Genomic DNA, 72,089 nt, shown 5'->3' with positions numbered 1-72,089 from the left:
AAAGTGTGCCTATCTCTACATTGAAAATCCTCAGTTGCCCAAAATACTCCTTTCAAGTACTAACTCAGATCTCACAGAGAAACAATGTGCTACATGCTGCAGCTTCTAGTCCCGATGGTTTCCTTTTAGAAATACATGTGTTTCTTCAATTCACATGAAGGTGTGTATTGGGAACCAAGTGAGCCAACCCAACCTTGGAAAACGTAAGGTGCAGGAAGTATTCCCTTGCAAAACCTATTCAATTCGAAGTTGGAAACAATATGGGGGATGCTCCTTCTTCCACAGAGATGTTTTCTTTGAGAGACACACGTGTTTCTTCAAGTTAGCTGGACAGGCCTATTTGCTTACTGACTGTAACATATAAGATTTCTTTGGAGAGATACATGTGTTTCTTCAATGCAGCTGAAAAATGCCAATGTGGAAATAAGGGAGCCTCTCTCCACCATGAAGCACCCTGTTGCAGGAAGTATTCCATTTACAAACAAACTCAATCTCCCAGGGACACAATGTGCTATTACTCATGCTTCCAGCAGAGATGGTTTTTTTTGGAGAAATATATGTGTTTCTTCAAATCTGCTGAACAGGCCTATTAGGAACAAAGAGAGCCTATGTCTACATCGAAAAAGCTAAATTGCCTGAAGTACTCCTTTCAAATATTAACTCAGCTGTCACAGGGAAACAATTAGCTACACGGTGCAGCTTTTAACATAGATGGTTTCCTTTTAGAGGTACGTGTGTTTCTTCAACTCACCTGCCTGTGTCTATCTGGCAAAAAGTGAGCCTATCCCAACCTTGAAAACCCTAAGCTGTAGGAAGTATTCCTATGCAAAACCTTCTCAATTCTTACTGGGATACAATGTGGTGGATTCTCCCGCTTCTCACACAGATGTTTTCTGTCAAAAGACACATGTGTTTCTTCAAATTAGCTGGAGAGGCCTATTTGGAACAGACAACCCTTTGTTCCCCTTGCAAATTCTGAATGGTGGGAAGAAATTCTTTTAAAATACTCATTTTTAACAGGGAAGCAATGTGCTAGATGTTGAAGATTGTAACATAGATAGTTTTCTTTGCAGAGACACTGATGTTTTTACAACTTAGCTCATAGGCCTACGTGGAAGATAGAGAGCCTATCTCCCTTTGAAAAACGTAAGTTGCCCAAAGTATTCCTTTTAAAATGAAACTCAATTCTCTGAGGGAAAGAATGTGCTATATGCTCCTGATTCTGACTCAAGTGGTTTCTTTTGAGACACATGAGTTCCTTTAACTCTGCTGCAAGGGCCTATTTGGAACAAACAGCCTATCTCCACCTTGAATTTCAAAGGTGCAGGAAGTACTGCTTTCAAAAACTTACTGGTTTTTTCACGGGTAAACAATGAAGTACATGGCAAAGTTTGTAATCTAGTTGGTTTTCTTTTAGTGCTCCATGTGTTTCTTGAACTCATCTGAATAGGGCCATTTGGAACAAAGAGAGCCTACGTTCACTTTGAAAAATGTAATTTATAGGAAGTACTCCTATCAATAATTAACTCTCTTCTCAGAGGTATACTAGGTCCTAGATTCTATAGCTTGTATCACAGATAGTTTACTGTCAAGAGATAAATGTGTTTCTTCAACTTGCCTGAATAGGCCTATTTCAAAAAAAAGAGCTGATTTTCCCTTTGAAAAACGTAAGTCACAGGAAGTATTCCTTCAAAAACCAGCTCAATTCTTGCAGTGAAACAAGCTCCTAGTTGGTGCAGTTTTGAACATAGATGGTTTTCTTTGGACAGATACATGTCTTTGTTCACCTCAGCTGAATAGACCTATTTGTTACAAAGAGAGCCTCTCTCCACCTTGAAAAACCTAAGTTGCCAAAGTGTTCATTTTCTATGTACTGAATACTCAGAGGGAAACAATGTGCTACATGTTGCAGCTTCTAGCATTGATGGTTTTCTGGAGATATAAATCTGTTTCTTCACATCAGCTGAATGGTCTTATTTGAAAAAAGGTAAACTTATCTCAACCTTGAAATATACGTTGCAGGAAAGTAGAACGTTCAGAAACATACTCCACTGTCACAGGGAAATAATGTGCTAGAAGCTCCTGCTTCTGCTACACATGATTTCCTTTCTAGAGATACATGTGTTTCTTCCAATTAGCTGAAAAGACCTAATTGAAAAAAGCGAGATTTCTCCACCTTCAAAATTCTCATTGGCAGAAAGTATTTCTTAGGAAAATTAACTACTCTCCATCAGAGAAACAACAGCAAGATACTGAAGCTTGTCACATAGACAGTTTTCTTTTCTTTGGAGAGATTTCTTTGCTCTTTCAACTCAGGTTCGTAGGCCTAGTTGGAACACAGAAAGCCAATTTCCACATTGAAAAACCTACGTTCCCATATGTATTCCTTTGAAAAACGAAATCCATTTTCATCAGAAAACAATGTACGAGATGCTGAGCTTCTACAATACATGGTTCTCTTGGAGAGATAAATGTGTTGCTTCAACTCAGCTGAATTTGCCTCTTTGGAACAATGTGATCTCATGTGAACCTTGGAAAACGTCCGTCGCGGGAAGTAGTCCTTGCAAAACCGTACTCAATTTTCACAGGAGACAATGTGCTAGATGCTCCTGTTTCTGAAACAGACGGTTTTCTTTCAAGTTATGCATGTGTTTCTTTAAATTAGCTGGCTAGGCCTATTTTGAACAAAGAGATTTTATCTCCATATTGAGAAACTGAAGTTGCTCTAGGTAGTTCATTGACAAACTACACTCAATCTGACAAGGAAACAATGTGTTAGATATTCCTTCTGGTAACATAGATGGTTTTCTTCGGAGAGAAACACGTGTTTGTTCAAATCAGCTGAAAAGGCCTCCATGATACAAAGGGAGCCTATCTCCATCCTGAAAAACCTAAGTTGCAAGAAGTATTCCTTTTAAATCTACTGACTACTCACATGGAAACAATATGCTAGATGCTGCAGCTTGTAGTTAGATGGTTTTCTTTGGAGAGACACATGTGTTTCTTCACCTCAGCTGAATTGACCTGTTTTGAACCAAGAGAGTCTACCTCCACCTTGAAAATCCTAACTTGCAGGAAGTATTTCTTTGAAAAAACTGGCAAAAGTCTCCCAGGGTAACAATGTTCTCATTCTCCAGGGTCAAACAGAGATGGTTTTCTTTCAGGAGATACATGTGTTCCTTTAAGTCATATAGAAAGGCCTATTTTTTAACAAAGAGCCTGTATCCACTTTGAATGACCTATGTTGCAGGAGGTATTCCTTTCCAAAACTATCTCGGTTCTCACAGGGAAGCAATGTGCTAGATGTTGCTGCTTGTAACATATAATGTTTCTTGGGAGAGATCCCTTTGTCTTCAACTCAGCTGAACAGGCCAACGTAGAAAAAAGGGAGCCTATCTCCACCGTGAGAAACCATGCTGCAGGAAGTATTCCAATCAAATACAAACTTATCTCACAGGGAAACAATGTGCTACCATTCCTGCTTCCAACAGAGATGGTGTTCTTTCGAGAGGTATGTGTGTTTCTTCAAATCTGCTGAATAGGCCTATTGGAAACAAAGTGAGCCTATGTCTACATGGAAAGCCCTAAACTGCCTGAAGTACTCCTTTCAAATATTAACTCAGCTCTCTCACAGAATCAATGTGCTACATGCTGCAGCGTCTAATCTAGATGGTTTCCTTTTAGAGATACATGTGTTTCTTCAATTCACCTGATTGTGTGTATTGGGAACAAAGTGAGCCAACCCACCCTTGGAAAACGTAAGTTGCAGGAAGTCTTTCTTTGACAAACTTACTAAATTCTCACAGGGAAACAATGCCCGAATATTCCTGCTTCCAACAGAGATGGTTTTCTTTGGAGAGATATATGTGTTTCTTCAAATGTGCTGAATAGGCCTACTTGGAACAAAGTGTGCCTATCTCTACATTGAAAATCCTCAGTTGCCCGAAATCCTCCTTTCAAGTACTAACTCAGATCTCACAGAGAAACAATGTGCTACATGCTGCAGCTTCTAGTCCCGATGGTTTCCTTTTAGAAATACATGTGTTTCTTCAATTCACATGAAGGTGTGTATTGGGAACAAAGTGAGCCAACCCAACCTTGGAAAACGTAAGGTGCAGGAAGTATTCCCTTGCAAAACCTATTCAATTCGAAGTTGGAAACAATATGGGGGATGCTCCTTCTTCCACAGAGATGTTTTCTTTGAGAGACACACGTGTTTCTTCAAGTTAGCTGGACAGGCCTATTTGCTTACTGACTGTAACATATAAGATTTCTTTGGAGAGATACATGTGTTTCTTCAATGCAGCTGAAAAATGCCAATGTGGAAATAAGGGAGCCTCTCTCCACCATGAAGCACCCTGTTGCAGGAAGTATTCCATTTACAAACAAACTCAATCTCCCAGGGACACAATGTGCTATTACTCATGCTTCCAGCAGAGATGGTTTTTTTTGGAGAAATATATGTGTTTCTTCAAATCTGCTGAACAGGCCTATTAGGAACAAAGAGAGCCTATGTCTACATCGAAAAAGCTAAATTGCCTGAAGTACTCCTTTCAAATATTAACTCAGCTGTCACAGGGAAACAATGAGCTGCACGGTACAGCTTCTAACATAGATGGTTTCCTTTTAGAGGTACGTGTGATTCTTCAACTCACCTGCCTGTGTCTATCTGGAAAAAAGTGAGACTATCCCAACCTTGAAAACCCTAAGCTGTAGGAAGTATTCCTATGCAAAGCCTTCTCAATTCTTACTGGGATACAATGTGGTGGATTCTCCTGCTTCTCACACAGATGTTTTCGGTCAAAAGACACATGTGTTTGTTCAAATTAGCCGGAGAGGCCTATTTGGAACAAACAACCCTTTGTTCCCCTTGCAAATTCTGAATGGTGGGAAGAGATTCTTTTAAAATACTCATTTTTAACAGGGAAGCAGTGTGCTAGATGTTGAAGATGTATCATAGATAGTTTTCTTTGCAGAGACACTGATGTCTTTACAACTTAGCTCATAGGCCTACGTGGAAGATAGAGAGCCTATCTCCCTTTGAAAAACGTAAGTTGCCCAAAGTATTCCTTTTAAAATGAAACTCAATTCTCTGAGGGAAAGAGTGTGCTATATGCTCCTGATTCTGACTCAAGTGGTTTCTTTTGAGATACATGAGTTCCTTTAACTCTGCTGCAAGGGCCTATTTGGAACAAACAGCCTATCTCCACCTTGAATTTCAAAGATGCAGGAAGTACTGCTTTCAAAAACTTACTGGTTTTTTCACGGGTAAACAATGAAGTACATGGCGAAGTTTGTAATCTAGTTGGTTTTCTTTTAGTGCTCCATGTGTTTCTTGAACTCATCTGAATAGGCCCATTTGGAACAAAGAGAGCCTACGTTCACTTTGAAAAATGTAATTTATAGGAAGTACTCCTATCAATAATTAACTCTCTTCTCAGAGTTATACTCGGTCCTAGATTCTATAGCTTGTATCACAGATAGTTTACTGTCAAGAGATAAATGTGTTTCTTCAACTTGCCTGAATAGGCCTATTTCAAAAAAAAGAGCTGATTTTCCCTTTGAAAAACCTAAGTCACAGGAAGTATTCTTTCAAAAACCAGCTCAATTCTCACAGTGAAACAAGCTCCTAGTTGGTGCAGTTTTGAACATAGATGGTTTTCTTTGGACAGATACATGTCTTTGTTCACCTCAGCTGAATAGACCTATTTGTTACAAAGAGAGCCTCTCTCCACCTTGAAAAACCTAAGTTGCCAAAGTGTTCATTTTCTATGTACTGAATACTCAGAGGGAAACAATGTGCTACATGTTGCAGCTTCTAGCATTGATGGTTTTCTGGAGATATAAATCTGTTTCTTCACATCAGCTGAATGGTCTTATTTGAAAAAAGGTAAACTTATCTCAACCTTGAAATATACGTTGCAGGAAAGTAGAACGTTCAGAAACATACTCCACTGTCACAGGGAAATAATGTGCTAGAAGCTCCTGCTTCTGCTACACATGATTTCCTTTCTAGAGATACATGTGTTTCTTCCAATTAGCTGAAAAGACCTAATTGAAAAAAGCGAGATTTCTCCACCTTCAAAATTCTCATTGGCAGAAAGTATTTCTTAGGAAAATTAACTACTCTCCATCAGAGAAACAACAGCAAGATACTGAAGCTTGTCACATAGACAGTTTTCTTTTCTTTGGAGAGATTTCTTTGCTCTTTCAACTCAGGTTCGTAGGCCTAGTTGGAACACAGAAAGCCAATTTCCACATTGAAAAACCTACGTTCCCATATGTATTCCTTTGAAAAACGAAATCCATTTTCATCAGAAAACAATGTACGAGATGCTGAGCTTCTACAATACATGGTTCTCTTGGAGAGATAAATGTGTTGCTTCAACTCAGCTGAATTTGCCTCTTTGGAACAATGTGATCTCATGTGAACCTTGGAAAACGTCCGTCGCGGGAAGTAGTCCTTGCAAAACCGTACTCAATTTTCACAGGAGACAATGTGCTAGATGCTCCTGTTTCTGAAACAGACGGTTTTCTTTCAAGTTATGCATGTGTTTCTTTAAATTAGCTGGCTAGGCCTATTTTGAACAAAGAGATTTTATCTCCATATTGAGAAACTGAAGTTGCTCTAGGTAGTTCATTGACAAACTACACTCAATCTGACAAGGAAACAATGTGTTAGATATTCCTTCTGGTAACATAGATGGTTTTCTTCGGAGAGAAACACGTGTTTGTTCAAATCAGCTGAAAAGGCCTCCATGATACAAAGGGAGCCTATCTCCATCCTGAAAAACCTAAGTTGCAAGAAGTATTCCTTTTAAATCTACTGACTACTCACATGGAAACAATATGCTAGATGCTGCAGCTTGTAGTTGGATGGTTTTCTTTGGAGAGACACATGTGTTTCTTCACCTCAGCTGAATTGACCTGTTTTGAACCAAGAGAGTCTACCTCCACCTTGAAAATCCTAACTTGCAGGAAGTATTTCTTTGAAAAAACTGGCAAAAGTCTCCCAGGGTAACAATGTTCTCATTCTCCAGGGTCAAACAGAGATGGTTTTCTTTCTGGAGATACATGTGTTCCTTTAAGTCATATAGAAAGGCCTATTTTTTAACAAAGAGCCTATATCCACTTTGAATGACCTATGTTGCAGGAGGTATTCCTTTCCAAAACTATCTCGGTTCTCACAGGGAAGCAATGTGCTAGATGTTGCTGCTTGTAACATATAATGTTTCTTGGGAGAGATCCCTTTGTCTTCAACTCCGCTGAACAGGCCAACGTAGAAAAAAGGGAGCCTATCTCCACCGTGAGAAACCATGCTGCAGGAAGTATTCCAATCAAAAACAAACTTATCTCACAGGGAAACAATGTGCTACCATTCCTGCTTCCAACAGAGATGGTGTTCTTTCGAGAGGTATGTGTGTTTCTTCAAATCTGCTGAATAGGCCTATTGGAAACAAAGTGAGCCTATGTCTACATGGAAAGCCCTAAACTGCCTGAAGTACTCCTTTCAAATATTAACTCAGCTCTCTCACAGAATCAATGTGCTACATGCTGCAGCGTCTAATCTAGATGGTTTCCTTTTAGAGATACATGTGTTTCTTCAATTCACCTGATTGTGTGTATTGGGAACAAAGTGAGCCAACCCACCCTTGGAAAACGTAAGTTGCAGGAAGTCTTTCTTTGACAAACTTACTAAATTCTCACAGGGAAACAATGCCCGAATATTCCTGCTTCCAACAGAGATGGTTTTCTTTGGAGAGATATATGTGTTTCTTCAAATGTGCTGAATAGGCCTACTTGGAACAAAGTGTGCCTATCTCTACATTCAAAATCCTCAGTTGCCCGAAATCCTCCTTTCAAGTACTAACTCAGATCTCACAGAGAAACAATGTGCTACATGCTGCAGGTTCTAGTCACGATGGTGTCCTTTTAGAAATACATGTGTTTCTTCAATTCACATGAAGGTGTGTATTGGGAACAAGTGAGCCAACCCAACCTTGGAAAACGTAAGTTGCAGGAAGTATTCCCTTGCAAAACCTATTCAATTCGAAGTTCGAAACAATATGGGGGATGCTCCTTCTTCCACAGAGATGTTTTCTTTGAGAGACACACGTGTTTCTTCAAGTTAGCTGGACAGGCCTATTTGCTTACTGACTGTAACATATAAGATTTCTTTGGAGAGATACATGTGTTTCTTCAATGCAGCTGAAAAATGCCAATGTATACATAAGGGAGCCTCTCTCCACCATGAAGCACCCTGTTGCAGGAAGTATTCCATTTACAAACAAACTCAATCTCCCAGGGAGACAATGTGCTATTACTCATGCTTCCAGCAGAGATGGTTTCTTTGGAGAAATATATGTGTTTCTTCAAATCTGCTGAACAGGCCTATTAGGAACAAAGAGAGCCTATGTCTACATTGAAAAAGCTAAATTGCCTGAAGTACTCCTTTCAAATATTAACTCAGCTGTCACAGGGAAACAATGAGCTGCACGGTACAGCTTCTAACATAGATGGTTTCCTTTTACAGGTACGTGTGTTTCTTCAACTCACCTGCCTGTGTCTATCTGGAAAAAAGTGAGCCTATCCCAACCTTGAAAACCCTAAGCTGTAGGAAGTATTCCTATGCAAAGCCTTCTCAATTCTTACTGGGATACAATGTGGTGGATTCTCCTGCTTCTCACACAGATGTTTTCTGTCAAAAGACACATGTGTTTGTTCAAATTAGCCGGAGAGGCCTATTTGGAACAAACAACCCTTTGTTCCCCTTGCAAATTCTGAATGGTGGGAAGAGATTCTTTTAAAATACTCATTTTTAACAGGGAAGCAGTGTGCTAGATGTTGAAGATGTATCATAGATAGTTTTCTTTGCAGAGACACTGATGTCTTTACAACTTAGCTCATAGGCCTACGTGGAAGATAGAGAGCCTATCTCCCTTTGAAAAACGTAAGTTGCCCAAAGTATTCCTTTTAAAATGAAACTCAATTCTCTGAGGGAAAGAGTGTGCTATATGCTCCTGATTCTGACTCAAGTGGTTTCTTTTGAGATACATGAGTTCCTTTAACTCTGCTGCAAGGGCCTATTTGGAACAAACAGCCTATCTCCACCTTGAATTTCAAAGATGCAGGAAGTACTGCTTTCAAAAACTTACTGGTTTTTTCACGGGTAAACAATGAAGTACATGGCGAAGTTTGTAATCTAGTTGGTTTTCTTTTAGTGCTCCATGTGTTTCTTGAACTCATCTGAATAGGCCCATTTGGAACAAAGAGAGCCTACGTTCACTTTGAAAAATGTAATTTATAGGAAGTACTCCTATCAATAATTAACTCTCTTCTCAGAGTTATACTCGGTCCTAGATTCTATAGCTTGTATCACAGATAGTTTACTGTCAAGAGATAAATGTGTTTCTTCAACTTGCCTGAATAGGCCTATTTCAAAAAAAAGAGCTGATTTTCCCTTTGAAAAACCTAAGTCACAGGAAGTATTCTTTCAAAAACCAGCTCAATTCTCACAGTGAAACAAGCTCCTAGTTGGTGCAGTTTTGAACATAGATGGTTTTCTTTGGACAGATACATGTCTTTGTTCACCTCAGCTGAATAGACCTATTTGTTACAAAGAGAGCCTCTCTCCACCTTGAAAAACCTAAGTTGCCAAAGTGTTCATTTTCTATGTACTGAATACTCAGAGGGAAACAATGTGCTACATGTTGCAGCTTCTAGCATTGATGGTTTTCTGGAGATATAAATCTGTTTCTTCACATCAGCTGAATGGTCTTATTTGAAAAAAGGTAAACTTATCTCAACCTTGAAATATACGTTGCAGGAAAGTAGAACGTTCAGAAACATACTCCACTGTCACAGGGAAATAATGTGCTAGAAGCTCCTGCTTCTGCTACACATGATTTCCTTTCTAGAGATACATGTGTTTCTTCCAATTAGCTGAAAAGACCTAATTGAAAAAAGCGAGATTTCTCCACCTTCAAAATTCTCATTGGCAGAAAGTATTTCTTAGGAAAATTAACTACTCTCCATCAGAGAAACAACAGCAAGATACTGAAGCTTGTCACATAGACAGTTTTCTTTTCTTTGGAGAGATTTCTTTGCTCTTTCAACTCAGGTTCGTAGGCCTAGTTGGAACACAGAAAGCCAATTTCCACATTGAAAAACCTACGTTCCCATATGTACTCCTTTGAAAAACGAAATCCATTTTCATCAGAAAACAATGTACGAGATGCTGAGCTTCTACAATACATGGTTCTCTTGGAGAGATAAATGTGTTGCTTCAACTCAGCTGAATTTGCCTCTTTGGAACAATGTGATCTCATGTGAACCTTGGAAAACGTCCGTCGCGGGAAGTAGTCCTTGCAAAACCGTACTCAATTTTCACAGGAGACAATGTGCTAGATGCTCCTGTTTCTGAAACAGACGGTTTTCTTTCAAGTTATGCATGTGTTTCTTTAAATTAGCTGGCTAGGCCTATTTTGAACAAAGAGATTTTATCTCCATATTGAGAAACTGAAGTTGCTCTAGGTAGTTCATTGACAAACTACACTCAATCTGACAAGGAAACAATGTGTTAGATATTCCTTCTGGTAACATAGATGGTTTTCTTCGGAGAGAAACACGTGTTTGTTCAAATCAGCTGAAAAGGCCTCCATGATACAAAGGGAGCCTATCTCCATCCTGAAAAACCTAAGTTGCAAGAAGTATTCCTTTTAAATCTACTGACTACTCACATGGAAACAATATGCTAGATGCTGCAGCTTGTAGTTGGATGGTTTTCTTTGGAGAGACACATGTGTTTCTTCACCTCAGCTGAATTGACCTGTTTTGAACCAAGAGAGTCTACCTCCACCTTGAAAATCCTAACTTGCAGGAAGTATTTCTTTGAAAAAACTGGCAAAAGTCTCCCAGGGTAACAATGTTCTCATTCTCCAGGGTCAAACAGAGATGGTTTTCTTTCTGGAGATACATGTGTTCCTTTAAGTCATATAGAAAGGCCTATTTTTTAACAAAGAGCCTATATCCACTTTGAATGACCTATGTTGCAGGAGGTATTCCTTTCCAAAACTATCTCGGTTCTCACAGGGAAGCAATGTGCTAGATGTTGCTGCTTGTAACATATAATGTTTCTTGGGAGAGATCCCTTTGTCTTCAACTCCGCTGAACAGGCCAACGTAGAAAAAAGGGAGCCTATCTCCACCGTGAGAAACCATGCTGCAGGAAGTATTCCAATCAAAAACAAACTTATCTCACAGGGAAACAATGTGCTACCATTCCTGCTTCCAACAGAGATGGTGTTCTTTCGAGAGGTATGTGTGTTTCTTCAAATCTGCTGAATAGGCCTATTGGAAACAAAGTGAGCCTATGTCTACATGGAAAGCCCTAAACTGCCTGAAGTACTCCTTTCAAATATTAACTCAGCTCTCTCACAGAATCAATGTGCTACATGCTGCAGCGTCTAATCTAGATGGTTTCCTTTTAGAGATACATGTGTTTCTTCAATTCACCTGATTGTGTGTATTGGGAACAAAGTGAGCCAACCCACCCTTGGAAAACGTAAGTTGCAGGAAGTCTTTCTTTGACAAACTTACTAAATTCTCACAGGGAAACAATGCCCGAATATTCCTGCTTCCAACAGAGATGGTTTTCTTTGGAGAGATATATGTGTTTCTTCAAATGTGCTGAATAGGCCTACTTGGAACAAAGTGTGCCTATCTCTACATTCAAAATCCTCAGTTGCCCGAAATCCTCCTTTCAAGTACTAACTCAGATCTCACAGAGAAACAATGTGCTACATGCTGCAGGTTCTAGTCACGATGGTGTCCTTTTAGAAATACATGTGTTTCTTCAATTCACATGAAGGTGTGTATTGGGAACAAGTGAGCCAACCCAACCTTGGAAAACGTAAGTTGCAGGAAGTATTCCCTTGCAAAACCTATTCAATTCGAAGTTCGAAACAATATGGGGGATGCTCCTTCTTCCACAGAGATGTTTTCTTTGAGAGACACACGTGTTTCTTCAAGTTAGCTGGACAGGCCTATTTGCTTACTGACTGTATCATATAAGATTTCTTTGGAGAGATACATGTGTTTCTTCAATGCAGCTGAAAAATGCCAATGTATACATAAGGGAGCCTCTCTCCACCATGAAGCACCCTGTTGCAGGAAGTATTCCATTTACAAACAAACACAATCTCCCAGGGAGACAATGTGCTATTACTCATGCTTCCAGCAGAGATGGTTTCTTTGGAGAAATATATGTGTTTCTTCAAATCTGCTGAACAGGCCTATTAGGAACAAAGAGAGCCTATGTCTACATTGAAAAAGCTAAATTGCCTGAAGTACTCCTTTCAAATATTAACTCAGCTGTCACAGGGAAACAATGAGCTGCACGGTACAGCTTCTAACATAGATGGTTTCCTTTTACAGGTACGTGTGTTTCTTCAACTCACCTGCCTGTGTCTATCTGGAAAAAAGTGAGCCTATCCCAACCTTGAAAACCCTAAGCTGTAGGAAGTATTCCTATGCAAAGCCTTCTCAATTCTTACTGGGATACAATGTGGTGGATTCTCCTGCTTCTCACACAGATGTTTTCTGTCAAAAGACACATGTGTTTCTTCAAATTAGCCGGAGAGGCCTATTTGGAACAAACAACCCTTTGTTCCCCTTGCAAATTCTGAATGGTGGGAAGAGATTCTTTTAAAATACTCATTTTTAACAGGGAAGCAGTGTGCTAGATGTTGAAGATGTATCATAGATAGTTTTCTTTGCAGAGACACTGATGTCTTTACAACTTAGCTCATAGGCCTACGTGGAAGATAGAGAGCCTATCTCCCTTTGAAAAACGTAAGTTGCCCAAAGTATTCCTTTTAAAATGAAACTCAATTCTCTGAGGGAAAGAGTGTGCTATATGCTCCTGATTCTGACTCAAGTGGTTTCTTTTGAGATACATGAGTTCCTTTAACTCTGCTGCAAGGGCCTATTTGGAACAAACAGCCTATCTCCACCTTGAATTTCAAAGATGCAGGAAGTACTGCTTTCAAAAACTTACTGGTTTTTTCACGGGTAAACAATGAAGTACATGGCGAAGTTTGTAATCTAGTTGGTTTTCTTTTAGTGCTCCATGTGTTTCTTGAACTCATCTGAATAGGCCCATTTGGAACAAAGAGAGCCTACGTTCACTTTGAAAAATGTAATTTATAGGAAGTACTCCTATCAATAATTAACTCTCTTCTCAGAGTTATACTCGGTCCTAGATTCTATAGCTTGTATCACAGATAGTTTACTGTCAAGAGATAAATGTGTTTCTTCAACTTGCCTGAATAGGCCTATTTCAAAAAAAAGAGCTGATTTTCCCTTTGAAAAACCTAAGTCACAGGAAGTATTCTTTCAAAAACCAGCTCAATTCTCACAGTGAAACAAGCTCCTAGATGCTGCAGTTTTGAACATAGATGGTTTTCTTTGGACAGATACATGTCTTTGTTCACCTCAGCTGAATAGACCTATTTGTTACAAACAGAGCCTCTCTCCACCTTGAAAAACCTAAGTTGCCAAAGTGTTCATTTTCTATGTACTGAATACTCAGAGGGAAACAATGTGCTACATGTTGCAGCTTCTAGCATTGATGGTTTTCTGGAGATATAAATCTGTTTCTTCACATCAGCTGAATGGTCTTATTTGAAAAAAGGTAAACTTATCTCAACCTTGAAACATACGTTGCAGGAAAGTAGAACGTTCAGGAACATACTCCACTGTCACAGGGAAATAATGTGCTAGAAGCTCCTGCTTCTACTACAGATGATTTCCTTTCTAGAGATACATGTGTTTCTTCCAATTAGCTGAAAAGACCTAATTGAAAAAAGCGAGATTTCTCCACCTTCAAAATTCTCATTGGCAGAAAGTATTTCTTAGGAAAATTAACTACTCTCCATCAGAGAAACAACAGCAAGATACTGAAGCTTGTCACTTAGACAGTTTTCTTTTCTTTGGAGAGATTTCTTTGCTCTTTCAACTCAGGTTCGTAGGCCTAGTTGGAACACAGAAAGCCAATCTCCACATTGAAAAACCTACGTTCCCATATGTATTCCTTTGAAAAACAAAATCCATTTTCATCAGAAAACAATGTACGAGATGCTGAGCTTCTACAATACATGGTTCTCTTGGAGAGATAAATGTGTTGCTTGAACTCAACTGAATTTGCCTCTTTGGAACAATGTGATCTCATGTGAACCTTGGAAAACGTCCGTCGCGGGAAGTAGTCCTTGCAAAACCGTACTCAATTTTCACAGGAGACAATGTGCTAGAGGCTCCTATTTCTGAAACAGACGGTTTTCTTTCAAGTTATGCATGTGTTTCTTTAAATTAGCTGGCTAGGCCTATTTTGAACAAAGAGATTTTATCTCCATATTGAGAAACTGAAGTTGCTCTAGGTAGTTCATTGACAAACTACACTCAATCTGACAAGGAAACAATGTGTTAGATATTCCTTCTGGTAACATAGATGGTTTTCTTCGGAGAGAAACACGTGTTTGTTCAAATCAGCTGAAAAGGCCTCCATGATACAAAGGGAGCCTATCTCCATCCTGAAAAACCTAAGTTGCAAGAAGTATTCCTTTTAAATCTACTGACTACTCACATGGAAACAATATGCTAGATGCTGCAGCTTGTAGTTGGATGGTTTTCTTTGGAGAGACACATGTGTTTCTTCACCTCAGCTGAATTGACCTGTTTTGAACCAAGAGAGTCTACCTCCACCTTGAAAATCCTAAGTTGCAGGAAGTATTTCTTTGAAAAAACTGGCAAAAGTCTCCCAGGGTAACACTGTTCTCATTCTCCAGGGTCAAACAGAGATGGTTTTCTTTCAGGAGATACATGTGTTCCTTTAAGTCATATAGAAAGGCCTATTTTTTAACAAAGAGCCTATATCCACTTTGAATGACCTATGTTGCAGGAGGTATTCCTTTCCAAAACTATCTCGGTTCTCACAGGGAAGCAATGTGCTAGATGTTGCTGCTTGTAACATATAATGTTTCTTGGGAGAGATCCCTTTGTCTTCAACTCAGCTGAACAGGCCAACGTAGAAAAAAGGGAGCCTATCTCCACCGTGAGAAACCATGCTGCAGGAAGTATTCCAATCAAAAACAAACTTATCTCACAGGGAAACAATGTGCTACCATTCCTGCTTCCAACAGAGATGGTGTTCTTTCGAGAGGTATGTGTGTTTCTTCAAATCTGCTGAATAGGCCTATTGGAAACAAAGTGAGCCTATGTCTACATGGAAAGCCCTAAACTGCCTGAAGTACTCCTTTCAAATATTAACTCAGCTCTCTCACAGAATCAATGTGCTACATGCTGCAGCGTCTAATCTAGATGGTTTCCTTTTAGAGATACATGTGTTTCTTCAATTCACCTGATTGTGTGTATTGGGAACAAAGTGAGCCAACCCACCCTTGGAAAACGTAAGTTGCAGGAAGTCTTTCTTTGACAAACTTACTAAATTCTCACAGGGAAACAATGCCCGAATATTCCTGCTTCCAACAGAGATGGTTTTCTTTGGAGAGATATATGTGTTTCTTCAAATGTGCTGAATAGGCCTACTTGGAACAAAGTGTGCCTATCTCTACATTGAAAATCCTCAGTTGCCCGAAATACTCCTTTCAAGTACTAACTCAGATCTCACAGAGAAACAATGTGCTACATGCTGCAGCTTCTAGTCACGATGGTGTCCTTTTAGAAATACATGTGTTTCTTCAATTCACATGAAGGTGTGTATTGGGAACAAAGTGAGCCAACCCAACCTTGGAAATCGTAAGTTGCAGGAAGTATTCCCTTGCAAAACCTATTCAATTCGAAGTTGGAAACAATATGGGGCATGCTCCTTCTTCCACAGAGATGTTTTCTTTGAGAGACACACGTGTTTCTTCAAGTTAGCTGGACAGGACTATTTGCTTACTGACTGTAACATATAAGATTTCTTTGGAGAGATACATGTGTTTCTTCAATGCAGCTGAAAAATGCCAATGTGGAAATAAGGGAGCCTCTCTCCACCATGAAGCACCCTGTTGCAGGAAGTATTCCATTTACAAACAAACTCAATCTCCCAGGGAGACAATGTGCTATTACTCATGCTTCCAGCAGAGATGGTTTCTTTGGAGAAATATATGTGTTTCTTCAAATCTGCTGAACAGGCCTATTAGGAACAAAGAGAGCCTATGTCTACATTGAAAAAGCTAAATTGCCTGAAGTACTCCTTTCAAATATTAACTCAGCTGTCACAGGGAAACAATGAGCTGCACGGTACAACTTCTAACATAGATGGTTTCCTTTTACAGGTACGTGTGTTTCTTGAACTCACCTGCCTGTGTCTATCTGGAAAAAAGTGAGCCTATCCCAACCTTGAAAACCCTAAGCTGTAGGAAGTATTCCTATGCAAAGCCTTCTCAATTCTTACTGGGATACAAGGTGGTGGATTCTCCTGCTTCTCACACAGATGTTTTCTGTCAAAAGACACATGTGTTTGTTCAAATTAGCCGGAGAGGCCTATTTGGAACAAACAACCCTTTGTTCCCCTTGCAAATTCTGAATGGTGGGAAGAGATTCTTTTAAAATACTCATTTTTAACAGGGAAGCAATGTGCTAGATGTTGAAGATGTATCATAGATAGTTTTCTTTGCAGAGACACTGATGTCTTTACAACTTAGCTCATAGGCCTACGTGGAAGATAGAGAGCCTATCTCCCTTTGAAAAACGTAAGTTGCCCAAAGTATTCCTTTTAAAATGAAACTCAATTCTCTGAGGGAAAGAGTGTGTTATATGCTCCTGATTCTGACTCAAGTGGTTTCTTTTGAGATACATGAGTTCCTTTAACTCTGCTGCAAGGGCCTATTTGGAACAAACAGCCTATCTCCACCTTGAATTTCAAAGATGCAGGAAGTACTGCTTTCAAAAACTTACTGGTTTTTTCACGGGTAAACAATGAAGTACATGGCGAAGTTTGTAATCTAGTTGGTTTTCTTTTAGTGCTCCATGTGTTTCTTGAACTCATCTGAATAGGCCCATTTGGAACAAAGAGAGCCTACGTTCACTTTGAAAAATGTAATTTATAGGAAGTACTCCTATCAATAATTAACTCTCTTCTCAGAGTTATACTCGGTCCTAGATTCTATAGCTTGTATCACAGATAGTTTACTGTCAAGAGATAAATGTGTTTCTTCAACTTGCCTGAATAGGCCTATTTCAAAAAAAAGAGCTGATTTTCCCTTTGAAAAACCTAAGTCACAGGAAGTATTCCTTCAAAAACCAGCTCAATTCTCACAGTGAAACAAGCTCCTAGATGCTGCAGTTTTGAACATAGATGGTTTTCTTTGGACAGATACATGTCTTTGTTCACCTCAGCTGAATAGACCTATTTGTTACAAACAGAGCCTCTCTCCACCTTGAAAAACCTAAGTTGCCAAAGTGTTCATTTTCTATGTACTGAATACTCAGAGGGAAACAATGTGCTACATGTTGCAGCTTCTAGCATTGATGGTTTTCTGGAGATATAAATCTGTTTCTTCACATCAGCTGAATGGTCTTATTTGAAAAAAGGTAAACTTATCTCAACCTTGAAACATACGTTGTAGGAAAGTAGAATGTTCAGGAACATACTCCACTGTCACAGGGAAATAATGTGCTAGAAGCTCCTGCTTCTACTACAGATGATTTCCTTTCTAGAGATACATGTGTTTCTTCCAATTAGCTGAAAAGACCTAATTGAAAAAAGCGAGATTTCTCCACCTTCAAAATTCTCATTGGCAGAAAGTATTTCTTAGGAAAATTAACTACTCTCCATCAGAGAAACAACAGCAAGATACTGAAGCTTGTCACAGAGACAGTTTTCTTTTCTTTGGAGAGATTTGTTTGCTCTTTCAACTCAGGTTCGTAGGCCTAGTTGGAACACAGAAAGCCAATCTCCACATTGAACAACCTACGTTCCCATATGTATTCCTTTGAAAAACGAAATCCATTTTCATCAGAAAACAATGTACGAGATGCTGAGCTTCTACAATACATGGTTCTCTTGGAGAGATAAATGTGTTGCTTCAACTCAGCTGAATTTGCCTCTTTGAAACAATGTGATCTCATCTGAACCTTGGAAAACGTCCTTCGCGGGAAATAGTCCTTGCAAAACCGTACTCAATTTTCACAGGAGACAATGTGCTAGATGCTCCTATTTCTGAAACATACGGTTTTCTTTCAAGTTATGCATGTGTTTCTTTAAATTATCTGGCTAGGCCTATTTTGAACAAAGAGATTTTATCTCCATATTGAGAAACTGAAGTTGCTCTAGGTAGTTCATTGACAAACTACACTCAATCTGACAAGGAAACAATGTGCTAGATATTCCTTCTGGTAACATAGATGGTTTTCTTCGGAGAGAAACACGTGTTTGTTCAAATCAGCTGAAAAGGCCTCCATGATACAAAGGGAGCCTATCTCCATCCTGAAAAACCTAAGTTGCAAGAAGTATTCCTTTTAAATCTACTGACTACTCACATGGAAACAATATGCTAGATGCTGCAGCTTGTAGTTAGATGGTTTTCTTTGGAGAGACACATGTGTTTCTTCACCTCAGCTGAATTGACCTGTTTTGAACCAAGAGAGTCTACCTCCACCTTGAAAATCCTAACTTGCAGGAAGTATTTCTTTGAAAAAACTGGCAAAAGTCTCCCAGGGTAACAATGTTCTCATTCTCCAGGGTCAAACAGAGATGGTTTTCTTTCAGGAGATACATGTGTTCCTTTAAGTCATATAGAAAGGCCTATTTTTTAACAAAGAGCCTATATCCACTTTGAATGACCTATGTTGCAGGAGGTATTCCTTTCCAAAACTATCTCGGTTCTCAGAGGGAAGCAATGTGCTAGATGTTGCTGCTTGTAACATATAATGTTTCTTGGGAGAGATCCCTTTGTCTTCAACTCCGCTGAACAGGCCAACGTAGAAAAAAGGGAGCCTATCTCCACCGTGAGAAACCATGCTGCAGGAAGTATTCCAATCAAAAACAAACTTATCTCACAGGGAAACAATGTGCTACCATTCCTGCTTCCAACAGAGATGGTGTTCTTTCGAGAGGTATGTGTGTTTCTTCAAATCTGCTGAATAGGCCTATTGGAAACAAAGTGAGCCTATGTCTACATGGAAAGCCCTAAACTGCCTGAAGTACTCCTTTCAAATATTAACTCAGCTCTCTCACAGAATCAATGTGCTACATGCTGCAGCGTCTAATCTAGATGGTTTCCTTTTAGAGATACATGTGTTTCTTCAATTCACCTGATTGTGTGTATTGGGAACAAAGTGAGCCAACCCACCCTTGGAAAACGTAAGTTGCAGGAAGTCTTTCTTTGACAAACTTACTAAATTCTCACAGGGAAACAATGCCCGAATATTCCTGCTTCCAACAGAGATGGTTTTCTTTGGAGAGATATATGTGTTTCTTCAAATGTGCTGAATAGGCCTACTTGGAACAAAGTGTGCCTATCTCTACATTGAAAATCCTCAGTTGCCCGAAATACTCCTTCCAAGTACTAACTCAGATCTCACAGAGAAACAATGTGCTACATGCTGCAGCTTCTAGTCACGATGGTTTCCTTTTAGAAATAAATGTGTTTCTTCAATTCACATGAAGGTGTGTATTGGGAACAAAGTGAGCCAACCCAACCTTGGAAAACGTAAGTTGCAGGAAGTATTCCCTTGCAAAACCTATTCAATTCGAAGTTCGAAACAATATGGGGGATGCTCCTTCTTCCACAGAGATGTTTTCTTTGAGAGACACACGTGTTTCTTCAAGTTAGCTGGACAGGCCTATTTGCTTACTGACTGTAACATATAAGATTTCTTTGGAGAGATACATGTGTTTCTTCAATGCAGCTGAAAAATGCCAATGTGGAAATAAAATGCCTCTCTCCACCCTGAAGCACCCTGTTGCAGGAAGTATTCCATTTACAAACAAACTCAATCTCCCAGGGAGACAATGTGCTATTACTCATGTTTCCAGCAGAGATGGTTTTTTTGGAGAAATATATGTGTTTCTTCAAATCTGCTGAACAGGCCTATTAGGAACAAAGAGAGCCTATGTCTACATTGAAAAAGCTAAATTGCCTGAAGTACTCCTTTCAAATATTAACTCAGCTGTCACAGGGAAACAATGAGCTGCACGGTACAGCTTCTAACATAGATGGTTTCCTTTTACAGGTACATGTGTTTCTTCAACTCACCTGCCTGTGTCTATCTGGAAAAAAGTGAGCCTATCCCAACCTTGAAAACCCTAAGCTGTAGGAAGTATTCCTATGCAAAGCCTTCTCAATTCTTACTGGGATACAATGTGGTGGATTCTCCTGCTTCTCACACAGATGTTTTCTGTCAAAAGACACATGTGTTTGTTCAAATTAGCCGGAGAGGCCTATTTGGAACAAACAACCCTTTGTTCCCCTTGCAAATTCTGAATGGTGGGAAGAGATTCTTTTAAAATACTCATTTTTAACAGGGAAGCAATGTGCTAGATGTTGAAGATGTAACATAGGTAGTTTTCTTTGCAGAGACACTGATGTGTTTACAACTTAGCTCATAGGCCTACGTGGAAGATAGAGAGCCTATCTCCCTTTGAAAAACGTAAGTTGCCCAAAGTATTCCTTTTAAAATGAAACTCAATTCTCTGAGGGAAAGAATGTGCTATATGCTCCTGATTCTGACTCAAGTGGTTTCTTTTGAGATACATGAGTTCCTTTAACTCTGCTGAAAGGGCCTATTTGGAACAAACAGCCTATCTCCACCTTGAATTTCAAAGATGCAGGAAGTACTGCTTTCAAAAACTTACTGGTTTTTTCACGGGTAAACAATGAAGTACATGGCGAAGTTTGTAATCTAGTTGGTTTTCTTTTAGTGATCCATGTGTTTCTTGAACTCATCTGAATAGGCCCATTTGGAACAAAGAGAGCCTACGTTCACTTTGAAAAATGTAATTTATAGGAAGTACTCCTATCAATAATTAACTCTCTTCTCAGAGGTATACTAGGTCCTAGATTCTATAGCTTGTATCACAGATAGTTTACTGTCAAGAGATAAATGTGTTTCTTCAACTTGCCTGAATAGGCCTATTTCAAAAAAAAGAGCTGATTTTCCCTTTGAAAAACCTAAGTCACAGGAAGTATTCCTTCAAAAACCAGCTCAATTCTCACAGTGAAACAAGCTCCTAGATGCTGCAGTTTTGAACATAGATGGTTTTCTTTGGACAGATACATGTCTTTGTTCACCTCAGCTGAATAGACCTATTTGTTACAAACAGACTCTCTCTACACCTTGAAAAACCTAAGTTGCCAAAGTGTTCATTTTCTATGTACTGAATACTCAGAGGGAAACAATGTGCTACATGTTGCAGCTTCTAGCATTGATGGTTTTCTGGAGATATAAATCTGTTTCTTCACATCAGCTGAATGGTCTTATTTGAAAAAAGGTAAACTTATCTCAACCTTGAAACATACGTTGCAGGAAAGTAGAACGTTCAGGAACATACTCCACTGTCACAGGGAAATAATGTGCTAGAAGCTCCTGCTTCTACTACACATGATTTCCTTTCCAGAGATACATGTGTTTCTTCCAATTAGCTGAAAAGACCTAATTGAAAAAAGCGAGATTTCTCCACCTTCAAAATTCTCATTGGCAGAAAGTATTTCTTAGGAAAATTAACTAATCTCCATCAGAGAAACAACAGCAAGATACTGAAGCTTGTCACAGAGACAGTTTTCTTTTCTTTGGAGAGATTTCTTTGCTCTTTCAACTCAGGTTCGTAGGCCTAGTTGGAACACAGAAAGCCAATCTCCACATTGAACAACCTACGTTCCCATATGTATTCCTTTGAAAAACGAAATCCATTTTCATCAGAAAACAATGTACGAGATGCTGAGCTTCTACAATACATGGTTCTCTTGGAGAGATAAATGTGTTGCTTCAACTCAGCTGAATTTGCCTCTTTGGAACAATGTGATCTCATGTGAACCTTGGAAAACGTCCGTCGCGGGAAGTAGTCCTTGCAAAACCGTACTCAATTTTCACAGGAGACAATGTGCTAGATGCTCCTGTTTCTGAAACAGACGGTTTTCTTTCAAGTTATGCATGTGTTTCTTTAAATTATCTGGATAGGCCTATTTTGAACAAAAAGATTTTATCTCCATATTGAGAAACTGAAGTTGCTCTAGGTAGTTCATTGACAAACTACACTCAATCTGACAAGGAAACAATGTGCTAGATATTCCTTCTGGTAACATAGATGGTTTTCTTCGGAGAGAAACACGTGTTTGTTCAAATCAGCTGAAAAGGCCTCCATGATACAAAGGGAGCCTATCTCCATCCTGAAAAACCTACGTTGCAAGAAGTATTCCTTTTAAATCTACTGACTACTCACATGGAAACAATATGCTAGATGCTGCAGCTTGTAGTTAGATGGTTTTCTTTGGAGAGACACATGTGTTTCTTCACCTCAGCTGAATTGACCTGTTTTGAACCAAGAGAGTCTACCTCCACCTTGAAAATCCTAAGTTGCAGGAAGTATTTCTTTGAAAAAACTGGCAAAAGTCTCCCAGGGTAACAATGTTCTCATTCTCCAGGGTCAAACAGAGATGGTTTTCTTTCAGGAGATACATGTGTTCCTTTAAGTCATATAGAAAGGCCTATTTTTTAACAAAGAGCCTATATCCACTTTGAATGACCTATGTTGCAGGAGGTATTCCTTTCCAAAACTATCTCGGTTCTCACAGGGAAGCAATGTGCTAGATGTTGCTGCTTGTAACATATAATGTTTCTTGGGAGAGATCCCTTTGTCTTCATCTCCGCTGAACAGGCCAACGTAGAAAAAAGGGAGCCTATCTCCACCGTGAGAAACCATGCTGCAGGAAGTATTCCAATCAAAAACAAACTTATCTCACAGGGAAACAATGTGCTACCATTCCTGCTTCCAACAGAGATGGTGTTCTTTCGAGAGGTATGTGTGTTTCTTCAAATCTGCTGAATAGGCCTATTGGAAACAAAGTGAGCCTATGTCTACATGGAAAGCCCTAAACTGCCTGAAGTACTCCTTTCAAATATTAACTCAGCTCTCTCACAGAATCAATGTGCTACATGCTGCAGCGTCTAATCTAGATGGTTTCCTTTTAGAGATACATGTGTTTCTTCAATTCACCTGATTGTGTGTATTGGGAACAAAGTGAGCCAACCCACCCTTGGAAAACGTAAGTTGCAGGAAGACTTTCTTTGACAAACTTACTAAATTCTCACAGGGAAACAATGCCCGAATATTCCTGCTTCCAACAGAGATGGTTTTCTTTGGAGAGATATATGTGTTTCTTCAAATGTGCTGAATAGGCCTACTTGGAACAAAGTGTGCCTATCTCTACATTGAAAATCCTCAGTTGCCCGAAATACTCCTTTCAAGTACTAACTCAGATCTCACAGAGAAACAATGTTCTACATGCTGCAGGTTCTAGTCACGATGGTGTCCTTTTAGAAATACATGTGTTTCTTCAATTCACATGAAGGTGTGTATTGGGAACAAGTGAGCCAACCCAACCTTGGAAAACGTAATTTGCAGGAAGTATTCCCTTGCAAAACCTATTCAATTCGAAGTTCGAAACAATATGGGGGATGCTCCTTCTTCCACAGAGATGTTTTCTTTGAGAGACACACGTGTTTCTTCAAGTTAGCTGGACAGGCCTATTTGCTTACTGACTGTAACATATAAGATTTCTTTGGAGAGATACATGTGTTTCTTCAATGCAGCTGAAAAATGCCAATGTATACATAAGGGAGCCTCTCTCCACCATGAAGCACCCTGTTGCAGGAAGTATTCCATTTACAAACAAACACAATCTCCCAGGGAGACAATGTGCTATTACTCATGCTTCCAGCAGAGATGGTTTTTTTGGAGAAATATATGTGTTTCTTCAAATCTGCTGAACAGGCCTATTAGGAACAAAGAGAGCCTATGTCTACATTGAAAAAGCTAAATTGCCTGAAGTACTCCTTTCAAATATTAACTCAGCTGTCACAGGGAAACAATGAGCTGCACGGTACAGCTTCTAACATAGATGGTTTCCTTTTACAAGTACGTGTGTTTCTTCAACTCACCTGCCTGTGTCTATCTGGAAAAAAGTGAGCCTATCCCAACCTTGAAAACCCTAAGCTGTAGGAAGTATTCCTATGCAAAGCCTTCTCAATTCTTACTGGGATACAATGTGGTGGATTCTCCTGCTTCTCACACAGATGTTTTCTGTCAAAAGACACATGTGTTTCTTCAAATTAGCCAGAGAGGCCTATTTGGAACAAACAACCCTTTGTTCCCCTTGCAAATTCTGAATGGTGGGAAGAGATTCTTTTAAAATACTCATTTTTAACAGGGAAGCAATGTGCTAGATGTTGAAGATGTAACATAGATAGTTTTCTTTGCAGAGACACTGATGTCTTTACAACTTAGCTCATAGGCCTACGTGGAAGATAGAGAGCCTATCTCCCTTTGAAAAACGTAAGTTGCCCAAAGTATTCCTTTTAAAATGAAACTCAATTCTCTGAGGGAAAGAGTGTGCTATATGCTCCTGATTCTGACTCAAGTGGTTTCTTTTGAGATACATGAGTTCCTTTAACTCTGCTGCAAGGGCCTATTTGGAACAAACAGCCTATCTCCACCTTGAATTTCAAAGATGCAGGAAGTACTGCTTTCAAAAACTTACTGGTTTTTTCATGGGTAAACAATGAAGTACATGAAGAAATTTGTAATCTAGTTGGTTTTCTTTTAGTGCTCCATGTGTTTCTTGAACTCATCTGAATAGGCCCATTTGGAACAAAGAGAGCCTACGTTCACTTTGAAAAATGTAATTTATAGGAAGTACTCCTATCAATAATTAACTCTCTTCTCAGAGTGATACTCGGTCCTAGATTCTATAGCTTGTATCACAGATAGTTTACTGTCAAGAGATAAATGTGTTTCTTCAACTTGCCTGAATAGGCCTATTTCAAAAAAAAGAGCTGATTTTCCCTTTGAAAAACCTAAGTCACAGGAAGTATTCTTTCAAAAACCAGCTCAATTCTCACAGTGAAACAAGCTCCTAGATGCTGCAGTTTTGAACATAGATGGTTTTCTTTGGACAGATACATGTCTTTGTTCACCTCAGCTGAATAGACCTATTTGTTACAAACAGAGCCTCTCTCCACCTTGAAAAACCTAAGTTGCCAAAGTGTTCATTTTCTATGTACTGAATACTCAGAGGGAAACAATGTGCTACATGTTGCAGCTTCTAGCATTGATGGTTTTCTGGAGATATAAATCTGTTTCTTCACATCAGCTGAATGGTCTTATTTGAAAAAAGGTAAACTTATCTCAACCTTGAAACATACGTTGCAGGAAAGTAGAACGTTCAGGAACATACTCCACTGTCACAGGGAAATAATGTGCTAGAAGCTCCTGCTTCTACTACAGATGATTTCCTTTCTAGAGATACATGTGTTTCTTCCAATTAGCTGAAAAGACCTAATTGAAAAAAGCGAGATTTCTCCACCTTCAAAATTCTCATTGGCAGAAAGTATTTCTTAGGAAAATTAACTACTCTCCATCAGAGAAACAACAGCAAGATACTGAAGCTTGTCACATAGACAGTTTTCTTTTCTTTGGAGAGATTTCTTTGCTCTTTCAACTCAGGTTCGTAGGCCTAGTTGGAACACAGAAAGCCAATCTCCACATTGAAAAACCTACGTTCCCATATGTATTCCTTTGAAAAACGAAATCCATTTTCATCAGAAAACAATGTACGAGATGCTGAGCTTCTACAATACATGGTTCTCTTGGAGAGATAAATGTGTTGCTTCAACTCAGCTGAATTTGCCTCTTTGGAACAATGTGATCTCATGTGAACCTTGGAAAACGTCCATCACGGGAAGTAGTCCTTGCAAAACCGTACTCAATTTTCACAGGAGACAATGTGCTAGATGCTCCTATTTCTGAAACATACGGTTTTCTTTCAAGTTATGCATGTGTTTCTTTAAATTAGCTGGCTAGGCCTATTTTGAACAAAGAGATTTTATCTCCATATTGAGAAACTGAAGTTGCTCTAGGTAGATCATTGACAAACTACACTTAATCTGACAAGGAAACAATGTGTTAGATATTCCTTCTAGTAACATAGATGGTTTTCTTCGGAGAGAAACACGTGTTTGTTCAAATCAGCTGAAAAGGCCTCCATGATACAAAGGGAGCCTATCTCCATCCTGAAAAACCTAAGTTGCAAGAAGTATTCCTTTTAAATCTACTGACTACTCACATGGAAACAATATGCTAGATGCTGCAGCTTGTAGTTAGATGGTTTTCTTTGGAGAGACACATATGTTTCTTCACCTCAACTGAATTGACCTGTTTTGAACCAAGAGAGTCTACCTCCACCTTGAAAATCCTAAGTTGCAGGAAGTATTTCTTTGAAAAAACTGGCAAAAGTCTCCCAGGGTAGCAATGTTCTCATTCTCCAGGGTCAAACAGAGATGGTTTTCTTTCAGGAGATACATGTGTTCCTTTAAGTCATATAGAAAGGCCTATTTTTTAACAAAGAGCCCATATCCGCATTGAATGACCTATGTTGCAGGAGGTATTCCTTTCCAAAACTACCTCGGTTCTCACAGGGAAGCAATGTGCTAGATGTTGCTGCTTGTAACATATAATGTTTCTTGGGAGAGATCCCTTTGTCTACAACTCCGCTGAATAGGCCAACGTAGAAAAAAGGGAGCATATCTCCACCGTGAGAAACCATGCTGCAGGAAGTATTCCAATCAAAAACAAACTTATCTCACAGGGAAACAATGTGCTACCATTCCTGCTTCCAACAGAGATGGTGTTCTTTCGGGAGGTATGTGTGTTTCTTCAAATCTGCGGAATAGGCCTAATGGAAACAAAGTGAGCCTATGTCTACATGGAAAGCCCTAAACTGCCTGAAGTACTCCTTTCAAATATTAACTCAGCTCTCTCACAGAATCAATGTGCTACATGCTGCAGCGTCTAATCTAGATGGTTTCCTTTTAGAGATACATGTGTTTCTTCAATTCACCTGATTGTGTGTATTGGGAACAAAGTGAGCCAACCCACCTTTGGAAAACGTAAGTTGCAGGAAGTCTTTCTTTGACAAACTTACTAAATTCTCACAGGGAAACAATGCCCGAATATTCCTGCTTCCAACAGAGATGGTTTTCTTTGGAGAGATATATGTGTTTCTTCAAATGTGCTGAATAGGCCTACTTGGAACAAAGTGTGCCTATCTCTACATTGAAAATCCTCAGTTGCCCGAAGTACTCCTCTCAAGTACTAACTCAAATCTCACAGAGAAACAATGTGCTACATGTTGCAGCTTCTAATCCCGATGGTTTCCTTTTAGAACTACATGTGTTTCTTCAATTCACATGAAGGTGTGTATTGGGAACAAAGTGAGCCAACCCAACCTTGGAAAATGTAAGTTGCAGGAAGTATTCCCTTGCAAAACCTATTCAATTCGAAGTTGGAAACAGTATGGGGGACGCTCCTTCTTCCACAGAGATGTTTTCTTTGAGAGACACACGTGTTTCTTCAAGTTAGCTGGACAGGCCTATTTGCTTACTGACTGTAACATATAAGATTTCTTTGGAGAGATACATGTGTTTCTTCAATGCAGCTGAAAAATGCCAATGTGGAAATAAGGGAGCCTCTCTCCACCATGAAGCACCCTGTTGCAGGAAGTATTCCGTTTACAAACAAACTCAATCTCCCAGGGAGACAATGTGCTATTACTCATGCTTCCAGCAGAGATGGTTTCTTTGGAGAAATATATGTGTTTCTTCAAATCTGCTGAACAGGCCTATTAGGAACAAAGAGAGCCTATGTCTACATTGAAAAAGTTAAATTGCCTGAAGTACTCCTTTCAAATATTAACTCAGCTGTCACAGGGAAACAATGAGCTGCACGGTACAGCTTCTAACATAGATGGTTTCCTTTTACAGGTACGTGTGTTTCTTCAACTCACCTGCCTGTGTCTATCTGGAAAAAAGTGAGCCTATCCCAACCTTCAAAACCCTAAGCTGTAGGAAGTATTCCTATGCAAAGCCTTCTCAATTCTTACTGGGATACAATGTGGTGGATTCTCCTGCTTCTCACACAGATGTTTTCTGTCAAAAGACACATGTGTTTGTTCAAATTAGCCGGAGAGGCCTATTTGGAACAAACAACCCTTTGTTCCCCTTGCAAATTCTGAATGGTGGGAAGAGATTCTTTTAAAATACTCATTTTTAACAGGGAAGCAATGTGCTAGATGTTGAAGATTGTAACATAGATAGTTTTCTTTGCAGAGACACTGATGTTTTTACAACTTAGCTCATAGGCCTACGTGGAAGATAGAGAGCCTATCTTCCCTTGAAAAACGTAAGTTGCCCAAAGTATTCCTTTTAAAATGAAACTCAATTCTCTGAGGGAAAGAATGTGCTATATGCTCCTGATTCTGACTCAAGTGGTTTCTTTTGAGATACATGAGTTCCTTTAACTCTGCTGAAAGGGCCTATTTGGAACAAACAGCCTATCTCCACCTTGAATTTCAAAGATGCAGGAAGTACTGCTTTCAAAAACTTACTGGTTTTTTCATGGGTAAACAGTGAAGTACATGGCGAAGTTTGTAATCTAGTTGGTTTTCTTTTAGTGATCCATGTGTTTCTTGAACTCATCTGAATAGGCCCATTTGGAACAAAGAGACCCTATGTTCACTTTGAAAAATGTAATTTATAGGAAGTACTCCTATCAATAATTAACTCTCTTCTCAGAGGTATACTAGGTCCTAGATTCTATAGCTTGTATCACAGATAGTTTACTGTCAAGAGATAAATGTGTTTCTTCAACTTGCCTGAATAGGCCTATTTCATAAAAAGAGCTGATTTTCCCTTTGAAAAACCTAAGTCACAGAAAGTATTCCTTCAAAAACCAGCTCAATTCTCGCAGTGAAACAAGCTCCTAGATGCTGCAGTTTTGAACATAGATGGTTTTCTTTGGACAGATACATGTCTTTGTTCACCTCAGCTGAATAGACCTATTTGTTACAAAGAGAGCCTCTCTCCACCTTGAAAAACCTAAGTTGCCAAAGTGTTCATTTTCTATGTACTGAATACTCAGAGGGAAACAATGTGCTACATGTTGCAGCTTCTAGCATTGATGGTTTTCTGGAGATATAAATCTGTTTCTTCACATCAGCTGAATGGTCTTATTTGAAAAAAGGTAAACTTATCTCAACCTTGAAACATACGTTGCAGGAAAGTAGAACGTTCAGGAACATACTCCACTGTCACAGGGAAATAATGTGCTAGAAGCTCCTGCTTCTACTACAGATGATTTCCTTTCTAGAGATACATGTGTTTCTTCCAATTAGCTGAAAAGACCTAATTGAAAAAAGCGAGATTTCTCCACCTTCAAAATTCTCATTGGCAGAAAGTATTTCTTAGGAAAATTAACTACTCTCCATCAGAGAAACAACAGCAAGATACTGAAGCTTGTCACATAGACAGTTTTCTTTTCTTTGGAGAGATTTCTTTGCTCTTTCAACTCAGGTTCGTAGGCCTAGTTGGAACACAGAAAGCCAATCTCCACATTGAACAACCTACGTTCCCATATGTATTCCTTTGAAAAACGAAATCCATTTTCATCAGAAAACAATGTACGAGATGCTGAGCTTCTACAATACATGGTTCTCTTGGAGAGATAAATGTGTTGCTTCAACTCAGCTGAATTTGCCTCTTTGGAAAAATGTGATCTCATGTGAACCTTGGAAAACGTCCTTCGCGGGAAGTAGTCCTTGCAAAACCGTACTCAATTTTCACAGGAGACAATGTGCTAGATGCTCCTATTTCTGAAACATACGGTTTTCTTTCAAGTTATGCATGTGTTTCTTTAAATTAGCTGGCTAGGCCTATTTTGAACAAAGAGATTTTATCTCCATATTGAGAAACTGAAGTTGCTCTAGGTAGATCATTGACAAACTACACTTAATCTGACAAGGAAACAATGTGTTAGATATTCCTTCTAGTAACATAGATGGTTTTCTTCGGAGAGAAACACGTGTTTGTTCAAATCAGCTGAAAAGGCCTCCATGATACAAAGGGAGCCTATCTCCATCCTGAAAAACCTAAGTTGCAAGAAGTATTCCTTTTAAATCTACTGACTACTCACATGGAAACAATATGCTAGATGCTGCAGCTTGTAGTTAGATGGTTTTCTTTGGAGAGACACATATGTTTCTTCACCTCAACTGAATTGACCTGTTTTGAACCAAGAGAGTCTACCTCCACCTTGAAAATCCTAAGTTGCAGGAAGTATTTCTTTGAAAAAACTGGCAAAAGTCTCCCAGGGTAGCAATGTTCTCATTCTCCAGGGTCAAACAGAGATGGTTTTCTTTCAGGAGATACATGTGTTCCTTTAAGTCATATAGAAAGGCCTATTTTTTAACAAAGAGCCCATATCCGCATTGAATGACCTATGTTGCAGGAGGTATTCCTTTCCAAAACTACCTCGGTTCTCACAGGGAAGCAATGTGCTAGATGTTGCTGCTTGTAACATATAATGTTTCTTGGGAGAGATCCCTTTGTCTTCAACTCCGCTGAATAGGCCAACGTAGAAAAAAGGGAGCATATCTCCACCGTGAGAAACCATGCTGCAGGAAGTATTCCAATCAAAAACAAACTTATCTCACAGGGAAACAATGTGCTACCATTCCTGCTTCCAACAGAGATGGTGTTCTTTCGGGAGGTATGTGTGTTTCTTCAAATGTGCGGAATAGGCCTATTGGAAACAAAGTGAGCCTATGTCTACATGGAAAGCCCTAAACTGCCTGAAGTACTCCTTTCAAATATTAACTCAGCTCTCTCACAGAATCAATGTGCTACATGCTGCAGCGTCTAATCTAGATGGTTTCCTTTTAGAGATACATGTGTTTCTTCAATTCACCTGATTGTGTGTATTGGGAACAAAGTGAGCCAACCCACCTTTGGAAAACGTAAGTTGCAGGAAGTCTTTCTTTGACAAACTTACTAAATTCTCACAGGGAAACAATGCCCGAATATTCCTGCTTCCAACAGAGATGGTTTTCTTTGGAGAGATATATGTGTTTCTTCAAATGTGCTGAATAGGCCTACTTGGAACAAAGTGTGCCTATCTCTACATTGAAAATCCTCAGTTGCCCGAAGTACTCCTCTCAAGTACTAACTCAAATCTCACAGAGAAACAATGTGCTACATGTTGCAGCTTCTAATCCCGATGGTTTCCTTTTAGAACTACATGTGTTTCTTCAATTCACATGAAGGTGTGTATTGGGAACAAAGTGAGCCAACCCAACCTTGGAAAATGTAAGTTGCAGGAAGTATTTCCTTGCAAAACCTATTCAATTCGAAGTTGGAAACAGTATGGGGGACGCTCCTTCTTCCACAGAGATGTTTTCTTTGAGAGACACACGTGTTTCTTCAAGTTAGCTGGACAGGCCTATTTGCTTACTGACTGTAACATATAAGATTTCTTTGGAGAGATACATGTGTTTCTTCAATGCAGCTGAAAAATGCCAATGTGGAAATAAGGGAGCCTCTCTCCACCATGAAGCACCCTGTTGCAGGAAGTATTCCGTTTACAAACAAACTCAATCTCCCAGGGAGACAATGTGCTATTACTCATGCTTCCAGCAGAGATGGTTTCTTTGGAGAAATATATGTGTTTCTTCAAATCTGCTGAACAGGCCTATTAGGAACAAAGAGAGCCTATGTCTACATTGAAAAAGTTAAATTGCCTGAAGTACTCCTTTCAAATATTAACTCAGCTGTCACAGGGAAACAATGAGCTGCACGGTACAGCTTCTAACATAGATGGTTTCCTTTTACAGGTACGTGTGTTTCTTCAACTCACCTGCCTGTGTCTATCTGGAAAAAAGTGAGCCTATCCCAACCTTGAAAACCCTAAGCTGTAGGAAGTATTCCTATGCAAAGCCTTCTCAATTCTTACTGGGATACAATGTGGTGGATTCTCCTGCTTCTCACACAGATGTTTTCTGTCAAAAGACACATGTGTTTGTTCAAATTAGCCGGAGAGGCCTATTTGGAACAAACAACCCTTTGTTCCCCTTGCAAATTCTGAATGGTGGGAAGAGATTCTTTTAAAATACTCATTTTTAACAGGGAAGCAATGTGCTAGATGTTGAAGATTGTAACATAGATAGTTTTCTTTGCAGAGACACTGATGTTTTTACAACTTAGCTCATAGGCCTACGTGGAAGATAGAGAGCCTATCTTCCCTTGAAAAACGTAAGTTGCCCAAAGTATTCCTTTTAAAATGAAACTCAATTCTCTGAGGGAAAGAATGTGCTATATGCTCCTGATTCTGACTCAAGTGGTTTCTTTTGAGATACATGAGTTCCTTTAACTCTGCTGAAAGGGCCTATTTGGAACAAACAGCCTATCTCCACCTTGAATTTCAAAGATGCAGGAAGTACTGCTTTCAAAAACTTACTGGTTTTTTCATGGGTAAACAGTGAAGTACATGGCGAAGTTTGTAATCTAGTTGGTTTTCTTTTAGTGATCCATGTGTTTCTTGAACTCATCTGAATAGGCCCATTTGGAACAAAGAGACCCTATGTTCACTTTGAAAAATGTAATTTATAGGAAGTACTCCTATCAATAATTAACTCTCTTCTCAGAGGTATACTAGGTCCTAGATTCTATAGCTTGTATCACAGATAGTTTACTGTCAAGAGATAAATGTGTTTCTTCAACTTGCCTGAATAGGCCTATTTCATAAAAAGAGCTGATTTTCCCTTTGAAAAACCTAAGTCACAGAAAGTATTCCTTCAAAAACCAGCTCAATTCTCGCAGTGAAACAAGCTCCTAGATGCTGCAGTTTTGAACATAGATGGTTTTCTTTGGACAGATACATGTCTTTGTTCACCTCAGCTGAATAGACCTATTTGTTACAAACAGAGCCTCTCTCCACCTTGAAAAACCTAAGTTGCCAAAGTGTTCATTTTCTATGTACTGAATACTCAGAGGGAAACAATGTGCTACATGTTGCAGCTTCTAGCATTGATGGTTTTCTGGAGATATAAATCTGTTTCTTCACATCAGCTGAATGGTCTTATTTGAAAAAAGGTAAACTTATCTCAACCTTGAAACATACGTTGCAGGAAAGTAGAACGTTCAGGAACATACTCCACTGTCACAGGGAAATAATGTGCTAGAAGCTCCTGCTTCTACTACAGATGATTTCCTTTCTAGAGATACATGTGTTTCTTCCAATTAGCTGAAAAGACCTAATTGAAAAAAGCGAGATTTCTCCACCTTCAAAATTCTCATTGGCAGAAAGTATTTCTTAGGAAAATTAACTACTCTCCATCAGAGAAACAACAGCAAGATACTGAAGCTTGTCACAGAGACAGTTTTCTTTTCTTTGGAGAGATTTGTTTGCTCTTTCAACTCAGGTTCGTAGGCCTAGTTGGAACACAGAAAGCCAATCTCCACATTGAACAACCTACGTTCCCATATGTATTCCTTTGAAAAACGAAATCCATTTTCATCAGAAAACAATGTACGAGATGCTGAGCTTCTACAATACATGGTTCTCTTGGAGAGATAAATGTGTTGCTTCAACTCAGCTGAATTTGCCTCTTTGGAAAAATGTGATCTCATGTGAACCTTGGAAAACGTCCTTCGCGGGAAGTAGTCCTTGCAAAACCGTACTCAATTTTCACAGGAGACAATGTGCTAGATGCTCCTATTTCTGAAACATACGGTTTTCTTTCAAGTTATGCATGTGTTTCTTTAAATTAGCTGGCTAGGCCTATTTTGAACAAAGAGATTTTATCTCCATATTGAGAAACTGAAGTTGCTCTAGGTAGATCATTGACAAACTACACTTAATCTGACAAGGAAACAATGTGTTAGATATTCCTTCTAGTAACATAGATGGTTTTCTTCGGAGAGAAACACGTGTTTGTTCAAATCAGCTGAAAAGGCCTCCATGATACAAAGGGAGCCTATCTCCATCCTGAAAAACCTAAGTTGCAAGAAGTATTCCTTTTAAATCTACTGACTACTCACATGGAAACAATATGCTAGATGCTGCAGCTTGTAGTTAGATGGTTTTCTTTGGAGAGACACATATGTTTCTTCACCTCAACTGAATTGACCTGTTTTGAACCAAGAGAGTCTACCTCCACCTTGAAAATCCTAAGTTGCAGGAAGTATTTCTTTGAAAAAACTGGCAAAAGTCTCCCAGGGTAGCAATGTTCTCATTCTCCAGGGTCAAACAGAGATGGTTTTCTTTCAGGAGATACATGTGTTCCTTTAAGTCATATAGAAAGGCCTATTTTTTAACAAAGAGCCCATATCCGCATTGAATGACCTATGTTGCAGGAGGTATTCCTTTCCAAAACTACCTCGGTTCTCACAGGGAAGCAATGTGCTAGATGTTGATGCTTGTAACATATAATGTTTCTTGGGAGAGATCCCTTTGTCTTCAACTCCGCTGAATAGGCCAACGTAGAAAAAAGGGAGCATATCTCCACCGTGAGAAACCATGCTGCAGGAAGTATTCCAATCAAAAACAAACTTATCTCACAGGGAAACAATGTGCTACCATTCCTGCTTCCAACAGAGATGGTGTTCTTTCGGGAGGTATGTGTGTTTCTTCAAATGTGCGGAATAGGCCTATTGGAAACAAAGTGAGCCTATGTCTACATGGAAAGCCCTAAACTGCCTGAAGTACTCCTTTCAAATATTAACTCAGCTCTCTCACAGAATCAATGTGCTACATGCTGCAGCGTCTAATCTAGATGGTTTCCTTTTAGAGATACATGTGTTTCTTCAATTCACCTGATTGTGTGTATTGGGAACAAAGTGAGCCAACCCACCTTTGGAAAACGTAAGTTGCAGGAAGTCTTTCTTTGACAAACTTACTAAATTCTCACAGGGAAACAATGCCCGAATATTCCTGCTTCCAACAGAGATGGTTTTCTTTGGAGAGATATATGTGTTTCTTCAAATGTGCTGAATAGGCCTACTTGGAACAAAGTGTGCCTATCTCTACATTGAAAATCCTCAGTTGCCCGAAGTACTCCTCTCAAGTACTAACTCAAATCTCACAGAGAAACAATGTGCTACATGTTGCAGCTTCTAATCCCGATGGTTTCCTTTTAGAACTACATGTGTTTCTTCAATTCACATGAAGGTGTGTATTGGGAACAAAGTGAGCCAACCCAACCTTGGAAAATGTAAGTTGCAGGAAGTATTCCCTTGCAAAACCTATTCAATTCGAAGTTGGAAACAGTATGGGGGACGCTCCTTCTTCCACAGAGATGTTTTCTTTGAGAGACACACGTGTTTCTTCAAGTTAGCTGGACAGGCCTATTTGCTTACTGACTGTAACATATAAGATTTCTTTGGAGAGATACATGTGTTTCTTCAATGCAGCTGAAAAATGCCAATGTGGAAATAAGGGAGCCTCTCTCCACCATGAAGCACCCTGTTGCAGGAAGTATTCCGTTTACAAACAAACTCAATCTCCCAGGGAGACAATGTGCTATTACTCATGCTTCCAGCAGAGATGGTTTCTTTGGAGAAATATATGTGTTTCTTCAAATCTGCTGAACAGGCCTATTAGGAACAAAGAGAGCCTATGTCTACATTGAAAAAGTTAAATTGCCTGAAGTACTCCTTTCAAATATTAACTCAGCTGTCACAGGGAAACAATGAGCTGCACGGTACAGCTTCTAACATAGATGGTTTCCTTTTACAGGTACGTGTGTTTCTTCAACTCACCTGCCTGTGTCTATCTGGAAAAAAGTGAGCCTATCCCAACCTTGAAAACCCTAAGCTGTAGGAAGTATTCCTATGCAAAGCCTTCTCAATTCTTACTGGGATACAATGTGGTGGATTCTCCTGCTTCTCACACAGATGTTTTCTGTCAAAAGACACATGTGTTTGTTCAAATTAGCCGGAGAGGCCTATTTGGAACAAACAACCCTTTGTTCCCCTTGCAAATTCTGAATGGTGGGAAGAGATTCTTTTAAAATACTCATTTTTAACAGGGAAGCAATGTGCTAGATGTTGAAGATTGTAACATAGATAGTTTTCTTTGCAGAGACACTGATGTTTTTACAACTTAGCTCATAGGCCTACGTGGAAGATAGAGAGCCTATCTTCCCTTGAAAAACGTAAGTTGCCCAAAGTATTCCTTTTAAAATGAAACTCAATTCTCTGAGGGAAAGAATGTGCTATATGCTCCTGATTCTGACTCAAGTGGTTTCTTTTGAGATACATGAGTTCCTTTAACTCTGCTGAAAGGGCCTATTTGGAACAAACAGCCTATCTCCACCTTGAATTTCAAAGATGCAGGAAGTACTGCTTTCAAAAACTTACTGGTTTTTTCATGGGTAAACAGTGAAGTACATGGCGAAGTTTGTAATCTAGTTGGTTTTCTTTTAGTGATCCATGTGTTTCTTGAACTCATCTGAATAGGCCCATTTGGAACAAAGAGACCCTATGTTCACTTTGAAAAATGTAATTTATAGGAAGTACTCCTATCAATAATTAACTCTCTTCTCAGAGGTATACTAGGTCCTAGATTCTATAGCTTGTATCACAGATAGTTTACTGTCAAGAGATAAATGTGTTTCTTCAACTTGCCTGAATAGGCCTATTTCATAAAAAGAGCTGATTTTCCCTTTGAAAAACCTAAGTCACAGAAAGTATTCCTTCAAAAACCAGCTCAATTCTCGCAGTGAAACAAGCTCCTAGATGCTGCAGTTTTGAACATAGATGGTTTTCTTTGGACAGATACATGTCTTTGTTCACCTCAGCTGAATAGACCTATTTGTTACAAACAGAGCCTCTCTCCACCTTGAAAAACCTAAGTTGCCAAAGTGTTCATTTTCTATGTACTGAATACTCAGAGGGAAACAATGTGCTACATGTTGCAGCTTCTAGCATTGATGGTTTTCTGGAGATATAAATCTGTTTCTTCACATCAGCTGAATGGTCTTATTTGAAAAAAGGTAAACTTATCTCAACCTTGAAACATACGTTGCAGGAAAGTAGAACGTTCAGGAACATACTCCACTGTCACAGGGAAATAATGTGCTAGAAGCTCCTGCTTCTACTACAGATGATTTCCTTTCTAGAGATACATGTGTTTCTTCCAATTAGCTGAAAAGACCTAATTGAAAAAAGCGAGATTTCTCCACCTTCAAAATTCTCATTGGCAGAAAGTATTTCTTAGGAAAATTAACTACTCTCCATCAGAGAAACAACAGCAAGATACTGAAGCTTGTCACAGAGACAGTTTTCTTTTCTTTGGAGAGATTTGTTTGCTCTTTCAACTCAGGTTCGTAGGCCTAGTTGGAACACAGAAAGCCAATCTCCACATTGAACAACCTACGTTCCCATATGTATTCCTTTGAAAAATGAAATCCATTTTCATCAGAAAACAATGTACGAGATGCTGAGCTTCTACAATACATGGTTCTCTTGGAGAGATAAATGTGTTGCTTCAACTCAGCTGAATTTGCCTCTTTGGAACAATGTGATCTCATCTGAACCTTGGAAAACGTCCTTCGCAGGAAGTAGTCCTTGCAAAACCGTACTCAATTTTCACAGGAGACAATGTGCTAGATGCTCCTATTTCTGAAACATACGGTTTTCTTTCAAGTTATGCATGTGTTTCTTTAAATTATCTGGCTAGGCCTATTTTGAACAAAGAGATTTTATCTCCATATTGAGAAACTGAAGTTGCTCTAGGTAGTTCATTGACAAACTACACTCAATCTGACAAGGAAACAATGTGCTAGATATTCCTTCTGGTAACATAGATGGTTTTCTTCGGAGAGAAACACGTGTTTGTTCAAATCAGCTGAAAAGGCCTCCATGATACAAAGGGAGCCTATCTCCATCCTGAAAAACCTAAGTTGCAAGAAGTATTCCTTTTAAATCTACTGACTACTCACATGGAAACAATATGCTAGATGCTGCAGCTTGTAGTTAGATGGTTTTCTTTGGAGAGACACATGTGTTTCTTCACCTCAGCTGAATTGACCTGTTTTGAACCAAGAGAGTCTACCTCCACCTTGAAAATCCTAACTTGCAGGAAGTATTTCTTTGAAAAAACTGGCAAAAGTCTCCCAGGGTAACAATGTTCTCATTCTCCAGGGTCAAACAGAGATGGTTTTCTTTCAGGAGATACATGTGTTCCTTTAAGTCATATAGAAAGGCCTATTTTTTAACAAAGAGCCTATATCCACTTTGAATGACCTATGTTGCAGGAGGTATTCCTTTCCAAAACTATCTCGGTTCTCACAGGGAAGCAATGTGCTAGATGTTGCTGCTTGTAACATATAATGTTTCTTGGGAGAGATCCCTTTGTCTTCAACTCCGCTGAACAGGCCAACGTAGAAAAAAGGGAGCCTATCTCCACCGTGAGAAACCATGCTGCAGGAAGTATTCCAATCAAAAACAAACTTATCTCACAGGGAAACAATGTGCTACCATTCCTGCTTCCAACAGAGATGGTGTTCTTTCGGGAGGTATGTGTGTTTCTTCAAATCTGCGGAATAGGCCTATTGGAAACAAAGTGAGCCTATGTCTACATGGAAAGCCCTAAACTGCCTGAAGTACTCCTTTCAAATATTAACTCAGCTCTCTCACAGAATCAATGTGCTACATGCTGCAGTGTCTAATCTAGATGGTTTCCTTTTAGAGATACATGTGTTTCTTCAATTCACCTGATTGTGTGTATTGGGAACAAAGTGAGCAAACACACCCTTGGAAAACGTAAGTTGCAGGAAGTCTTTCTTTGACAAACTTACTAAATTCTCACAGGGAAACAATGCCTGAATATTCCTGCTTCCAACAGAGATGGTTTTCTTTGGAGAGATATATGTGTTTCTTCAAATGTGCTGAATAGGCCTACTTGGAACAAAGTGTGCCTATCTCTACATTGAAAATCCTCAGTTGCCCGAAGTACTCCTTTCAAGTACTAACTCAGATCTCACAGAGAAACAATGTGCTACATGCTGCAGCTTCTAGTCCCGATGGTTTCCTTTTAGAAATACATGTGTTTCTTCAATTCACATGAAGGTGTGTATTGGGAACAAAGTGAGCCAACCCAACCTTGGAAAACGTAAATTGCAGGAAGTATTCCCTTGCAAAACCTATTCAATTCGAAGTTGGAGACAATGTGGGGGATGCTCCTTCTTCCACAGAGATGTTTTCTTTGAGAGACACACTTGTTTCTTCAAGTTAGCTGGACAGGCCTATTTGCTTACTCACTGTAACATGTAAGATTTCTTTGGAGAGATACATGAGTTTCTTCAATGCAGCTGAAAAATGCCAATGTGGAAATAAGGGAGCCTCTCTCCACCATGAAGCACCCTGTTGCAGGAAGTATTCCATTTACAAACAAACTCAATCTCCCAGGGAGACAATGTGCTATTACTCATGCTTCCAGCAGAGATGGTTTCTTTGGAGAAATATATGTGTTTCTTCAAATCTGCTGAACAGGCCTATTAGGAACAAAGAGAGCCTATGTCTACATTGAAAAAGCTAAATTGCCTGAAGTACTCCTTTCAAATATTAACTCAGCTGTCACAGGGAAACAATGAGCTGCACGGTACAGCTTCTAACATAGATGGTTTCCTTTTAGAGGTACGTGTGTTTCTTCAACTCACCTGCCTGTGTCTATCTGGAAAAAAGTGAGCCTATCCCAACCTTGTAAACCCTAAGCTGTAGGAAGTATTCCTATGCAAAGCCTTCTCAATTCTTACTGGGATACAATGTCGTGGATTCTCCTGCTTCTCACACAGATGTTTTCTGTCAAAAGACACATGTGTTTCTCCAAATTAGCCGGAGAGGCCTATTTGGAACAAACAACCCTTTGTTCCCTTTACAAATTCTGAATGGTGGGAAGAAATTCTTTTAAAATACTCATTTTTAACAGGGAAGGAATGTGCTAGATGTTGAAGATTGTAACATAGATAGTTTTCTTTGCAGAGACACTGATGTTTTTACAACTTAGCTCATAGGCCTACGTGGAAGATAGAGAGCCTATCTCCCTTTGAAAAACGTAAGTTGCCCAAAGTATTCCTTTTAAAATGAAACTCAATTCTCTGAGGGAAAGAATGTGCTATATGCTCCTGATTCTGACTCAAGTGGTTTCTTTTGAGATACATGAGTTCCTTTAACTCTGCTGAAAGGGCCTATTTGGAACAAACAGCCTATCTCCACCTTGAATTTCAAAGATGCAGGAAGTACTGCTTTCAAAAACTTACTGGTTTTTTTCACGGGTAAACAATGAAGTACATGGCGAAGTTTGTAATCTAGTTGATTTTCTTTTAGTGCTCCATGTGTTTCTTGAACTCATCTGAATAGGCCCATTTGGAACAAAGAGAGCCTACGTTCACTTTGAAAAATGTAATTTATAGGAAGTACTCCTATCAATAATTAACTCTCTTCTCAGAGGTATTCTAGGTCCTAGATTCTATAGCTTGTATCACAGATAGTTTACTGTCAAGAGATAAATGTGTTTCTTCAACTTGCCTGAATAGGCCTATTTCAAAAAAAAGAGCTGATTTTCCCTTTGAAAAACCTAAGTCACAGGAAGTATTCCTTCAAAAACCAGCTCAATTCTCGCAGTGAAACAAGCTCCTAGATGCTGCAGTTTTGAACATAGATGGTTTTCTTTGGACAGATACATGTCTTTGTTCACCTCAGCTGAATAGACCTATTTGTTACAAAGAGAGCCTCTCTCCACCTTGAAAAACCTAAGTTGCCAAAGTGTTCATTTTCTATGTACTGAATACTCAGAGGGAAACAATGTGCTACATGTTGCAGCTTCTAGCATTGATCGTTTTCTGGAGATATAAATCTGTTTCTTCACATCAGCTGAATGGTCTTATTTGAAAAAAGGTAAACTTATCTCAACCTTGAAACATACGTTGCAGGAAAGTAGAACGTTCAGGAACATACTCCACTGTCACAGGGAAATAATGTGCTAGAAGCTCCTGCTTCTACTACAGATGATTTCCTTTCTAGAGATACATGTGTTTCTTCCAATTAGCTGAAAAGACCTAATTGAAAAAAGCGAGATTTCTCCACCTTCAAAATTCTCATTGGCAGAAAGTATTTCTTAGGAAAATTAACTACTCTCCATCAGAGAAATAACAGCAAGATACTGAAGCTTGTCACATAGACAGTTTTGTTTTCTTTGGAGAGATTTCTTTGCTCTTTCAACTCAGGTTCATAGGCCTAGTTGGAACACAGAAAGCCAATCTCCACATTGAAAAACCTACGTTCCAATATGTATTCCTTTGGAAAACGAAATCCATTTTCATCAGAAAACAATGTACGAGATGCTGAGCTTCTACAATACATGGTTCTCTTGGAGAGATAAATGTGTTGCTTCAACTCAGCTGAATTTGCCTCTTTGGAACAATGTGATCTCATGTGAACCTTGGAAAACGTCCGTCGCGGGAAGTAGTCCTTGCAAAACCGTTCTCAATTTTCACAGGAGACAATGTGCTAGAGGCTCCTATTTCTGAAACACACGGTTTTCTTTCAAGTTATGCATGTGTTTCTTTAAATTAGCTGGCTAGGCCTATTTTGAACAAAGAGATTTTATCTCCATATTGAGAAACTGAAGTTGCTCTAGGTAGTTCATTGACAAACTACACTCAATCTGACAAGGAAACAATGTGTTAGATATTCCTTCTGGTAACATAGATGGTTTTCTTCGGAGAGAAACACGTGTTTGTTCAAATCAGCTGAAAAGGCCTCCATGATACAAAGGGAGCCTATCTCCATCCTGAAAAACCTAAGTTGCAAGAAGTATTCCTTTTAAATCTACTGACTACTCACATGGAAACAATATGCTAGATGCTGCAGCTTGTAGTTAGATGGTTTTCTTTGGCGAGACGCATGTGTTTCTTCACCTCAGCTGAATTGACCTGTTTTGAACCAAGAGAGTCTACCTCCACCTTGAAAATCCTAAGTTGCAGGAAGTATTTCTTTGAAAAAACTGGCAAAAGTCTCCCAGGGTAACAATGTTCTTATTCTCCAGGGTCAAACAGAGATGGTTTTCTTTCAGGAGATACATGTGTTCCTTTAAGTCATATAGAAAGGCCTATTTTTTAACAAAGAGCCCATATCCACATTGAATGACCTATGTTGCAGGAGGTATTCCTTCCCAAATCTATCTCGGTTCTCACAGGGAAGCAATGTGCTAGATGTTGCTGCTTGTAACATATAATGTTTCTTGGGAGAGATCCCTTTGTCTTCAACTCCGCTGAATAGGCCAACGTAGAAAAAAGGGAGCCTATCTCCACCGTGAGAAACCATGCTGCAGGAAGTATTCCAATCAAAAACAAACTTATCTCACAGGGAAACAATGTGCTACCATTCCTGCTTCCAACAGAGATGGTGTTCTTTCGGGAGGTATGTGTGTTTCTTCAAATCTGCGGAATAGGCCTATTGGAAACAAAGTGAGCCTATGTCTACATGGAAAGCCCTAAACTGCCTGAAGTACTCCTTTCAAATATTAACTCAGCTCTCTCACAGAATCAATGTGCTACATGCTGCAGTGTCTAATCTAGATGGTTTCCTTTTAGAGATACATGTGTTTCTTCAATTCACCTGATTGTGTGTATTGGGAACAAAGTGAGCAAACACACCCTTGGAAAACGTAAGTTGCAGGAAGTCTTTCTTTGACAAACTTACTAAATTCTCACAGGGAAACAATGCCTGAATATTCCTGCTTCCAACAGAGATGGTTTTCTTTGGAGAGATATATGTGTTTCTTCAAATGTGCTGAATAGGCCTACTTGGAACAAAGTGTGCCTATCTCTACATTGAAAATCCTCAGTTGCCCGAAGTACTCCTTTCAAGTACTAACTCAGATCTCACAGAGAAACAATGTGCTACATGCTGCAGCTTCTAGTCCCGATGGTTTCCTTTTAGAAATACATGTGTTTCTTCAATTCACATGAAGGTGTGTATTGGGAACAAAGTGAGCCAACCCAACCTTGGAAAACGTAAATTGCAGGAAGTATTCCCTTGCAAAACCTATTCAATTCGAAGTTGGAGACAATGTGGGGGATGCTCCTTCTTCCACAGAGATGTTTTCTTTGAGAGACACACTTGTTTCTTCAAGTTAGCTGGACAGGCCTATTTGCTTACTCACTGTAACATGTAAGATTTCTTTGGAGAGATACATGAGTTTCTTCAATGCAGCTGAAAAATGCCAATGTGGAAATAAGGGAGCCTCTCTCCACCATGAAGCACCCTGTTGCAGGAAGTATTCCATTTACAAACAAACTCAATCTCCCAGGGAGACAATGTGCTATTACTCATGCTTCCAGCAGAGATGGTTTCTTTGGAGAAATATATGTGTTTCTTCAAATCTGCTGAACAGGCCTATTAGGAACAAAGAGAGCCTATGTCTACATTGAAAAAGCTAAATTGCCTGAAGTACTCCTTTCAAATATTAACTCAGCTGTCACAGGGAAACAATGAGCTGCACGGTACAGCTTCTAACATAGATGGTTTCCTTTTAGAGGTACGTGTGTTTCTTCAACTCACCTGCCTGTGTCTATCTGGAAAAAAGTGAGCCTATCCCAACCTTGTAAACCCTAAGCTGTAGGAAGTATTCCTATGCAAAGCCTTCTCAATTCTTACTGGGATACAATGTCGTGGATTCTCCTGCTTCTCACACAGATGTTTTCTGTCAAAAGACACATGTGTTTCTCCAAATTAGCCGGAGAGGCCTATTTGGAACAAACAACCCTTTGTTCCCTTTACAAATTCTGAATGGTGGGAAGAAATTCTTTTAAAATACTCATTTTTAACAGGGAAGGAATGTGCTAGATGTTGAAGATTGTAACATAGATAGTTTTCTTTGCAGAGACACTGATGTTTTTACAACTTAGCTCATAGGCCTACGTGGAAGATAGAGAGCCTATCTCCCTTTGAAAAACGTAAGTTGCCCAAAGTATTCCTTTTAAAATGAAACTCAATTCTCTGAGGGAAAGAATGTGCTATATGCTCCTGATTCTGACTCAAGTGGTTTCTTTTGAGATACATGAGTTCCTTTAACTCTGCTGAAAGGGCCTATTTGGAACAAACAGCCTATCTCCACCTTGAATTTCAAAGATGCAGGAAGTACTGCTTTCAAAAACTTACTGGTTTTTTTCACGGGTAAACAATGAAGTACATGGCGAAGTTTGTAATCTAGTTGATTTTCTTTTAGTGCTCCATGTGTTTCTTGAACTCATCTGAATAGGCCCATTTGGAACAAAGAGAGCCTACGTTCACTTTGAAAAATGTAATTTATAGGAAGTACTCCTATCAATAATTAACTCTCTTCTCAGAGGTATTCTAGGTCCTAGATTCTATAGCTTGTATCACAGATAGTTTACTGTCAAGAGATAAATGTGTTTCTTCAACTTGCCTGAATAGGCCTAGTTCAAAAAAAAGAGCTGATTTTCCCTTTGAAAAACCTAAGTCACAGGAAGTATTCCTTCAAAAACCAGCTCAATTCTCGCAGTGAAACAAGCTCCTAGATGCTGCAGTTTTGAACATAGATGGTTTTCTTTGGACAGATACATGTCTTTGTTCACCTCAGCTGAATAGACCTATTTGTTACAAAGAGAGCCTCTCTCCACCTTGAAAAACCTAAGTTGCCAAAGTGTTCATTTTCTATGTACTGAATACTCAGAGGGAAACAATGTGCTACATGTTGCAGCTTCTAGCATTGATCGTTTTCTGGAGATATAAATCTGTTTCTTCACATCAGCTGAATGGTCTTATTTGAAAAAAGGTAAACTTATCTCAACCTTGAAACATACGTTGCAGGAAAGTAGAACGTTCAGGAACATACTCCACTGTCACAGGGAAATAATGTGCTAGAAGCTCCTGCTTCTACTACAGATGATTTCCTTTCTAGAGATACATGTGTTTCTTCCAATTAGCTGAAAAGACCTAATTGAAAAAAGCGAGATTTCTCCACCTTCAAAATTCTCATTGGCAGAAAGTATTTCTTAGGAAAATTAACTACTCTCCATCAGAGAAATAACAGCAAGATACTGAAGCTTGTCACATAGACAGTTTTGTTTTCTTTGGAGAGATTTCTTTGCTCTTTCAACTCAGGTTCATAGGCCTAGTTGGAACACAGAAAGCCAATCTCCACATTGAAAAACCTACGTTCCAATATGTATTCCTTTGGAAAACGAAATCCATTTTCATCAGAAAACAATGTACGAGATGCTGAGCTTCTACAATACATGGTTCTCTTGGAGAGATAAATGTGTTGCTTCAACTCAGCTGAATTTGCCTCTTTGGAACAATGTGATCTCATGTGAACCTTGGAAAACGTCCGTCGCGGGAAGTAGTCCTTGCAAAACCGTTCTCAATTTTCACAGGAGACAATGTGCTAGAGGCTCCTATTTCTGAAACACACGGTTTTCTTTCAAGTTATGCATGTGTTTCTTTAAATTAGCTGGCTAGGCCTATTTTGAACAAAGAGATTTTATCTCCATATTGAGAAACTGAAGTTGCTCTAGGTAGTTCATTGACAAACTACACTCAATCTGACAAGGAAACAATGTGTTAGATATTCCTTCTGGTAACATAGATGGTTTTCTTCGGAGAGAAACACGTGTTTGTTCAAATCAGCTGAAAAGGCCTCCATGATACAAAGGGAGCCTATCTCCATCCTGAAAAACCTAAGTTGCAAGAAGTATTCCTTTTAAATCTACTGACTACTCACATGGAAACAATATGCTAGATGCTGCAGCTTGTAGTTAGATGGTTTTCTTTGGCGAGACGCATGTGTTTCTTCACCTCAGCTGAATTGACCTGTTTTGAACCAAGAGAGTCTACCTCCACCTTGAAAATCCTAAGTTGCAGGAAGTATTTCTTTGAAAAAACTGGCAAAAGTCTCCCAGGGTAACAATGTTCTTATTCTCCAGGGTCAAACAGAGATGGTTTTCTTTCAGGAGATACATGTGTTCCTTTAAGTCATATAGAAAGGCCTATTTTTTAACAAAGAGCCCATATCCACATTGAATGACCTATGTTGCAGGAGGTATTCCTTCCCAAATCTATCTCGGTTGTCACAGGGAAGCAATGTGCTAGATGTTGCTGCTTGTAACATATAATGTTTCTTGGGAGAGATCCCTTTGTCTTCAACTCCGCTGAATAGGCCAACGTAGAAAAAAGGGAGCCTATCTCCACCGTGAGAAACCATGCTGCAGGAAGTATTCCAATCAAAAACAAACTTATCTCACAGGGAAACAATGTGCTACCATTCCTGCTTCCAACAGAGATGGTGTTCTTTCGGGAGGTATGTGTGTTTCTTCAAATCTGCGGAATAGGCCTATTGGAAACAAAGTGAGCCTATGTCTACATGGAAAGCCCTAAACTGCCTGAAGTACTCCTTTCAAATATTAACTCAGCTCTCTCACAGAATCAATGTGCTACATGCTGCAGTGTCTAATCTAGATGGTTTCCTTTTAGAGATACATGTGTTTCTTCAATTCACCTGATTGTGTGTATTGGGAACAAAGTGAGCAAACACACCCTTGGAAAACGTAAGTTGCAGGAAGTCTTTCTTTGACAAACTTACTAAATTCTCACAGGGAAACAATGCCTGAATATTCCTGCTTCCAACAGAGATGGTTTTCTTTGGAGAGATATATGTGTTTCTTCAAATGTGCTGAATAGGCCTACTTGGAACAAAGTGTGCCTATCTCTACATTGAAAATCCTCAGTTGCCCGAAGTACTCCTTTCAAGTACTAACTCAGATCTCACAGAGAAACAATGTGCTACATGCTGCAGCTTCTAGTCCCGATGGTTTCCTTTTAGAAATACATGTGTTTCTTCAATTCACATGAAGGTGTGTATTGGGAACAAAGTGAGCCAACCCAACCTTGGAAAACGTAAATTGCAGGAAGTATTCCCTTGCAAAACCTATTCAATTCGAAGTTGGAGACAATGTGGGGGATGCTCCTTCTTCCACAGAGATGTTTTCTTTGAGAGACACACTTGTTTCTTCAAGTTAGCTGGACAGGCCTATTTGCTTACTCACTGTAACATGTAAGATTTCTTTGGAGAGATACATGAGTTTCTTCAATGCAGCTGAAAAATGCCAATGTGGAAATAAGGGAGCCTCTCTCCACCATGAAGCACCCTGTTGCAGGAAGTATTCCATTTACAAACAAACTCAATCTCCCAGGGAGACAATGTGCTATTACTCATGCTTCCAGCAGAGATGGTTTCTTTGGAGAAATATATGTGTTTCTTCAAATCTGCTGAACAGGCCTATTAGGAACAAAGAGAGCCTATGTCTACATTGAAAAAGCTAAATTGCCTGAAGTACTCCTTTCAAATATTAACTCAGCTGTCACAGGGAAACAATGAGCTGCACGGTACAGCTTCTAACATAGATGGTTTCCTTTTAGAGGTACGTGTGTTTCTTCAACTCACCTGCCTGTGTCTATCTGGAAAAAAGTGAGCCTATCCCAACCTTGTAAACCCTAAGCTGTAGGAAGTATTCCTATGCAAAGCCTTCTCAATTCTTACTGGGATACAATGTCGTGGATTCTCCTGCTTCTCACACAGATGTTTTCTGTCAAAAGACACATGTGTTTCTCCAAATTAGCCAGAGAGGCCTATTTGGAACAAACAACCCTTTGTTCCCTTTACAAATTCTGAATGGTGGGAAGAAATTCTTTTAAAATACTCATTTTTAACAGGGAAGCAATGTGCTAGATGTTGAAGATTGTAACATAGATAGTTTTCTTTGCAGAGACACTGATGTTTTTACAACTTAGCTCATAGGCCTACGTGGAAGATAGAGAGCCTATCTCCCTTTGAAAAACGTAAGTTGCCCAAAGTATTCCTTTTAAAATGAAACTCAATTCTCTGAGGGAAAGAATGTGCTATATGCTCCTGATTCTGACTCAAGTGGTTTCTTTTGAGATACATGAGTTCCTTTAACTCTGCTGAAAGGGCCTATTTGGAACAAACAGCCTATCTCCACCTTGAATTTCAAAGATGCAGGAAGTACTGCTTTCAAAAACTTACTGGTTTTTTTCACGGGTAAACAATGAAGTACATGGCGAAGTTTGTAATCTAGTTGATTTTCTTTTAGTGCTCCATGTGTTTCTTGAACTCATCTGAATAGGCCCATTTGGAACAAAGAGAGCCTACGTTCACTTTGAAAAATGTAATTTATAGGAAGTACTCCTATCAATAATTAACTCTCTTCTCAGAGGTATTCTAGGTCCTAGATTCTATAGCTTGTATCACAGATAGTTTACTGTCAAGAGATAAATGTGTTTCTTCAACTTGCCTGAATAGGCCTAGTTCAAAAAAAAGAGCTGATTTTCCCTTTGAAAAACGTAAGTCACAGGAAGTATTCCTTCAAAAACCAGCTCAATTCTCGCAGTGAAACAAGCTCCTAGATGCTGCAGTTTTGAACATAGATGGTTTTCTTTGGACAGATACATGTCTTTGTTCACCTCAGCTGAATAGACCTATTTGTTACAAACAGAGCCTCTCTCCACCTTGAAAAACCTAAGTTGCCAAAGTGTTCATTTTCTATGTACTGAATACTCAGAGGGAAACAATGTGCTACATGTTGCAGCTTCTAGCATTGATGGTTTTCTGGAGATATAAATCTGTTTCTTCACATCAGCTGAATGGTCTTATTTGAAAAAAGGTAAACTTATCTCAACCTTGAAACATACGTTGCAGGAAAGTAGAACGTTCAGGAACATACTCCACTGTCACAGGGAAATAATGTGCTAGAAGCTCCTGCTTCTACTACAGATGATTTCCTTTCTAGAGATACATGTGTTTCTTCCAATTAGCTGAAAAGACCTAATTGAAAAAAGCGAGATTTCTCCACCTTCAAAATTCTCATTGGCAGAAAGTATTTCTTAGGAAAATTAACTACTCTCCATCAGAGAAACAACAGCAAGATACTGAAGCTTGTCACATAGACAGTTTTCTTTTCTTTGGAGAGATTTCTTTGCTCTTTCAACTCAGGTTCGTAGGCCTAGTTGGAACACAGAAAGCCAATCTCCACATTGAAAAACCTACGTTCCCATATTTATTCCTTTGAAAAACGAAATCCATTTTCATCAGAAAACAATGTACGAGATGCTGAGCTTCTACAATACATGGTTCTCTTGGAGAGATAAATGTGTTGCTTCAACTCAGCTGAATTTGCCTCTTTGGAACAATGTGATCTCATGTGAACCTTGGAAAACGTCCATCGCGGGAAGTAGTCCTTGCAAAACCGTACTCAATTTTTACAGGAGACAATGTGCTAGATGCTCCTATTTCTGAAACAGACGGTTTTCTTTCAAGTTATGCATGTGTTTCTTTAAATTAGCTGGCTAGGCCTATTTTGAACAAAGAGATTTTATCTCCATATTGAGAAACTGAAGTTGCTCTAGGTAGTTCATTGACAAACTACACTCAATCTGACAAGGAAACAATGTGTTAGATATTCCTTCTGGTAACATAGATGGTTTTCTTCGGAGAGAAACACGTGTTTGTTCAAATCAGCTGAAAAGGCCTCCATGATACAAAGGGAGCCTATCTCCATCCTGAAAAACCTAAGTTGCAAGAAGTATTCCTTTTAAATCTACTGACTACTCACATGGAAACAATATGCTAGATGCTGCAGCTTGTAGTTAGATGGTTTTTTTGGCGAGACGCATGTGTTTCTTCACCTCAGCTGAATTGACCTGTTTTGAACCAAGAGAGTCTACCTCCACCTTGAAAATCCTAAGTTGCAGGAAGTATTTCTTTGAAAAAACTGGCAAAAGTCTCCCAGGGTAACAATGTTCTCATTCTCCAGGGTCAAACAGAGATGGTTTTCTTTCAGGAGATACATGTGTTCCTTTAAGTCATATAGAAAGGCCTATTTTTTAACAAAGAGCCCATATCCACATTGAATGACCTATGTTGCAGGAGGTATTCCTTCCCAAATCTATCTCGGTTCTCACAGGGAAGCAATGTGCTAGATGTTGCTGCTTGTAACATATAATGTTTCTTGGGAGAGATCCCTTTGTCTTCAACTCCGCTGAATAGGCCAACGTAGAAAAAAGGGAGCCTATCTCCACCGTGAGAAACCATGCTGCAGGAAGTATTCCAATCAAAAACAAACTTATCTCACAGGGAAACAATGTGCTACCATTCCTGCTTCCAACAGAGATGGTGTTCTTTCGGGAGGTATGTGTGTTTCTTCAAATCTGCGGAATAGGCCTATTGGAAACAAAGTGAGCCTATGTCTACATGGAAAGCCCTAAACTGCCTGAAGTACTCCTTTCAAATATTAACTCTGCTCTCTCACAGAATCAATGTGCTACATGCTGCAGCGTCTAATCTAGATGGTTTCCTTTTAGAGATACATGTGTTTCTTCAATTCACCTGATTGTGTGTATTGGGAACAAAGTGAGCCAACTCACCCTTGGAAAACGTAAGTAGCAGGAAGTCTTTCTTTGACAAACTTACTAAATTCTCACAGGGAAACAATGCCCGAATATTCCTGCTTCCAACAGAGATGGTTTTCTTTGGAGAGATATATGTGTTTCTTCAAATGTGCTGAATAGGCCTACTTGGAACAAAGTGTGCCTATCTCTATATTGAAAATCCTCAGTTGCCCGAAGTACTCCTTTCAAGTACTAACTCAGATCTCACAGAGAAACAATGTGCTACATGTTGCAGCTTCTAATCCCGATGGTTTCCTTTTAGAAATACATGTGTTTCTTCAATTCACATGAAGGTGTGTATTGGGAACAAAGTGACTCAACCCAACCTTGGAAAACGTAAATTGCAGGAAGTATTCCCTTGCAAAACCTATTCAATTCGAAGTTGGAAACAATGTGGGGGATGCTCCTTCTTCCACAGAGATGTTTTCTTTGAGAGACACACGTGTTTCTTCAAGTTAGCTGGACAGGCCTATTTGCTTACTGACTGCAACATATAAGATTTCTTTGGAGAGATACATGTGTTTCTTCAATGCAGCTGAAAAATGCCAATGTGGAAATAAGGGAGCCTCTCTCCACCATGAAGCACCCTGTTGCAGGAAGTATTCCATTTACAAACAAACACAATCTCCCAGGGAGACAATGTGCTATTACTCATGCTTCCAGCAGAGATGGTTTCTTTGGAGAAATATATGTGTTTCTTCAAATCTGCTGAACAGGCCTATTAGGAACAAAGAGAGCCTATGTCTACATTGAAAAAGCTAAATTGCCTGAAGTACTCCTTTCAAATATTAACTCAGCTGTCACAGGGAAACAATGAGCTGCACGGTACAGCTTCTAACATAGATGGTTTCCTTTTAGAGGTACGTGTGTTTCTTCAACTCACCTGCCTGTGTCTATCTGGAAAAAAGTGAGACTATCCCAACCTTGAAAACCCTAAGCTGTAGGAAGTATTCCTATGCAAAGCCTTCTCAATTCTTACTGGGATACAATGTGGTGGATTCTCCTGCTTCTCACACAGATGTTTTCTGTCAAAAGACACATGTGTTTCTTCAAATTAGCCGGAGAAGCCTATTTGGAACAAACAACCCTTTGTTCCCCTTGCAAATTCTGAATGGTGGGAAGAAATTCTTTTAAAATACTCATTTTTAACAGGGAAGCAATGTGCTAGATGTTGAAGATTGTAACATAGATAGTTTTGTTTGCAGAGACACTGATGTTTTTACAACTTAGCTCATAGGCCTACGTGGAAGATAGAGAGCCTATCTCCCTTTGAAAAACGTAAGTTGCCCAAAGTATTCCTTTTAAAATGAAACTCAATTCTCTGAGGGAAAGAATGTGCTATATGCTCCTAATTCTGACTCAAGTGGTTTCTTTTGAGATACATGAGTTCCTTTAACTCTGCTGAAAGGGCCTATTTGGAACAAACAGCCTATCTCCACCTTGAATTTCAAAGATGCAGGAAGTACTGCTTTCAAAAACTTACTGGTTTTTTTCACGGGTAAACAATGAAGTACATGGCGAAGTTTGTAATCTAGTTGATTTTCTTTTAGTGCTCCATGTGTTTCTTGAACTCATCTGAATAGGCCCATTTGGAACAAAGAGAGCCTACGTTCACTTTGAAAAATGTAATTTATAGGAAGTACTCCTATCAATAATTAACTCTCTTCTCAGAGGTATACTAGGTCCTAGATTCTATAGCTTGTATCACAGATAGTTTACTGTCAAGAGATAAATGTGTTTCTTCAACTTGCCTGAATAGGCCTAGTTCAAAAAAAAGAGCTGATTTTCCCTTTGAAAAACCTAAGTCACAGGAAGTATTCCTTCAAAAACCACCTCAATTCTCGCAGTGAAACAAGCTCCTAGATGCTGCAGTTTTGAACATAGATGGTTTTCTTTGGACAGATACATGTCTTTGTTCACCTCAGCTGAATAGACCTATTTGTTACAAAGAGAGCCTCTCTCCACCTTGAAAAACCTAAGTTGCCAAAGTGTTCATTTTCTATGTACTGAATACTCAGAGGGAAACAATGTGCTACATGTTGCAGCTTCTAGCATTGATGGTTTTCTGGAGATATAAATCTGTTTCTTCACATCAGCTGAATGGTCTTATTTGAAAAAAGGTAAACTTATCTCAACCTTGAAACATACGTTGCAGGAAAGTAGAACGTTCAGGAACATACTCCACTGTCACAGGGAAATAATGTGCTAGAAGCTCCTGCTTCTACTACACATGATTTCCTTTCTAGAGATACATGTGTTTCTTCCAATTAGCTGAAAAGACCTAATTGAAAAAAGCGAGATTTCTCCACCTTCAAAATTCTTATTGGCAGAAAGTATTTCTTAGGAAAATTAACTACTCTCCATCAGAGAAACAACAGCAAGATACTGAAGCTTGTCACATAGACAGTTTTCTTTTCTTTGGAGAGATTTCTTTGCTCTTTCAACTCAGGTTCGTAGGCCTAGTTGGAACACAGAAAGCCAATCTCCACATTGAAAAACCTACGTTCCCATATGTATTCCTTTGAAAAACGAAATCCATTTTCATCAGAAAACAATGTACGAGATGCTGAGCTTCTACAATACATGGTTCTCTTGGAGAGATAAATGTGTTGCTTCAACTCAGCTGAATTTGCCTCTTTGGAACAATGTGATTTCATGTGAACCTTGGAAAACGTCCATCGCGGGAAGTAGTCCTTGCAAAACCGTACTCAATTTTCACAGGAGACAATGTGCTAGATGCTCCTATTTCTGAAACAGACGGTTTTCTTTCAAGTTATGCATGTGTTTCTTTAAATTAGCTGGCTAATCCTATTTTGAACAAAGAGATTTTATCTCCATATTGAGAAACTGAAGTTGCTCTAGGTAGTTCATTGACAAACTACACTCAATCTGACAAGGAAACAATGTGTTAGATATTCCTTCTGGTAACATAGATGGTTTTCTTCGGAGAGAAACACGTGTTTGTTCAAATCAGCTGAAAAGGCCTCCATGATACAAAGGGAGCCTATCTCCATCCTGAAAAACCTAAGTTGCAAGAAGTATTCCTTTTAAATCTACTGACTACTCACATGGAAACAATATGCTAGATGCTGCAGCTTGTAGTTAGATGGTTTTCTTTGGAGAGACACATGTGTTTCTTCACCTCAGCTGAATTGACCTGTTTTGAACCAAGAGAGTCTACCTCCACCTTGAAAATCCTAAGTTGCAGGAAGTATTTCTTTGAAAAAACTGGCAAAAGTCTCCCAGGGTAACAATGTTCTTATTCTCCAGGGTCAAACAGAGATGGTTTTCTTTCAGGAGATACATGTGTTCCTTTAAGTCATATAGAAAGGCCTGTTTTTTAACAAAGAGCCCATATCCACATTGAATGACCTATGTTGCAGGAGGTATTCCTTCCCAAATCTATCTCGGTTCTCACAGGGAAGCAATGTGCTAGATGTTGCTGCTTGTAACATATAATGTTTCTTGGGAGAGATCCCTTTGTCTTCAACTCCGCTGAATAGGCCAACGTAGAAAAAAGGGAGCCTATCTCCACCGTGAGAAACCATGCTGCAGGAAGTATTCCAATCAAAAACAAACTTATCTCACAGGGAAACAATGTGCTACCATTCCTGCTTCCAACAGAGATGGTGTTCTTTCGGGAGGTATGTGTGTTTCTTCAAATCTGCGGAATAGGCCTATTGGAAACAAAGTGAGCCTATGTCTACATGGAAAGCCCTAAACTGCCTGAAGTACTCCTTTCAAATATTAACTCTGCTCTCTCACAGAATCAATGTGCTACATGCTGCAGCGTCTAATCTAGATGGTTTCCTTTTAGAGATACATGTGTTTCTTCAATTCACCTGATTGTGTGTATTGGGAACAAAGTGAGCCAACCCACCCTTGGAAAACGTAAGTTGCAGGAAGTCTTTCTTTGACAAACTTACTAAATTCTCACAGGGAAACAATGCCCGAATATTCCTGCTTCCAACAGAGATGGTTTTCTTTGGAGAGATATATGTGTTTCTTCAAATGTGCTGAATAGGCCTTCTTGGAACAAAGTGTGCCAATCTCTACATTGAAAATCCTCAGTTGCCCGAAGTACTCCTTTCAAGTACTAACTCAGATCTCACAGAGAAACAATGTGCTACATGCTGCAGCTTCTAATCCCGATGGTTTCCTTTTAGAAATACATGTGTTTCTTCAATTCACATGAAGGTGTGTATTGGGAACAAAGTGAGTCAACCCAACCTTGGAAAACGTAAATTGCAGGAAGCATTCCCTTGCAAAACCTATTCAATTCGAAATTGGAAACAATGTGGGGGATGCTCCTTCTTCCACAGAGATGTTTTCTTTGAGAGACACACGTGTTTCTTCAAGTTAGCTGGACAGGCCTATTTGCTTACTGACTGTAACATATAAGATTTCTTTGGAGAGATACATGTGTTTCTTCAATGCAGCTGAAAAATGCCAATGTGGAAATAAGGGAGCCTCTCTCCACCATGAAGCACCCTGTTGCAGGAAGTATTCCATTTACAAACAAACTCAATCTCCCAGGGAGACAATGTGCTATTACTCATGCTTGCAGCAGAGATGGTTTCTTTGGAGAAATATATGTGTTTCTTCAAATCTGCTGAACAGGCCTATTAGGAACAAAGAGAGCCTATGTCTACATTGAAAAAGCTAAATTGCCTGAAGTACTCCTTTCAAATATTAACTCAGCTGTCACAGGGAAACAATGAGCTGCACGGTACAGCTTCTAACATAGATGGTTTCCTTTTAGAGGTACGTGTGTTTCTTCAACTCACCTGCCTGTGTCTATCTGGAAAAAAGTGAGCCTATCCCAACCTTGTAAACCCTAAGCTGTAGGAAGTATTCCTATGCAAAGCCTTCTCAATTCTTACTGGGATACAATGTGGTGGATTCTCCTGCTTCTCACACAGATGTTTTCTGTCAAAAGACACATGTGTTTCTCCAAATTAGCCAGAGAGGCCTATTTGGAACAAACAACCCTTTGTTCCCTTTACAAATTCTGAATGGTGGGAAGAAATTCTTTTAAAATACTCATTTTTAACAGGGAAGCAATGTGCTAGATGTTGAAGATTGTAACATAGATAGTTTTCTTTGCAGAGACACTGATGTTTTTACAACTTAGCTCATAGGCCTACGTGGAAGATAGAGAGCCTATCTCCCTTTGAAAAACGTAAGTTGCCCAAAGTATTCCTTTTAAAATGAAACTCAATTCTCTGAGGGAAAAAATGTGCTATATGCTCCTGATTCTGACTCAAGTGGTTTCTTTTGAGATACATGAGTTCCTTTAACTCTGCTGAAAGGGCCTATTTGGAACAAACAGCCTATCTCCACCTTGAATTTCAAAGATGCAGGAAGTACTGCTTTCAAAAACTTACTGGTTTTTTCATGGGTAAACAGTGAACTACATGGCGAAGTTTGTAATCTAGTTGGTTTTCTTTTAGTGATCCATGTGTTTCTTGAACTCATCTGAATAGGCCCATTTGGAACAAAGAGACCCTATGTTCACTTTGAAAAATGTAATTTATAGGAAGTACTCCTATCAATAATTAACTCTCTTCTCAGAGGTATACTAGGTCCTAGATTCTATAGCTTGTATCACAGATAGTTTACTGTCAAGAGATAAATGTGTTTCTTCAACTTGCCTGAATAGGCCTAGTTCAAAAAAAAGAGCTGGTTTTCCCTTTGAAAAACGTAAGTCACAGGAAGTATTCCTTCAAAAACCAGCTCAATTCTCGCAGTGAAACAAGCTCCTAGATGCTGCAGTTTTGAACATAGATGGTTTTCTTTGGACAGATACATGTCTTTGTTCACCTCAGCTGAATAGACCTATTTGTTACAAAGAGAGCCTCTCTCCACCTTGAAAAACCTAAGTTGTCAAAGTGTTCATTTTCTATGTACTGAATACTCAGAGGGATACAATGTGCTACATGTTGCAGCTTCTAGCATTGATGGTTTTCTGGAGATATAAATCTGTTTCTTCACATCAGCTGAATGGTCTTATTTGAAAAAAGGTAAACTTATCTCAACCTTGAAACATACGTTGCAGGAAAGTAGAACGTTCAGGAACATACTCCACTGTCACAGGGAAATAATGTGCTAGAAGCTCCTGCTTCTACTACAGATGATTTCCTTTCTAGAGATACATGTGTTTCTTCCAATTAGCTGAAAAGACCTAATTGAAAAAAGCGAGATTTCTCCACCTTCAAAATTCTCATTGGCAGAAAGTATTTCTTAGGAAAATTAACTACTCTCCATCAGAGAAACAACAGCAAGATACTGAAGCTTGTCACATAGACAGTTTTCTTTTCTTTGGAGAGATTTCTTTGCTCTTTCAACTCAGGTTCGTAGGCCTAGTTGGAACACAGAAAGCCAATCTCCACATTGAAAAACCTACGTTCCCGTATGTATTCCTTTGAAAAACGAAATCCATTTTCATCAGAAAACAATGTACGAGATGCTGAGCTTCTACAATACATGGTTCTCTTGGAGAGATAAATGTGTTGCTTCAACTCAGCTGAATTTGCCTCTTTGGAACAATGTGATCTCATGTGAACCTTGGAAAACGTCCGTCGCGGGAAGTAGTCCTTGCAAAACCGTACTCAATTTTCACAGGAGACAATGTGCTAGATGCTCCTATTTCTGAAACAGACGGTTTTCTTTCAAGTTATGCATGTGTTTCTTTAAATTACCTGGCTAGGCCTATTTTGAACAAAGAGATTTTATCTCCATATTGAGAAACTGAAGTTGCTCTAGGTAGTTCATTGACAAACTACACTCAATCTGACAAGGAAACAATGTGTTAGATATTCCTTCTGGTAACATAGATGGTTTTCTTCGGAGAGAAACACGTGTTTGTTCAAATCAGCTGAAAAGGCCTCCATGATACAAAGGGAGCCTATCTCCATCCTGAAAAACCTAAGTTGCAAGAAGTATTCCTTTTAAATCTACTGACTACTCACATGGAAACAATATGCTAGATGCTGCAGCTTGTAGTTAGATGGTTTTCTTTGGCGAGATGCATGTGTTTCTTCACCTCAGCTGAATTGACCTGTTTTGAACCAAGAGAGTCTACCTCCACCTTGAAAATCCTAAGTTGCAGGAAGTATTTCTTTGGAAAAACTGGCAAAAGTCTCCCAGGGTAACAATGTTCTCATTCTCCAGGGTCAAACAGAGATGGTTTTCTTTCAGGAGATACATGTGTTCCTTTAAGTCATATAGAAAGGCCTATTTTTTAACAAAGAGCCCATATCCACATTGAATGACCTATGTTGCAGGAGGTATTCCTTCCCAAATCTATCTCGGTTCTCACAGGGAAGCAATGTGCTAGATGTTGCTGCTTGTAACATATAATGTTTCTTGGGAGAGATCCCTTTGTCTTCAACTCCTCTGAATAGGCCAACGTAGAAAAAAGGGAGCCTATCTCCACCGTGAGAAACCATGCTGCAGGAAGTATTCCAATCAAAAACAAACTTATCTCACAGGGAAACAATGTGCTACCATTCCTGCTTCCAACAGAGATGGTGTTCTTTCGGGAGGTATGTGTGTTTCTTCAAATCTGCGGAATAGGCCTATTGGAAACAAAGTGAGCCTATGTCTACATTGAAAGCCCTAAACTGCCTGAAGTACTCCTTTCAAATATTAACTCAGCTCTCTCACAGAATCAATGTGCTACATGCTGCAGCGTCTAATCTAGATGGTTTCCTTTTAGAGATACATGTGTTTCTTCAATTCACCTGATTGTGTGTATTGGGAACAAAGTGAGCCAACTCACCCTTGGAAAACGTAAGTTGCAGGAAGTCTTTCTTTGACAAACTTACTAAATTCTCACAGGGAAACAATGCCCGAATATTCCTGCTTCCAACAGAGATGGTTTTCTTTGGAGAGATATATGTGTTTCTTCAAATGTGCTGAATAGGCCTACTTGGAACAAAGTGTGCCTATCTCTATATTGAAAATCCTCAGTTGCCCGAAGTACTCCTTTCAAGTACTAACTCAGATCTCACAGAGAAACAATGTGCTACATGTTGCAGCTTCTAATCCCGATGGTTTCCTTTTAGAAATACATGTGTTTCTTCAATTCACATGAAGGTGTGTATTGGGAACAAAGTGACTCAACCCAACCTTGGAAAACGTAAATTGCAGGAAGTATTCCCTTGCAAAACCTATTCAATTCGAAGTTGGAAACAATGTGGGGGATGCTCCTTCTTCCACAGAGATGTTTTCTTTGAGAGACACACGTGTTTCTTCAAGTTAGCTGGACAGGCCTATTTGCTTACTGACTGCAACATATAAGATTTCTTTGGAGAGATACATGTGTTTCTTCAATGCAGCTGAAAAATGCCAATGTGGAAATAAGGGAGCCTCTCTCCACCATGAAGCACCCTGTTGCAGGAAGTATTCCATTTACAAACAAACACAATCTCCCAGGGAGACAATGTGCTATTACTCATGCTTCCAGCAGAGATGGTTTCTTTGGAGAAATATATGTGTTTCTTCAAATCTGCTGAACAGGCCTATTAGGAACAAAGAGAGCCTATGTCTACATTGAAAAAGCTAAATTGCCTGAAGTACTCCTTTCAAATATTAACTCAGCTGTCACAGGGAAACAATGAGCTGCACGGTACAGCTTCTAACATAGATGGTTTCCTTTTAGAGGTACGTGTGTTTCTTCAACTCACCTGCCTGTGTCTATCTGGAAAAAAGTGAGCCTATCCCAACCTTGTAAACCCTAAGCTGTAGGAAGTATTCCTATGCAAAGCCTTCTCAATTCTTACTGGGATACAATGTGGTGGATTCTCCTGCTTCTCACACAGATGTTTTCTGTCAAAAGACACATGTGTTTCTTCAAATTAGCCGGAGAAGCCTATTTGGAACAAACAACCCTTTGTTCCCCTTGCAAATTCTGAATGGTGGGAAGAAATTCTTTTAAAATACTCATTTTTAACAGGGAAGCAATGTGCTAGATGTTGAAGATTGTAACATAGATAGTTTTCTTTGCAGAGACACTGATGTTTTTACAACTTAGCTCATAGGCCTACGTGGAAGATAGAGAGCCTATCTCCCTTTGAAAAACGTAAGTTGCCCAAAGTATTCCTTTTAAAATGAAACTCAATTCTCTGAGGGAAAGAATGTGCTATATGCTCCTAATTCTGACTCAAGTGGTTTCTTTTGAGATACATGAGTTCCTTTAACTCTGCTGAAAGGGCCTATTTGGAACAAACAGCCTATCTCCACCTTGAATTTCAAAGATGCAGGAAGTACTGCTTTCAAAAACTTACTGGTTTTTTTCACGGGTAAACAATGAAGTACATGGCGAAGTTTGTAATCTAGTTGATTTTCTTTTAGTGCTCCATGTGTTTCTTGAACTCATCTGAATAGGCCCATTTGGAACAAAGAGAGCCTACGTTCACTTTGAAAAATGTAATTTATAGGAAGTACTCCTATCAATAATTAACTCTCTTCTCAGAGGTATACTAGGTCCTAGATTCTATAGCTTGTATCACAGATAGTTTACTGTCAAGAGATAAATGTGTTTCTTCAACTTGCCTGAATAGGCCTAGTTCAAAAAAAAGAGCTGATTTTCCCTTTGAAAAACCTAAGTCACAGGAAGTATTCCTTCAAAAACCAGCTCAATTCTCGCAGTGAAACAAGCTCCTAGATGCTGCAGTTTTGAACATAGATGGTTTTCTTTGGACAGATACATGTCTTTGTTCACCTCAGCTGAATAGACCTATTTGTTACAAAGAGAGCCTCTCTCCACCTTGAAAAACCTAAGTTGCCAAAGTGTTCATTTTCTATGTACTGAATACTCAGAGGGAAACAATGTGCTACATGTTGCAGCTTCTAGCATTGATGGTTTTCTGGAGATATAAATCTGTTTCTTCACATCAGCTGAATGGTCTTATTTGAAAAAAGGTAAACTTATCTCAACCTTGAAACATACGTTGCAGGAAAGTAGAACGTTCAGGAACATACTCCACTGTCACAGGGAAATAATGTGCTAGAAGCTCCTGCTTCTACTACACATGATTTCCTTTCTAGAGATACATGTGTTTCTTCCAATTAGCTGAAAAGACCTAATTGAAAAAAGCGAGATTTCTCCACCTTCAAAATTCTTATTGGCAGAAAGTATTTCTTAGGAAAATTAACTACTCTCCATCAGAGAAACAACAGCAAGATACTGAAGCTTGTCACATAGACAGTTTTCTTTTCTTTGGAGAGATTTCTTTGCTCTTTCAACTCAGGTTCGTAGGCCTAGTTGGAACACAGAAAGCCAATCTCCACATTGAAAAACCTACGTTCCCATATGTATTCCTTTGAAAAACGAAATCCATTTTCATCAGAAAACAATGTACGAGATGCTGAGCTTCTACAATACATGGTTCTCTTGGAGAGATAAATGTGTTGCTTCAACTCAGCTGAATTTGCCTCTTTGGAACAATGTGATTTCATGTGAACCTTGGAAAACGTCCATCGCGGGAAGTAGTCCTTGCAAAACCGTACTCAATTTTCACAGGAGACAATGTGCTAGATGCTCCTATTTCTGAAACAGACGGTTTTCTTTCAAGTTATGCATGTGTTTCTTTAAATTAGCTGGCTAATCCTATTTTGAACAAAGAGATTTTATCTCCATATTGAGAAACTGAAGTTGCTCTAGGTAGTTCATTGACAAACTACACTCAATCTGACAAGGAAACAATGTGTTAGATATTCCTTCTGGTAACATAGATGGTTTTCTTCGGAGAGAAACACGTGTTTGTTCAAATCAGCTGAAAAGGCCTCCATGATACAAAGGGAGCCTATCTCCATCCTGAAAAACCTAAGTTGCAAGAAGTATTCCTTTTAAATCTACTGACTACTCACATGGAAACAATATGCTAGATGCTGCAGCTTGTAGTTAGATGGTTTTCTTTGGAGAGACACATGTGTTTCTTCACCTCAGCTGAATTGACCTGTTTTGAACCAAGAGAGTCTACCTCCACCTTGAAAATCCTAAGTTGCAGGAAGTATTTCTTTGAAAAAACTGGCAAAAGTCTCCCAGGGTAACAATGTTCTCATTCTCCAGGGTCAAACAGAGATGGTTTTCTTTCAGGAGATACATGTGTTCCTTTAAGTCATATAGAAAGGCCTATTTTTTAACAAAGAGCCCATATCCACATTGAATGACCTATGTTGCAGGAGGTATTCCTTCCCAAATCTATCTCGGTTCTCACAGGGAAGCAATGTGCTAGATGTTGCTGCTTGTAACATATAATGTTTCTTGGGAGAGATCCCTTTGTCTTCAACTCCGCTGAATAGGCCAACGTAGAAAAAAGGGAGCCTATCTCCACCGTGAGAAACCATGCTGCAGGAAGTATTCCAATCAAAAACAAACTTATCTCACAGGGAAACAATGTGCTACCATTCCTGCTTCCAACAGAGATGGTGTTCTTTCGAGAGGTATGTGTGTTTCTTCAAATCTGCGGAATAGGCCTATTGGAAACAAAGTGAGCCTATGTCTACATGGAAAGCCCTAAACTGCCTGAAGTACTCCTTTCAAATATTAACTCTGCTCTCTCACAGAATCAATGTGCTACATGCTGCAGCGTCTAATCTAGATGGTTTCCTTTTAGAGATACATGTGTTTCTTCAATTCACCTGATTGTGTGTATTGGGAACAAAGTGAGCCAACCCACCCTTGGAAAACGTAAGTTGCAGGAAGTCTTTCTTTGACAAACTTACTAAATTCTCACAGGGAAACAATGCCCGAATATTCCTGCTTCCAACAGAGATGGTTTTCTTTGGAGAGATATATGTGTTTCTTCAAATGTGCTGAATAGGCCTTCTTGGAACAAAGTGTGCCAATCTCTACATTGAAAATCCTCAGTTGCCCGAAGTACTCCTTTCAAGTACTAACTCAGATCTCACAGAGAAACAATGTGCTACATGCTGCAGCTTCTAATCCCGATGGTTTCCTTTTAGAAATACATGTGTTTCTTCAATTCACATGAAGGTGTGTATTGGGAACAAAGTGAGTCAACCCAACCTTGGAAAACGTAAATTGCAGGAAGCATTCCCTTGCAAAACCTATTCAATTCGAAATTGGAAACAATGTGGGGGATGCTCCTTCTTCCACAGAGATGTTTTCTTTGAGAGACACACGTGTTTCTTCAAGTTAGCTGGACAGGCCTATTTGCTTACTGACTGTAACATATAAGATTTCTTTGGAGAGATACATGTGTTTCTTCAATGCAGCTGAAAAATGCCAATGTGGAAATAAGGGAGCCTCTCTCCACCATGAAGCACCCTGTTGCAGGAAGTATTCCATTTACAAACAAACTCAATCTCCCAGGGAGACAATGTGCTATTACTCATGCTTGCAGCAGAGATGGTTTCTTTGGAGAAATATATGTGTTTCTTCAAATCTGCTGAACAGGCCTATTAGGAACAAAGAGAGCCTATGTCTACATTGAAAAAGCTAAATTGCCTGAAGTACTCCTTTCAAATATTAACTCAGCTGTCACAGGGAAACAATGAGCTGCACGGTACAGCTTCTAACATAGATGGTTTCCTTTTAGAGGTACGTGTGTTTCTTCAACTCACCTGCCTGTGTCTATCTGGAAAAAAGTGAGCCTATCCCAACCTTGTAAACCCTAAGCTGTAGGAAGTATTCCTATGCAAAGCCTTCTCAATTCTTACTGGGATACAATGTGGTGGATTCTCCTGCTTCTCACACAGATGTTTTCTGTCAAAAGACACATGTGTTTCTCCAAATTAGCCAGAGAGGCCTATTTGGAACAAACAACCCTTTGTTTCCTTTACAAATTCTGAATGGTGGGAAGAAATTCTTTTAAAATACTCATTTTTAACAGGGAAGCAATGTGCTAGATGTTGAAGATTGTAACATAGATAGTTTTCTTTGCAGAGACACTGATGTTTTTACAACTAAGCTCATAGGCCTACGTGGAAGATAGAGAGCCTATCTCCCTTTGAAAAACGTAAGTTGCCCAAAGTATTCCTTTTAAAATGAAACTCAATTCTCTGAGGGAAAAAATGTGCTATATGCTCCTGATTCTGACTCAAGTGGTTTCTTTTGAGATACATGAGTTCCTTTAACTCTGCTGAAAGGGCCTATTTGGAACAAACAGCCTATCTCCACCTTGAATTTCAAAGATGCAGGAAGTACTGCTTTCAAAAACTTACTGGTTTTTTTCACGGGTAAACAATGAAGTACATGGCGAAGTTTGTAATCTAGTTGATTTTCTTTTAGTGCTCCATGTGTTTCTTGAACTCATCTGAATAGGCCCATTTGGAACAAAGAGAGCCTACGTTCACTTTGAAAAATGTAATTTATAGGAAGTACTCCTATCAATAATTAACTCTCTTCTCAGAGGTATTCTAGGTCCTAGATTCTATAGCTTGTATCACAGATAGTTTACTGTCAAGAGATAAATGTGTTTCTTCAACTTGCCTGAATAGGCCTATTTCAAAAAAAAGAGCTGATTTTCCCTTTGAAAAACCTAAGTCACAGGAAGTATTCCTTCAAAAACCAGCTCAATTCTCGCAGTGAAACAAGCTCCTAGATGCTGCAGTTTTGAACATAGATGGTTTTCTTTGGACAGATACATGTCTTTGTTCACCTCAGCTGAATAGACCTATTTGTTACAAAGAGAGCCTCTCTCCACCTTGAAAAACCTAAGTTGCCAAAGTGTTCATTTTCTATGTACTGAATACTCAGAGGGAAACAATGTGCTACATGTTGCAGCTTCTAGCATTGATGGTTTTCTGGAGATATAAATCTGTTTCTTCACATCAGCTGAATGGTCTTATTTGAAAAAAGGTAAACTTATCTCAACCTTGAAACATACGTTGCAGGAAAGTAGAACGTTCAGGAACATACTCCACTGTCACAGGGAAATAATGTGCTAGAAGCTCCTGCTTCTACTACAGATGATTTCCTTTCTAGAGATACATGTGTTTCTTCCAATTAGCTGAAAAGACCTAATTGAAAAAAGCGAGATTTCTCCACCTTCAAAATTCTCATTGGCAGAAAGTATTTCTTAGGAAAATTAACTACTCTCCATCAGAGAAACAACAGCAAGATACTGAAGCTTGTCACATAGACAGTTTTCTTTTCTTTGGAGAGATTTCTTTGCTCTTTCAACTCAGGTTCGTAGGCCTAGTTGGAACACAGAAAGCAAATCTCCACATTGAAAAACCTACGTTCCCGTATGTATTCCTTTGAAAAACGAAATCCATTTTCATCAGAAAACAATGTACGAGATGCTGAGCTTCTACAATACATGGTTCTCTTGGAGAGATAAATGTGTTGCTTCAACTCAGCTGAATTTGCCTCTTTGGAACAATGTGATCTCATGTGAACCTTGGAAAATGTCCGTCGCGGGAAGTAGTCCTTGCAAAACCGTACTCAATTTTCACAGGAGACAATGTGCTAGATGCTCCTATTTCTGAAACAGACGGTTTTCTTTCAAGTTATGCATGTGTTTCTTTAAATTACCTGGCTAGGCCTATTTTGAACAAAGAGATTTTATCTCCATATTGAGAAACTGAAGTTGCTCTAGGTAGTTCATTGACAAACTACACTCAATCTGACAAGGAAACAATGTGTTAGATATTCCTTCTGGTAACATAGATGGTTTTCTTCGGAGAGAAACACGTGTTTGTTCAAATCAGCTGAAAAGGCCTCCATGATACAAAGGGAGCCTATCTCCATCCTGAAAAACCGAAGTTGCAAGAAGTATTCCTTTTAAATCTACTGACTACTCACATGGAAACAATATGCTAGATGCTGCAGCTTGTAGTTAGATGGTTTTCTTTGGCGAGATGCATGTGTTTCTTCACCTCATCTGAATTGACCTGTTTTGAACCAAGAGAGTCTACCTCCACCTTGAAAATCCTAAGTTGCAGGAAGTATTTCTTTGAAAAAACTGGCAAAAGTCTCCCAGGGTAACAATGTTCTCATTCTCCAGGGTCAAACAGAGATGGTTTTCTTTCAGGAGATACATGTGTTCCTTTAAGTCATATAGAAAGGCCTATTTTTTAACAAAGAGCCCATATCCACATTGAATGACCTATGTTGCAGGAGGTATTCCTTCCCAAATCTATCTCGGTTCTCACAGGGAAGCAATGTGCTAGATGTTGCTGCTTGTAACATATAATGTTTCTTGGGAGAGATCCCTTTGTCTTCAACTCCGCTGAATAGGCCAACGTAGAAAAAAGGGAGCCTATCTCCACCGTGAGAAACCATGCTGCAGGAAGTATTCCAATCAAAAACAAACTTATCTCACAGGGAAACAATGTGCTACCATTCCTGCTTCCAACAGAGATGGTGTTCTTTCGGGAGGTATGTGTGTTTCTTCAAATCTGCGGAATAGGCCTATTGGAAACAAAGTGAGCCTATGTCTACATTGAAAGCCCTAAACTGCCTGAAGTACTCCTTTCAAATATTAACTCAGCTCTCTCACAGAATCAATGTGCTACATGCTGCAGCGTCTAATCTAGATGGTTTCCTTTTAGAGATACATGTGTTTCTTCAATTCACTTGATTGTGTGTATTGGGAACAAAGTGAGCCAACTTACCCTTGGAAAACGTAAGTTGCAGGAAGTCTTTCTTTGACAAACTTACTAAATTCTCACAGGGAAACAATGCCCGAATATTCCTGCTTCCAACAGAGATGGTTTTCTTTGGAGAGATATATGTGTTTCTTCAAATGTGCTGAATAGGCCTACTTGGAACAAAGTGTGCCTATCTCTATATTGAAAATCCTCAGTTGCCCGAAGTACTCCTTTCAAGTACTAACTCAGATCTCACAGAGAAACAATGTGCTACATGCTGCAGCTTCTAATCCCGATGGTTTCCTTTTAGAAATACATGTGTTTCTTCAATTCACATGAAGGTGTGTATTGGGAACAAAGTGACTCAACCCAACCTTGGAAAACGTAAATTGCAGGAAGTATTCCCTTGCAAAACCTATTCAATTCGAAGTTGGAAACAATGTGGGGGATGCTCCTTCTTCCACAGAGATGTTTTCTTTGAGAGACACACGTGTTTCTTCAAGTTAGCTGGACAGGCCTATTTGCTTACTGACTGCAACATATAAGATTTCTTTGGAGAGATACATGTGTTTCTTCAATGCAGCTGAAAAATGCCAATGTGGAAATAAGGGAGCCTCTCTCCACCATGAAGCACCCTGTTGCAGGAAGTATTCCATTTACAAACAAACACAATCTCCCAGGGAGACAATGTGCTATTACTCATGTTTCCAGCAGAGATGGTTTCTTTGGAGAAATATATGTGTTTCTTCAAATCTGCTGAACAGGCCTATTAGGAACAAAGAGAGCCTATGTCTACATTGAAAAAGCTAAATTGCCTGAAGTACTCCTTTCAAATATTAACTCAGCTGTCACAGGGAAACAATGAGCTGCACGGTACAGCTTCTAACATAGATGGTTTCCTTTTACAGGTACGTGTGTTTCTTCAACTCACCTGCCTGTGTCTATCTGGAAAAAAGTGAGCCTATCCCAACCTTGAAAACCCTAAGCTGTAGGAAGTATTCCTATGCAAAGCCTTCTCAATTCTCACTGGGATACAATGTGGTGGATTCTCCTGCTTCTCACACAGATGTTTTCTGTCAAAAGACACATGTGTTTCTTCAAATTAGCCGGAGAAGCCTATTTGGAACAAACAACCCTTTGTTCCCCTTGCAAATTCTGAATGGTGGGAAGAAATTCTTTTAAAATACTCATTTTTAACAGGGAAGCAATGTGCTAGATGTTGAAGATTGTAACATAGATAGTTTTCTTTGCAGAGACACTGATGTTTTTACAACTTAGCTCATAGGCCTACGTGGAAGATAGAGAGCGTATCTCCCTTTGAAAAACGTAAGTTGCCCAAAGTATTCCTTTTAAAATGAAACTCAATTCTCTGAGGGAAAGAATGTGCTATATGCTCCTAATTCTGACTCAAGTGGTTTCTTTTGAGATACATGAGTTCCTTTAACTCTGCTGAAAGGGCCTATTTGGAACAAACAGCCTATCTCCACCTTGAATTTCAAAGATGCAGGAAGTACTGCTTTCAAAAACTTACTGGTTTTTTTCACGGGTAAACAATGAAGTACATGGCGAAGTTTGTAATCTAGTTGATTTTCTTTTAGTGCTCCATGTGTTTCTTGAACTCATCTGAATAGGCCCATTTGGAACAAAGAGAGCCTACGTTCACTTTGAAAAATGTAATTTATAGGAAGTACTCCTATCAATAATTAACTCTCTTCTCAGAGGTATACTAGGTCCTAGATTCTATAGCTTGTATCACAGATAGTTTACTGTCAAGAGATAAATGTGTTTCTTCAACTTGCCTGAATAGGCCTAGTTCAAAAAAAAGAGCTGATTTTCGCTTTGAAAAACCTAAGTCACAGGAAGTATTCCTTCAAAAACCAGCTCAATTCTCGCAGTGAAACAAGCTCCTAGATGCTGCAGTTTTGAACATAGATGGTTTTCTTTGGACAGATACATGTCTTTGTTCACCTCAGCTGAATAGACCTATTTGTTACAAAGAGAGCCTCTCTCCACCTTGAAAAACCTAAGTTGCCAAAGTGTTCATTTTCTATGTACTGAATACTCAGAGGGAAACAATGTGCTACATGTTGCAGCTTCTAGCATTGATGGTTTTCTGGAGATATAAATCTGTTTCTTCACATCAGCTGAATGGTCTCATTTGAAAAAAGGTAAACTTATCTCAACCTTGAAACATACGTTGCAGGAAAGTAGAACGTTCAGGAACATACTCCACTGTCACAGGGAAATAATGTGCTAGAAGCTCCTGCTTCTACTACACATGATTTCCTTTCTAGAGATACATGTGTTTCTTCCAATTAGCTGAAAAGACCTAATTGAAAAAAGCGAGATTTCTCCACCTTCAAAATTCTCATTGGCAGAAAGTATTTCTTAGGAAAATTAACTACTCTCCATCAGAGAAACAACAGCAAGATACTGAAGCTTGTCACATAGACAGTTTTCTTTTCTTTGGAGAGATTTCTTTGCTCTTTCAACTCAGGTTCGTAGGCCTAGTTGGAACACAGAAAGCCAATCTCCACATTGAAAAACCTACGTTCCCATATGTATTCCTTTGAAAAACGAAATCCATTTTCATCAGAAAACAATGTACGAGATGCTGAGCTTCTACAATACATGGTTCTCTTGGAGAGATAAATGTGTTGCTTCAACTCAGCTGAATTTGCCTCTTTGGAACAATGTGATCTCATGTGAACCTTGGAAAACGTCCGTCGCGGGAAGTAGTCCTTGCAAAACCGTACTCAATTTTCACAGGAGACAATGTGCTAGATGCTCCTATTTCTGAAACAGACGGTTTTCTTTCAAGTTATGCATGTGTTTCTTTAAATTAGCTGGCTAGGCCTATTTTGAACAAAGAGATTTTATCTCCATATTGAGAAACTGAAGTTGCTCTAGGTAGTTCATTGACAAACTACAGTCAATCTGACAAGGAAACAATGTGTTAGATATTCCTTCTGGTAACATAGATGGTTTTCTTCGGAGAGAAACACGTGTTTGTTCAAATCAGCTGAAAAGGCCTCCATGATACAAAGGGAGCCTATCTCCATCCTGAAAAACCTAAGTTGCAAGAAGTATTCCTTTTAAATCTACTGACTACTCACATGGAAACAATATGCTAGATGCTGCAGCTTGTAGTTAGATGGTTTTCTTTGGAGAGACACATGTGTTTCTTCACCTCAGCTGAATTGACCTGTTTTGAACCAAGAGAGTCTACCTCCACCTTGAAAATCCTAACTTGCAGGAAGTATTTCTTTGAAAAAACTGGCAAAAGTCTCCCAGGGTAACAATGTTCTTATTCTCCAGGGTCAAACAGAGATGGTTTTCTTTCAGGAGATACATGTGTTCCTTTAAGTCATATAGAAAGGCCTATTTTTTAATAAAGAGCCCATATCCACATTGAATGACCTATTTTGCAGGAGGTATTCCTTTCCAAAACTATCTCGGTTCTCACAGGGAAGCAATGTGCTAGATACTCCTGCTTCAAGGCCAGATGGTGTGCTTGTGAGAGACACATGTGTTTCTTCAACTCAGCTGGACAGGTCTATTTCGACCAAAGGGAGCCTCTCTCAACCTTGAAAACCTAAATTGTAGGAAATAGTCCTCTGAAAAACAAAGTCATTTCTCCCTGGGAGAAAATGTGCTAGGTACTGCAGCTTCTAACATAGATGGTTCTCTTGGAGACATAACTGTGTTTTTCACCTCATCTGAAAGGACATATTTGGAAGAAAGAGATTCTCACTTGATAATGGAAAACCAAAGCTGCAGGAGGTATTTCATTCAAAAACTAACTCAATTTCAGAGGGAAACAATGTGCTAGATACTCCTACTTCTATGATTCATGGTTTTCTTTGGAGAGATACATGTTTTTCTTCAAATCAGCTGCATAGGCCTACATGAAACAAAGAGGACCTATCTCCCTTTGGAAAACTCTGAATGGCAGGACACTTTCCTTTCAAAAACTAATGCAGTTCTCACTTGGAAACATGTGGTATTTGCTCCTGCTTCTAAACCCGATGGTGTTCTTTCAAGAGACACATGTGTTTCTTCAACTCAGCTGGAAGAAAGGGAGCCTATCTTCTCCTTGAAAAACCTCAATTGACTGAAGTGGTTCTTTTTAAGAAGTTGCTCCATTCTCAGAGGGAATCAATGTGCTACATACTGGAGCTTCTAACATACATGGTTTTCTTTTAGAGATACATGTGTTTCTTCAACTAACATGAATGTGCCCACGATAAACAAAGGAAGCCTACCTCATCGTTGATAATCCTAAATTGTACGAATTATTCCTTTGACAAATACACGCAATTCTCACTGTTAAAAATTATGCTGAATGCTCCTGCTTCTAACACACATGCTTTTCTGTCGACATATACATGTGTTCCTTCAACTTGCTGAATAGGCCAATTTTGAACAATATGACTTTTCTCCACCTTGAAATCTCTGATTGTGGGAAGGTTTTCCTTGGTGAAACCTGCTCAGTTTCAAAAGGAAACAATGTGCTCTGTGCTCATGCTTCTAACACACGTGATTTACTTTCGAGATTTACATGGGTTTCTTCAACGTTGCTGGATAAGCCTATTTGTGACAAAACGAGGCTTTCTCCACCTTGTACACTCTCATTGGCAGGAAGTATTTCTGGGAAAACCCACTCACTTCTAAAAGGGAAACAATGTGCTAGATGCTGAAGTTTGCAACATTAATGGTTTTCTTTAAGACATAAATGTGTTTTTTCAACTCGGCTGAACAGCCCTAGTGGGAAAACAGAGAACCTAAATCCACCTTGAAAAACCGAATTACCCGAAGTGTACCTTTTAGAAACTAACTCAATTCTCAAAGAAAACAATGTTTTAGATGTGGCAGTTTCCAACACAGATGGTTTCCTGTAGAGATAAATGTGTTTCTTCAAAGTAGCTGAAAAGGCCTATGAGGAAGGAAGTGATTTCATCTCACCCTCAAAAATTCGAACTTGCAGGAAGTAGTCTGTTAAAACACCTATTCAGTTCTCACAGGGATACAATGCGCTAGATGTTCCTCCTCCTAACGTGGATGGTTTTCTTTCAGGAGATACTTGTATTTGTTCAAATAACCTGAATATGTCTAGTAGATATAAAAAGAGCTAAAGTCCACGGTGAAAAACCAAGGCTGGAGGACGTATTCCTTTCATAAACTTACTCAGTTCTCACAGAAAATCAATATGCCTGATGCTTCTGCTTCAGACACAAATGGTTTTCTTTTGAGAATTGCATGTGTTTCTTCATCTCTGCTGAAAAGGCCTATTTGGAAGGACAATATCCGATCTACCCCTTGGAAACCCTAAGTTCCAGGAACAATTCCTTTCAGAAATTAAGTAAATCCTCACAGGGAATCAACATGCTAGGTGTTGCACATTCTAACATAGAAGGTTTTCTTCGGACAGACACATGTGCTTCATCAACTGAGAAGAATACGCCTAAATGGAAAAAAAAGAGAGCCTATCTGAGCCTTGGAAAACCTAAGTTGCAGGAGGTATTTTTTTCAAAAACTATCTCAATTCTCACAGGGAATCAATGTCCTAGATACTCCTGCTTCTAACACAGACGGATTTCTTTCCAAAGACATGGGTGTGTCTTCCACTCCTCTGAATAGTCCTATTGGAAGAAAGAGAGCCCATCTCCACCTTGAACAACGTAAGTTGCAGGAAGTATTCCTTTCAAGAACTCACTCAGATCTCACAGGGAAACAACGTGCTAGACCCTCCTTCTTCCAACGTACATGGTTTTCTTTGGAGAGATATATGTGTTCAAATTAGCTTGATAGGCCTACTTGGGACAAAACGAGCCTTTCTCCACCTTGAAAACTCTGATTGTGAGAAGGTTTTCTTTAGTAAAACCAACTCAGTTCTCAAAAGGAACCAACGTGCTCGATGCTCCT

Source organism: Castor canadensis, chromosome 17 (genome assembly GCF_047511655.1).
Source record: "Castor canadensis chromosome 17, mCasCan1.hap1v2, whole genome shotgun sequence".
NCBI lineage: Eukaryota > Metazoa > Chordata > Mammalia > Rodentia > Castoridae > Castor > Castor canadensis.
The sequence above is the reverse complement of the archived record's forward strand: the minus strand, read 5'-3'. Positions refer to the sequence as shown.